Genomic DNA, 72,089 nt, shown 5'->3' on the forward strand with positions numbered 1-72,089 from the left:
AAAATCCAAAATTCAAATTAAACCAGAAATAAACTGGTTTGGTTTTACTATACATCCAAACAGGGCCCTTCCCGAAATAAATTAGTCTGGTTTTTAACGTACATCCAAACAGGGCCCTTCCCGTTTTTTGTATCTGTTTAAATTATGAACCCAACAGATTCAAATCTGTTTGAATTCAAAACCAACAGATTTCATACCTATTCAATTCAAAACCAGCAGCCACCTTTACATCTATAAATAGACTAGCCTCTCATTTGGATTTTACTCCAATTTTCGTACTCTATCCTCTGCTATAAATCTCTGCATTTTGCTGTATTTAATTTCTAAAAGAAAGAATGCAAACACTTAGTGTGTTCGTAAGGCAAACAATTTGTAGTGCCACTATTGTTTGTAGTAGATCATTTCATCTTGGGAGATAGACGTCCAAATTCTGAAAGCACCGTGGAGAGGACGAATCTGTCTTAAAGACATAGTGTCAAACACTGGACTTTATCATATTATAATTCGAACAAATTAAATCAAGTAAGTTATTTAATTTATTTTCAGTGTTTTGTTATTTATTTAAATCAGATTTTAATTTTGCTTTTGTAACAAAATAAAATTTGTTTTTCATTTATTTATTTTTATTTCAAGTTTGATTTTTATAATCAAATAAATTCTCTTATTTCCTTTATTTCTTTTATATTCTGTTTGTTGTTAAGTACACAAACTAAATTAATTAATTACAGTGAAGATTGTCCAACAATATATATATATATATATATATATGTATGAAATGTGTTTTTCTTTTTCTATATAATATATATCAACAATAGACATAAGGGTATAATAGTTTAACAAATAATATAGATTATAAAAAAAGGATCTCATAAAATAAAAATAAAAATATATAGGACTAATTAGGTTATAATCTTTAGGGGTGGGCGCGGGTCGGTTGTGGCCACGGAACCTTCAATCCGCCATCCGTCTGCCAGATTGGCAGATTGGAGAAAATCAATCTGCATCCGTCCACCAATCCGGCGGATATGGATTGAGTGGATTGGCGGTTTGGCGGATGGATGCGAATCGGTTTGGCGGTTTGAAATTTTATTAATTTTCAACATAGTTCAACTTGTGCACTTCCTCCAAAAATATATATATATATATATATATTACAGTCAATGACTTGAAAAAGTATTACAATTACCGCATGCCTTATCCAAAGAAAGAAAGTTTGAAACTTTAGAATATCATAGTCATTTCATGTCTCATCCACATATTACAATCATAACATGCCTCATCCACATAAAATATTACAATTTGTGGTTCTTAAAACATAAAAATAATTCAAACCACCAAAATCATGAACAGAGTAATAGTAGAGATTGTATGTCTCTGTATTGTTACATTTATATATGTTTTTGAAAACAAAAACCAATCAGCATATATCATATTTTCTATTTATTACTTTTAGAGTTAGATTTAAAAACAAAAAAATATAGATAAATAATACGTTTATTTTTTTCAATTCAAAAAATATATTCAAGTTGAAAACTTTTTTTCAACAGAATATCTAAACTTTTTTTCAATTGAAAATACAAACAAAATATTTAAACAAATTAAAAATACAAAGTCTTATAAATTACTAAAGGTGTTCGCGGTTTGGCGGTTCGGTTGCGGCCAAAAGAACCTCAAATCTGCCATCCGTCCGCCAAATTGGCAGATTGGAGAAAATCAATCGGCAACCGTCCACTCATCATCACACATCCGTCCAAAATGTGACGGATCGATTCAATTCGGTAAGTTTTGACAGATCGATATATCCGCTACTCACCCCTAACAAGCTTTATTGGTGGACTTATTGAGTTAGAGCACCTTTACATCAGATTTATCAATAAAAAAAAGCCATATATAAACTAGGGCTGGGCATAGGGTCATCCAATCCGCCCAAACCACCCTACCCGATTTGAACCGCGCATGTATGGGCGATTTCGCAAACACATTAGAGTAGGGTGTGGTTTGAATTTTATCTAATTTTCGGGTTGCGGGCAGGTTGCAGGTTTAACCCTCACCCGCCCAACCCACCCGCATAAAACTTTTTTTTTTTTTAAAATCTGACCGTTCAAAATCAACTTATGTTTCTCACCCATGTGCTTAGTTTAACATGTAGAGTTCCTTCTTTCTTTTTCTTTTTTTTTTTTCCTTTTTTTTTTGAGGTATGTGACATTAGTTTGCTAGCTATAGTTTTGAAATTATCAGAAATTAGTAAATGAAGTAGATGAAAACTCTTGCTGTTCAATGGTGGGTCATTTTTATATTTAAAAAGAAGAGTTGTGAAGAAAAATATTTGCATTGTCAAGGCCATAATATTTATGTTAATTTGTTGAAGCTAGTTAAATGTGGCTCCTCCTTGTATATTATCCACTTACTAGTGGCTGGTTTTACAAGTGATTACCAAGGTGGGTAATGAATATGATATACACTTTTTTATACACTTTTTTTCTCAAAAGAATTATGAAGATTGAATATTAAAGTTTATATTTTTTTGTGTAGGGTTCATGAAAGTTGGATTGGATGATTCACGATGAAATTTGATATCTTAGAAATATTTTTATTTTATTTCATGGGCTTGAATTGAATGAAGTTTGGCAACAAATTTTTTTTTTTAATTACATTTTGGTTTTGGATGAATGTAAGTTAATGAATTTTTATTTTTAATTTAATTTTTATTTTATTTTTTTGCATTTTGGATGAATGTTAAGTTAATGAAGAATTACTCTTTTTTTTTTTGTATTTGGATTAGGAATGATGAATGTAGGATTTTTTTAATTTGGATTAGGAATGATAGATGTAGGATGAATGCAAGTTAATGATGAAAGTAGATTTTGAATGATTTGTTTAGGTTACGAATTGATTTTGTTGTGTTTTTTTTTTATAAATTTTAATTCATTAGTTATTAATGTTAGAACATTTTAGAAAATGAAAGGAAAAAAGTCTAAAAGAAATATTAATAAAAAATGGAGAAAAAAAAAAGGATTTAACAAAAAAAATTTAAAAAAAAATTCAATCCGTAAATTACCTGCTACCACCCATACAATCACAAATCCTATCCGCAAAAATTACAAATCACATTACAGACAGTTACAAGTTAATTTTTCCTCAAATCACATACATGCGAATAGGTCTAAATCAAATCATAAACCGTCCCAAACCGAACGGCAGACACCCTAATATAAACCAATTTAAGCGTGGTGCGTGTATTTTTTTTCTTTGACGAACCGGAGCAGTACTGTTCTTCGAAAACGCAATTCTGTGTCGCAGAGAGAGATTGCAATGGAGCCAGCACGGACAGAAATCGCTAAGGAAGCGGAAGAACCCACCGGCGTTACTACTACTACTACAGACTCACTGTTTCCAGTCGTCCTCCCACCCGCTTCCGACGCCGACATCAACAACAGCTCCCATCCTCCTGCTCATTGGCTGAGCAACCGTAGCTTCGCCGCTGACCTCTCCGCCATCAGTGTCGCCGCTTCTTCTCCACACTACCCCCTCCGCCTTTTAGATTCAGATTCAGATTCAGAATCAGAATCAGAATCAGAAGATAAAGAAAAAGAAACAGAAATCAATGATACTACTAGGCCTCCTCCAACATACCAATTACTGGAGTCCTCTTCTTCTGATTTAGATTCCAATGAAAATAGGGACACCGACAAACAGACGAAGAAGAAGAAGAAGAAGAAGAAGAGAAAGAGGAAGATATCTTCTTCTTCGGGTGATGCGGCCAGGTCCAAAACCTCACGCGATTACGATGCCACCTCCAGGAAGCCAAACGTTTCATCTTGGGTTCCTTCTTCCTCTTCTTCTGGCGCAAAACCCACCTCCAAAGACTATTACTTCGAATCCCGCGGCGATCGCGACAATCTGGCCTTTGGATGCCTTTACAGGTACCTACTTTCTTCTTTACTTCTTCATTTCTACTTGTCCAATTCATGATATGATTAATACATTTCACGTATTTCAGAACCTTTACCCTCCCCTTCCCCTTCTTTGTTCACTAATTTTTTTCTTTTGTACATGGATGTCTATATATACATATACACACACATGTATTTATGCATCAATTTGTTGTGCTTTGGTTCTTCTGGAAGAAATGGAAAACCCTAGGTTACCAAACATAGTGTTAACGGTGTTTATTTTAAATTTCTAACCACCCATTGAGGGCTTTGGTGAGAGAAGAAAAGAAATGAAATGTAGTAGAGAGATGTCTTTTATTTATTGTTTGAATTACTATTTGAGAAGGTGAGAAATGGTGTGGAAGGGAGAGCAATGAAAGAGGCAGAGTAGTCTCTTATAACTCATGTTCTATTTCTCACACCAAAATTAATGAAATTTGGTGACAACGAAAGCTGCTGAATAGTTTTTTTTTCACATTGCTAATTTACCAAACGAAGAGGTTCTTACATCTAGTAACCAAATGGTGATTGGCGCATAATTTTATATTAATTCTCAGTGTTGGGACATTTAATTTTGATGGGATCAGTCAGTTGTAATATTGGCAATTGTTAGGGGAGGTCATTGTAAACATGCCCTTTTTAATATATATATATATATATATATATAAATTTAAATCTGGCTGACTGTGCTGCAGAATGGATGTTGCTCGCTACAAACTTCAAAATTCTTTAAAGTCATACAAGCTCAATTCCGAAGCTTTATGTCGGTGGAATCGGAGGAGTTTGGTCTTTGATGGAGATGCTGATATTGATGCATTGGACACTAAACTTAAATCCAGTGGTCGCTACTGGTCTGCAAAGTACTCTGCAGTTGAACGCCATAAGAACTTGAAGCGAATTCGAGTTATCGTGCCTAAAAAGTCCTCAATAACTGTTCCTTCTGATTTCATTCCTTTATTGGACGATCAAACTTCTGGCAAGGGAGTTGATGGTGGCTCACTTTCAAGAACTTCAGTTGTTGAAGAGTCTTGGGAAGATGAGGTGTTAAACAAAACAAGGGAGTTCAACAAGATGTCAAGGGAGCATCCCCAAGATGAGAAAGTTTGGATAGCTTTTGCAGAGTTCCAAGACAAGGTTGCAAGCATGCAACCACAGAAAGGAGCTCGTTTACAGACTCTTGAAAAGAAGATTAGTATACTAGAGAAAGCGACTGAGCTGAATCCGTACAATGAAGAACTGCTGCTTTGTCTTTTGAATGCTTACCAAAGAAGAGACAGCGCTGATGTCTTTATTGGTAGATGGGAGAAGATTCTCATGCAGCATTCTGGGAGTTACAAGCTATGGAAAGAGTTCTTGCACGTTGCTCAAGGGGAGTTCTCTATGTTCAAAGTTTCTGAAATGAGAAAATTTTATGCAAATGCGCTCCAAGCTTTGTCTGCTGCATGCAGCAGGCAGTATAGGCAGGTTCTTAATTTAATGTGTTCTGTGCTTACCTTCCCATACTCCTGATGCAAATGATATATTGAATGTCATTACCATTAATTTCATTTGAAGTTTCTGTTTTGGAAAGTTCAATTGAATTGTTCTTTTGCTCTTGTTAATGTTGTTGAATGGTTTGGTTTTGTAAGAACTACTCATAATCTTTCTGATCTTTTATCATCTTATGCAATTGAAATAACAAAAAGAACATAAACATGCACGTGCACACACACAACTCTATGTACATTGCTGTCAGCATTTCTTAGTAAATTGCCTAGTACACATTCATATATAAAATTCCAAGTTTGTGTTTTGTATTTATTGACACTGACACTGAGCACTAGTGAGGCACTGATTAGAAGGCTGGTCAATTGATGTTACAATGGTTGGGTTTTGGCACATCTAAAAAAAGTATAGATAATCCCATATTTAAGCGTTCTTTCTTTCGCTACATTCTTTTTATGATTCAAGCAGAGGATTACTATTTGTTGTTTTTCTTCTAAGAAAACCCAATATCTTGTCTTATTTACCTTCCACTAGAGGACTTCCATACTTCCTGTGAAATTATATGTATATGCCGGGGATGTCACCAGGCAGAAAAACCTTTTAGTTTCTGTACCTTCATCACCTTGGTAGAAAATGCTTTTGCATAGTTGCTTTTCTTTTTATGTTCTTTGTTATACATTGATGCAATCCTCTGTATATATGTTAGAGGTTTTAATTCAGTTAAAAATATTTTGTATATGCTTTTGCATAGCTGCGTTTCTCTGCTATACATTGATGCAATCCTTTGTGCATATATTAGGGGGCTTTGATCCAGTAGCATTTTTATTTTTTATGTCAGCAACAAAGAATTTTATTAATGAAGCCCATTACAATTATTTGTATAATTTGAGTGATCATATCTAACCAGCTAGAATATTCATCCATTCGTGCTTTTCCAGAAACAGAAATATCAAGATCCTTGTCACTTTGGTCACATAGACCAATCTTTTTTTGGTATGTATTAACGAAAGCAAGGAAAGTACATGCAATCTCTACGACTACAGAGAAATAAACCTATAAACACAGGGTGATTCAAAAATATAATTTGGGCTTGACCAATTTTTACAAATTGAGAGGTTGAGGTCAATGGCTTTGACAAATCTAAAATGAGTAGCTTCTTCTCTCACATCATGTTTAGTCTCATTCAACAAGGGTCTAATAACGACCTCTTGAAACTCTGTTATTCCCCTCTTGCCAGATGTAGTAGAACATTGCAGTTCATGCAAGTTTTCTTACAATATTATGAAATTCCTTGTCACGTGTCCGTGTCTATGCCTCTTAGATTTCTAAATTCTCTAGAAATGGGTAGTAGTTTGGGTCTATGGGTCATATTATGGGTTATACTTTTGGGTCCTTTTACTAGGTAAACATTAGGTCTGTAGAATATTCTAAGTAGTTCGAGGTCATATTCCTAGAAGAATTAAGAAACCTAGCAACCTATAAGCTTTTAATTGATGGAGGAAGTGGATAAAGTTATATATTTCAATGTTGTGGCTTGCAGTGTTGGTTAGTGGTTCTCCAAGTAGGTTTTTTTTTTTTTTTTTTTTGGGGGGGTTCTGGCTAGGGGTTTCTTCTTGCCCCTCTTATTTATTTTGGTTGAGGCAGCTTTGAGTAGGATGTTTGATAGGGTAGTGCACGATGGCATTTGGAGGCATTTCAGCTGGGTGGGGTTTTTGTAATTCTTCCTTTTGAAAATCTATTTTAATATTATTATATTGCTTTGTTTCCAATCTCAAAAAAAATAAAAAATAAAAAATAAAATAAATCTTAGTTTCTTAAAGCTGTGCATAGATTAGATTAGCCTGCTACTATTGACTTGTGTTGTGATGTTGTTGATGAGTGTTTGGCTTTGATTTGTTGGCTGTCTTTTCTACTAAGTGCGCTTCAAGTTGGTGAATTATTTAAAAAAAGAAAAAGAAAGAAGAATCTCCAAAGCAAAGGGGACTTGATCTACAAATCAGTGCCTGCAGATTCCTTAGTTATCCTGAATATTGGATGCGAATCAATTAACCTATTATATGAGCGATGAACTGTTTGTACCCTACTAATTATAGTTTATTGTTTTTGAAATTGAACCGAGTGGTGTGAGATTTAACTGAGTTTGTATGTTAATTTGGATTATTTTTTTTTAAACTTTATTTTGATAGACTTTGAGAGTTTGACCAATTTCTTTTATTAGCTAACCCGTTATATTTCGAGTATGACTTCACTTGTGTGTTGGATGCAGGTTCACCAAACTGCTAATGCACCTTCTTTGGATCCTGCTATTGTCCAACAAGAACTTGGTCTGGTTGATATATTTCTTAGCCTTTGCAGATTTGAGTGGCAGGCTGGCTACCAAGAGTTGGCTACTGCTTTGTTTCAGGCTGAGCTAGAATATAGTTTGTTCTGTCCTTCTTTACTTCTCACTGGGCAAAGCAAACATAGACTGTTTGAGCACTTCTGGAACAGTAATGGTGCAAGAATTGGGGAAGATGGGGCTCTTGGCTGGACAACATGGCTGGGTAAAGAAGAGGAAGAAAGGCAAAAGGTTATCAGCGAGGAGTCCTCGAATGAAAATGAAGATGGTGGTTGGACGGGTTGGTCACAACCATTATCTAAAAGTAAAGATGTAAGTGCTAATCCAGAAAATATTGTGGATGATGATGTGGCACTGGAGGAGTTTGATGAGGAACTTGAGACAAGAACTGTTGAGCAGCAAGATGATACTGAGGCTTTGCTGAAAATGTTGGGCATTGATGCTGATACTGATCCTAATAGTGAGGTCAAAGACACTGCAACGTGGACTAGATGGTCAGAAGAAGAATTATCAAGAGATTCTGATCAGTGGATGCCTGCTCGTGCAAAATGTGGTCTTTCTCTTTCACTTGTTTCTAGCTTTAAAGTTTATTTTGTTTCTTTTTCATAAATGGCACCCTGGATTTTTTTTTTTTTTTTTTAAATCATATTTATTATCTAAAGCAATTGCAGCACTCATCTGTGTTTGATGCTTCAAAGTTTCCTTTGATTGTAATCTCATTAAAAATGTGCGAAAGGCTATGTTCTCCATCTCCTCCAAGAACAGACCCCACTCTGAATTCTGCACAGGTCCATAAACCCCAGTAAAACCCCACCGGAAATTATCCTCCACTCAACGGAACAAACATGATACAGAAAATCCTCCTACCTCCTCCTCCTCCCTCACCACTACCCTCTTATCCCAACAGAGAAGAACCCCACCTGCCGTGCCTAAAGAGGGCAAAAAGGTCCACTCCACAAACCTCCCCCCCCACACCTCGCGAATCAACTCCACCCCCACCACCTCCATCTTCATCTCTTGTAAACATACAACATCCGCTTTGGTACTCCACAACACTGCCTTCATCGCCACCCTCTTGTCCTTATCGTTCAAACCCCGCACATTCCACGATACAATTTTTAACTTTATTTCAACAACAATGGGCCCCTCTGATCTCTCCTTTCACCCCGTCCTACATTCCTCACACCATGATCATAATTCACAGTACATTTCAAATTGTTGAGCTCCCGATTACCTTTAGAAGGGGTCACCAATGACCGAGACACCCCTGAACTAGGAGTCCTTTACCGCCATGAAGCCTCCACTGCCGCAAAAAGTCACATTGTCTCTTCTTCATGACCTTCAAATGACAGGCCCAAGCAACGACTAACTTCACTAATCCGATCCAACACCCACTGGGACACAGCCTCAGCCGAAGGGATTTCCTCCCCCGATAATCCACCTGTATCCTCAAACCTCTGTTTTTGTTTCAAACAAGTGACCAATTCACTATCCCGCACTGCTAAGGGCTACAACTCCAAGACCTGTGACTGTCCATCACTATCGTGCCCCATCCCACCTCGGTCATCCCAAGACGCATCGCGAGGCATCTCTATCACCAACTAGGACTGTCGCTCAACCGACTCTGAGGTCGCCGACTGTGAAGTACCTCTTTCCGACTCCACTACCAGTCGCGACCCTTGTTCATCAGCAGATGGCGCATCGCAAGGCATCTCTATCTCCAGCTCATCCGACTCTGAGGCCGCCGACTGTGAACTGCCACTCTCCGACGCCACTACCAGTCATGACCCTTGTTCATCAGTAGATAGGCCACAGTGGACCACCAACTCCAGTTCGGACGGCAACTCAAATCCTCGCTGGTGAGCACCTACCCCTATCGAAGCCACTCGATCTGACCCACCTGGATGTAGGTTACATGAAGCCCTACAACCCATCCAACCCTCAAACCGACCCACAAAAGAATCTGCAAGACTATTGGGCTGCCCAGAAAGGCCCAAATCACCATCCCCTGTTGGGCTTGAAAAGCCACCTGCTTGTGGGCTAGACTGATAGGCCACAGACCCCACCTCCTTAACTTCCTTGCCGCCGCCGCCGGCGGCGACGAGCTTGGTTATTGGCTCTGTTCTGTTTGATGTGGTTGCTTTGGTTGGAGCGGAATAGACGTACCTTCTTACAGGTTTCTTATAGTGTTTCTTAGTTACAAAGTCGTCTTATTCTAGTTTTGTATAGTTGGTTGGAGGGTAGGGTAGATTTGGATTTATTTGTGTTTTTAGATTTTTTAGATGAGATGATTGGTTAGCCCTTGTTTTATTGGTTCCCCTTTCTGGGGTGGTTTTCTTGAATTGGTTGCATCCTCTGTTATCAGAATCTTACGATTCGCGATTCGATTCGCGATTCGATTCACGATTCGATTCACAATTTTTGTAAAATCGATACGAATCTATAGGTGAATCTCTCTTTTATCAAAATCTTACGATTCGCGATTCGCGATTTGATTCACGATTCAAATCAAATTTTTTGCAAAATTGATACGAATCTATGGGTGAATCTATTTTGGAAGTAAATCTCTAGTGAATCGCACGATTCACAATCGATTTACGATTCAATTCACTTTTTATGATTTATGTAATTTTTTAAATTATTGTGTCCGACATATTTTCGACTATTTTTTTCTTCATGTTTTTAGTGAGAATGAATGACATATTACAACTTTTAATAGCGTTTAATACCAAAATAACCAACATATATACATAATTTGTTATTATTTTTGTTAAAATTTACCATCACCTAGGCTACCACCAATTTACCATCACCTACCACCACCTACTCCTCACCTACTCCTCACCTATTACACTCACCCTCTCCTATATAATGAGTCATTCACCATTTGTAATAAATACACAATATCAATATATCAATCAATAATACATAAATTTTTACATGGTATCAGAGCAATAGGTTAAAGATCTTGGTGTTTTTCGCCTTCCGGCGGGCGGCAACCTTGCCTTGACCGCCCGCCGGATCTCAACCAATTCAAACCTCGGCATCTGCAGTATCTTCCTGTCCCAATTGCTTTTCAGCATCCACATTCTTCTCATTTTCTTTGGAAGGTTCTTCACTCTCCGGAGCAATTTCATCAGTGGGAGTTCCCCAATTCCTGCTACCACCACCATCACGTTTGAATTCATTCCCACGTCCGGTGCCACTACGGCGCTCAAATACTCTTCGAGTGCGTTCACCTTCTACTTCTTCTCTATTGTTGAAACCACCACGACGACCACCACGGAAACCACCACGAGCCTCACGAGGCGGTCCATTGTATCCACGTCTTTCAAAGGGCTTCCCTGCATCTCCATCTTCTGCGGGCTTGTACCCTCCAGAGAAACCATTGTTACTGCTGAAGGTACTTTCATTATTGGCCAGATCTCGATTAAACCCACCTTCGTCTTCCCGAACTGGTACAGGTACTGCAAGAACGTGTTCCAGTTGCGTCGCTTTTGTGACTCGTACCGATTCGGCGGGGGAGGCTGCGCCGCCGCCGTTGACGCACCTTCCTCCGATCGTCCTCCTACGGTTGCAGACGATGAACCTTCGCTCCCCTCGGGTCGGATGGTCCGGCTCCGGATGATGAATCCATCAAATCAGAGTTGTCTATTCAAATCTTTGGACAACCTGGTTTTCTCAATTTTGGAACTCGATCTCTTATTTTTTTGAGAGCAGAGGACTTGAGATTTTGGGGAAAAGAAAGGCCGAATTCGATTAGGTGTGAGCAAGGAAGAGACCGAGAGGCCAAGGAATTCAACATCTCCATTGACAACAGCGAAAACAAAAGCCAGTTGCTACTCTCACACAATTACACAAAGCAAATTTAGTTATTCCTTTCCTTTGGAATGCATCAGTTTTGGAACCCAACTTCATACAAGCCATTTTTTGCAACTTCAAGCCAACTGAAACTTCAGAGCAGAGCGTCGGTGAGAAACAAAAGCCAATTCAAGAGCCAAACAGACCTTTTACAAAACTGAACAGCCAGCTCACTCTCCACTTTATCTATTTCTTTTCATTTTTTTTATTCTCTTTATCTGTCTAACCCATGTGTGTATCTCTTTATTCCCACTTTCTTCCCCTCTCCCATAAAATAATTCTCCACTCACTTTTTATTTTTTTTTTATTTTTATTATTATTATCTCAAATAATCCATACACTCCTGTTTTCCATTGACAGTGTCCACTTTTAAACCCCTTCCCACTTCTTTATTTATTTTTTAATCAATTTTCCTGTGCCTTTCACCACCACTTTTGACCCTTAAAATAAAACAAAACAAAAAAAACAAAACAAAACAAAACCATTGCCGATTTTTCACAAACCCGTGGGACAAGCAACCACGTGAACCACTTTTCTTATTTTTCCCATCTTTCATTTTGATTTCAAATATATTCTTCTTATTTCTTTCTTTATTTTTTCTTTCACATTCTTTTTACTCTTTTTCAAATTCCTTTCCTACCATATCGCTTTGCACACCAAACCATATTTTATTCATCTCCGGGATCAACCCCGATCCACATTTTACACCAAAAAAAAAAAAAAAAAAAAACAACAACAACAACAAAAATACACAAAAAAAAAAAATCACAACAACAACAGTTTTGTTTTCTTTTCTGCAGACGGCCACCCACCGACCTACTCTGCCGCCGGTCTCTTTTTTTTGCCTCCGTCCTGGGCGGTCCTTGACAGTGCTGCTTCTGTGCTTCCTAATCCACCAAGCACATTTACTTCCCCCTGCTCCTTCACTACAGCATATGGTGGACCTCCAAATCGGAACATCACGGTGGCCTTCCGCTTCAGCTCCTTGTTTTCTGTCTTTAGCACACTTATCTCTGCTCGCACATCCTTATACATGCGTTGGAGCAGAGCCAGCTGGGAGTTTAACTGTTGCACCTCATTTGTCCTGCTCTGCAGCCGGTGCGACAAGTTTGTGACCGCAGTCATGGTTTCCACACATGACTTCAGAGTATACTGATTGGCCTCAATATCAGTTTGCACCGCCATTTTTTGCTCCACCGACCGCATCGGAAAGTTCAACGGAGCAAAACCAGAGGTGTTTGGTTGAGGTTCACTGGCCACCGCACCAGTTATTTCTCTTGTGGACTCGTTCAGTTCTGGAAAGAGCGTGAGCAGACCACGGGAAGAGGAGGCCATGTTCTGGGTAGCTGGACGGGAAGAAGAGGCCATGTTGCTGAGTGTTTCAGAGACGGGTTGGTTACAGAGTATTACAGAGTTTCTCTCTCAGCAAAGGAAGAGTTTTTTCAGAGGATTTTCAGAAGTTTTTTGTCTGCCTCAGCCTCAGCATCAACCTTGGTTAAATAGCCAAGGCAGCCACGCGTATCGCGCGCCACTTGACGACAAACGGGCGCGCCAGCCAAGGCACTCACGTGCCTCGCCATCATATCTGGCACGCCTTTTTATGGATTGGGCACGCCTTTTGATGGCACGCCTTTTGAAAGATTGGGCACACCTTTTGAGGGTGCGACTTTTTAGGGGTCCGACAAGACTCTGTAAACTATCCCGACATTGATTCCGGTTAGCTCCTTTATGGGTCCGACAAGACTCTGTAAACTGTCCCGACATAGATTCCGGTTAGTTTCTACAAGGGTCCGACAAGACTCTGTAAACTGTCCTGACATTGATTCCGGTTAGCTCCTTCATGGGTCCGACAAGACTTTGTAAACTGTCCCGACATTGATTCCGGTTAGTTTCTACAAGGGTCCAGCAAGACTCCGTAAACTGTCACAACAACTGTCACAACATTGTCTGCTACAACGGTCCGACATGACCCCATAAACTGTCTTCTACAAACGGTCCGACATGACCCCATAAACTGTCTTCTACATCGATCTGACACCCCCATACAGTGTCCTCTACAACGTTATGACACCACCATACAGTGTCCTCTACAACGTTATGACACCACCATCCAGTGTGTTCACCAATGGTCTGACACGACCATACAGTGTCTCCTATCCTCTTTTATTTTTATGTATTTTCTTGTTTTGTTACTCTCTCCAAACTCAAGTTGGTTAGTTTCTATCCTCCTTGAGTTTGCGGGGGGCTGTTAAAATTTACCATCACCTACCACCAATTTACCATCACCTACCACCACCTACTCCTCACCTACTCCTCACCTACTACACTCACCCTCTCCTATATAATGAGCCACTCACCATTTGTAATAAATACACAATATCAATATATCAATCAATAATACATAAATTTTTACAATTTTAGTGATCATGAAATTTTTAATAGAATCCAATCAGATTCAGTCAGACCCAACATATTTTTAACCTTTCTTCTCATTTTTTTTCCCTATAAAAAATCATAATATATCTTCTAAAGATGTTTAAGATTAAAGTTACACTATGAATTATCTATTGCTATTTTATTAAATTGAATATTACATATGTGAGGTCTGTTATAACTTTGAAAATGTTTTAGGCTTTAAAATAAAATATTCTAAATAATTCTTTCTTATTATTTGCTCACTGTTACTTAGAAAAGTACGTATGCTTATTGTCCAAATATCAATATCGTTATTAATTATTGTTATTTTGGAAATTGATAATTTGTCTATTTGGTTATTATCTTTATTAAGAATGGTTGATAAGAAATATCTAAAAAGAAAAAAAGTAAGATAGTGATCTTGTTAAGCAAATATTGATAGCGCCATTTGAATTTTAAATAATAGCGCTATCTGATTAATCGTATATCTGATTAACCCGATTGATCTTTGGGGTTTCATCCTGTGTGGTGTCCTTGATGTAGGCTCTACATGTGTCATCTTTCGTAGACTCTACGTGTCATTTGAGTATCTTGAATAACATCGTTGAGATACAATGCCGTTTTATTATCATGTTGATCTTTTTTTAGGAAGTGATTACTTACAACCTTCCTATCATAGGCTCTATACGTGTCATAAATTTAGTTGAAATTTATTTGCCAACAGATCTTACACAAGAATCTTTGTTAACTTCTTACCTATTAAACTGCATGATTATCACTCAAAATAACATTTTCATTGATTTAAGTCTAAATATTTCATATTCATAAGATATATTTAACATCTAAATGTGTAAATATATATTTTTACGTAATTTTAAGAAAGTGACCAAATCTTTACGATTCACGATTTGATTCGATTCAATTCGCGATTTGGTACAAAGTCATTTCGATTCACGATACGAATCTCGATTTGACAACTATGGTTGCATCATCTTGATGCTTTCTTAATAATATTTGCTTACTTATCCAAAAAAAAAAAAATGCTTCAAAGTTTCCTTTGGTTTGCATATAAACATGTTTGGATTGTATGTTTCCATGTTCATTCAAAGCAATTGTTTACCTACCCAAAAAAAAAGAAGCAAATGTTACATACAACCTTTCTTCCCTAATAAATCATTTTTGATTAGTTTTTTTTTTTCTTTCTTTCTAATAGATCAAATTTAACTATTTCTGATGATAATAAATTAATTATGACTCCAAAACAGCTGGGATTTCTCACAGTGATGGAACAGCTGATAGAGAGGGCGATGAGCAACTTTTGAGAGTTATATTATTTGAAGATGTCAGCGAGTACCTATTCTCTATAAGTTCAGAGGAAGCTCGTTTATCTCTTGTGTTCCAATTCATTGATTTCTATGGTGGGAGGATATCTAAGTGGTTAGTAGTATGTCTATGAGTGATTGGATGATGACACTCTTGCAATACATTACTGAATTAACTGTAACTGTACAAATGTTTTGTTGTTATGTATATATTTATATTTATTTGTTTTTTGCACAGGACTTGCACAAACAGTTCAAGTTGGTCCGCAAAAACTCTAAGCTTAGAGTCACTGCCAGATTCTATATTAGATCATTTGAGAAGGGTCCATGATGTTATAAGTAAAACAGAAAGGAGTCCAAGTAATTTTAGTTTTGAGTTCCTTTTGGGCAGCTCAAATGACATCTCTATGAGGACTGACATGATGAAATTTCTCTGCAATGCTACCCTACTTTGTTTGACTGCATTCCCACGTAACTACATTTTAGAAGAAGCAGTTCTTGTTGCTGAAGAGCTATGGAATACAAAAATGAATTCTTGTAGCTGTTCAGTCACCCCTTGTCGTGCTTTAGCAAAGCGCCTCGTGAAAAGTAATCGTCAGGTGATTTTATTTCTTATGCGAAACATGCACATTGTTCTTTCATATTGATATGACTTTAGGACTTTAAATTATATTCCATGAGCTCAACATAGTTCAGTGACATGGTTTTGACATTATTGGATTGTGAATCGTGGGTTGGTAATTGAGATGTTTGACTTTTATGTAATCAATCTTTGCTTTTTTAAAGTCTAAAGGAGGAAAATAAGTTTCATTGTTTTTCTTTTATCATTGGATTCCATTATTTTATTCAAACTTGTAATGTGTTTCATGTGTGTCTAAATGATAGACATGTGTTTCCCAAGTGTCTGAAATGTGTCCAAGTCTAGATTTTTTTTTTAAAAAAATAGGACATGTTGAACGCGTGTCCGATTGGTGTCGAGAAGTGTCCGATGAATGTCATGTTGTGTCAGTGTTCGATATGATGTCCGACACAACATGCCACTTCCTTAGAAGTGTCCGTGCTTCTTGATTAATGCTTGTAACCAAAGCCACCTCTTAATTGCGTAACGATTTGCCATTAATGTGTATGTTTCATCTGGGATCTTGTTTGTTTATGATGTTATCCTTGTTAAATTACAGCATGAGATTGATTGAAGTGAAACTCCATTATTCTTTGATTGGCACTTCAGCCTTACATAGCGTTGTTGGATTCCTTCTTTTGTCTTTTTTTGTAATTTGTTGTTATAGGATGTATTGTTGTGCGGAGTTTATGCACGAAGAGAGGCTGCCTATGGGAATATTTGTCATGCGAGAAAGGTGTTCGACATGGCCTTGGCATCCATTGAAGGGCTTCCATCGGTAAGATCTCTTTGTTTCTTTTATCACACTTCTCCCAACATTTTTTTTTATCAACAAAATTTTATTAATAAAGAAACAAAGTATAAGATTAGGAGAACAAGTCCTCCAAAAAGGAAAAAGAAGAAGAGAAAGGAGATATGTCACACACTGCTCTCCATTATCTATGAATCAAAGTAAAGGAATCTCCTTACTTCTCCCAACATGTTGAGCATTGCGTGTGATACAAAGTGAATTGGACCTTATTGCGATAGTTAATTAATTAATTCATTAGTGTATTGCATGAAACTTGATTTATGAGATCACACTTCTATTAGCTTGTGTCCAAGGCTATGGTTTATAGAGTATGGATAAACCTCTTTTTATCCACCAATATTCTTGTTTCTTCTCATCTTTCCATTATATGCAGCCATGACTTCTTTTGGTCTCCTTGGACTCTTTTCTCCTGGTGCTTAAAATTGCATCCACTTGTCAAATTTTCCGTAGGTAAAGAAAATTGAAAGTATGTGGGTGAAATGGTGGAAAATAATGAAGTGCAAAAAGAAGAAGATATGAAAATGAAAGGGACGCGCACTTTGTCATCAAAATCGAAGAGAAGATTCCCAGTAATGGTAGCTAGATTTAGAATCTCTCAATCTTGTTGCATTAATAGAGGAAAAAAGATTTTCATATATAGAAAAAGGGGTGTATTGTAGTTGAGACAGGTGTTGTGGGCATTTAATGCCTAGGAGGATATGAAAGAAGTGGAAAAGATCAGAACTTATCGTTTTTTGTTAGTTTCAAGTGACTTGTACTTGCTGAAAAGGATGGAAAGGACTGAAATGACATCAATCAATAGGAAGATGACATGGAGGGTGCCAGACATGTATATGGTACATATCTAAATGATCTTACAAGGTTCAAATGAGAACCAACTCATTTCCTTTGTACTCTGCTGCTGAAGGATACATGCCAAAGTCCCTGCTCATTCTTGTCTTCCAGACCACTTATCTCAAGGAATTACCTATTGAGTGAGCTGATCATTTGTCAAACTCTCTGTAGATCATTAGCTTGTGATCTGAGCCCTTGTTGAGGACTGAAAAACAGACAAAAAATGCACGCCATTCTGGGCTGGATGGCTGCCAGATTGATCTCCCAAGGCTTAGGCGTGCTCGGCCAGTCCAAAAGAGGTCCTAGCTCTGGAAGGTTGCCCATCGCTAAATTGGCTTAGGAAATGCTAACAAGCTAGAATTTTGAGCTGAAAAATAATAGTTTATGTTGGTGCTGTTCAGTTGGGCCTTGTTTGAACCAAATATGATGTGCCAAGCCATTGAGGGCCTTGGGATTTCTCAAGATTGTTGAGCCCATGCATCATTACCATGGGCCATTTGTTGTTGATTTTTGAGTGAATGCCCCAGGAATGGGTTGGGCTAAGAGATTATAACCTCTAATGGGCCAAATGTTGGTGTTGAACCACTTTTAAGGATCTTGGGCTTTGTGCAATTTATGGGCTATAATAAATCTGGATATCTAATTTGCTGAACCCATTGGGCTAAATAGCCGAAATGAGCCACTTAGAGCTAAATAGCCGAAATGAGCCATAAAAGATCTTGAGCTTTCAGAGGGGATTGAGCCCAACTAAATTGGATCATAATGATCATTGTAGAGCTAAATGGGCCATGGGCTCATAAAACCAATTGCCAATTGCCGAGTGGGTAAGCCTTCATGGAGTTATATTCCAAATTTATCCGATTACAGAAATAAGCTGATTGGCTAATAATATCAATTGTTGTCTATATTACGTGGACTTATCAAAATAAATCAAATACCCATGTTGGACACCCGAATGCTATGGGATAGGTATCCGATACTTTCCAAGTATGTAGGTTTCTTGTCTTAAATTGTGGTTCATTGTCTTTTTGCACTACCCTTAGTTCCTCACGTAGACATGATTTGTTGGTAACCTTCCTTGCTGATCTGCAAGGAGTTTCCTATCCCTCAATTTTTTTCTAGGGACTTGGACTATCAAAGAGTATGATTGAACATTTTGAATTTTAGTTCATCCATTCTTGTTATAATGATAGTTCATACCAGTAAATCTTTTATACTTAAATGTCACTGTCTTGGTCTTCTAGCCCGTAGCGCTTCTGCCAAGTGAAATGATAATTAATTTGTTTGATTGGATTTAGCAGGATCTTCGGTCAAACACATCTCTTTTGTATTTCTGGTATGCTGAAATGGAAATGGATAATAGTTCCGGAAGTGTTTCAGAGTCGTTATTGCGTGCAATACACATTCTCTGTTGTTTTGGGAGTGGGGTAAAGTACACTGCATTTAAATGTCAACCATCAAATCTGCAACAGCTGAGAGCTCGCCAAGGGTTTAAGGAACGGATTAGAATTCAAAGATCAACATGGGCACGTGGCGTAATAGATGATCATTCTATTGCTCTCATTTGTTCAGCCGCTTTATTTGAGGAGTTGACTGCTGGATGTGTTGCTGGTATTGAAGTTCTAAATCAGGCTTTCTCCATGGTGCTTCCTGGTAATCAAGACTTTCTGTCAATGATTCCCCCCTCCCTTTTATCTTCTATAATTTCACTGGACTCCATTTGTTTCGCCATAAAATATTTTTACCATGTAAAACTTTTTACAAGATTTTTTTTTGAAAATTTTTCCCCCCTTTATTTTCTGTAATTTCAATGTTCACCGTAAAAGATTTTACCTTTTAAAAATATTTTCCATGTCAAACGTTTTACAAGACTTTTTTGTACTTTTTATCTTTTTTTCGGTGTCTGGTTGGAAATGTAAATATTTTTTCAAAAATAGTTAAACTTGTGGCTGAAATTTGTACTAGCCTGACATTTGATATGAAACACACTCCATACCACACTTATTGAACACCCCAATATGAATCCCTCAGCCGCCCAACCCAACTCACATGACCTCCACACGCGACAACACTAAGTACCATCCTGAACACTCATTCGTAAAATAACTTACCAAAGTTTGGTTCAAACAAACGGAGATGTAAAGTGGTTCTTGATTGTGAATAATGCAATATATTCAACTGCAGAAAGAAGAAGCCAAAGCTATCAACTTGAATTTTTGTTCAACTATTACGTGAGGATGCTTCGGCGACATCATGTAGAATTGAGACTATCAGAAGTATGGGAGTCTGTTGTACAAGGCTTGCAAATATACCCTTACAGTCCGGAACTTTATGATGCTTTAGTTGAAATCAGCCACCTTCATACTGCGTCAAATAAACTGCGGTGGATGTTTGATACCTACTGTCAAAAGTAAGAAGATATCTTGTTCCTTGGTATCCAATATCATAAAATACACTCAATTAACTCTTGTGAAATCTTTGATGACACTGTCGTGAGGACGATCTTTATCTTTTGTCTCAGTGGCTTTAATAAATCATAGAATTAAATTAATTAACTACTGAATGAAAAAATAATAGTGAATGACTGCAATAGTTTAGATCAATTTTTGGGGAGTAACTATTTATGTTGAACTGTATATAGGATTTTCAATTACATTAGAAGTAAATGTTGCGGAGGTATGCTTCCAGGGATTTGCTTATTTTAAGTGGAAATAGCATATCTGGGTTGGGGAATTCAGGCTTATGATGGGCTCCTTGATCTAGTCTCCAACACAATTAATGTTTTAAAGTCAGAAATTGTAAAGCATTTCATTTACTATCCAATATTTTTTTGATGAAAATGAAATAATTGCTTTACAATCATTGACCAAGTTCTCTGTCATCTCTCTATAAATTGGATGCTGCTTTACCGATTCTTTCACATCTTGCATCTTGAAGTTATTTTAAATTTCCTTCCCTGTCGACTATTTGGTTTATGACTATTATTAAATGTTAAAATTTATCAATAAACCTACCACCACTACCACCTCACCTACTCCACTAAACCTAACCCACTACACCTACATCTATATAAGGAACCATTTGTAATAGACAGTATATATCAATCAATATATCAATCAATAATAAGATCATCAAATACATTTATTCTCTCTGTATTGTTCTCTTTATACATTGATTTTCTACATGGTATCAGAGCAGGTTTAGAACCTAATATTTTCGCTTCCCCGGCGGGCGGCAACCTCACCTTAGCCGCCTGCCGGACCTCAACTTATTCCGCTATCATTTTTTCTTGTCAGAACATCTCTGTGTACTCTTCTAGGTTCGGTTAATATACTCTCTATTGTTACTTACAATGCTCAGAGATCTGGTTACCTTCAAAGGCCAGAGGACATGCCCACTTCAAGGCAAGTTTACAAGATCTACCCGAACAACCCCGGATCGGACCTCGCCGGCGAGACCACCGCCGCTATGACAGCCGCTTCTGTTGTCTTCCGCCACCACAACCCCTTCCGATTCACGCACCAGCAGGAACTCTTCGTCGCCACCGACGGTCCTCTCCCTTTGGATGCAGTTACAAAAGCAGAGAAGCTTACTTTATCGGGTGGCCAATTCAGTTGTAGTTTGCTAAGTTGAATGGCAACAAGCTTTGTCATTCATCTTTGTGTCTCTACCTGATTTGGTGTTAGTTCAAATGGGGAAAGACATTTTGAGGCATCTACAGCTTCGTATACTAGTCCTTCTCCCAGCTTTTTAGATTCAATTTGGAGGAGGTAAAGGTCCCTTTTACTGTTCAGAAAGAAGTTCTGCAAAGTTGACTGGACCTGATGGAGGTTGCTGAGATGGATAAACTCATCCAGTTAATGCTGGATGAGACTGATCAAGCCATTGAGAGGTCTAAAAAGGTTGTCCATGAGACAATTAATGTTGGAACAGACACTGCTGCTAAAGCAATTGCCCCACATGGGCATGTCCCTCACGCCACCCTCTTTCTCTCTCCTCCAACCTCACACTTTCTCTCTCTCTACCCATACTTTTCCATCTCTCCCCCACTTTCTTTATTTTATATATATATATCTATATCTCTTTTTATTGTTTGATATTACCCAAACACTCCCCGTTTACACCACTCATCATATAATAATCTTCCACCGCCCCACTTTTTATCTTTTATTAAAAAAAAAAAAAAAAAAAAAAAAAAACCTATCTCTTAAAATAATTTATCATTTTTTCCACCCAAAATCTCATCATCATATCTTCTATCTATATTTTAATATGTAAACATATACATATATATACATTGAATTCAATTTCTTTTCTTTTTTCTCTTTTCTTTTCTTTTCTATCTATACATATATTATTATTATTATTATTAAACCAAAAAAAAAAAAAAACACCATTGCCGTTTTGATTTCAACTTTCTTCTTATTATTTCTTTCTTTATTTTGCTTTCACATTATTATTTCTTTCTTTCTTTTGCTTTCACATTATTTTTTCATCTTTTTCAAATTCCATTCATACCATATAGCTTTGCACACCAAACCATATTTTATTCATCTCAGGGATCAACCCCGATCACAATTTTACACACAAAAAAAAAAAAAAACAAACAAACAAACAAAAAAAAAAAAAAAAAAAAACCAACAAACCAAAACACAACACCAACAGATTTGTTTTCTTTTCTGCAGACGGCCACCCACCGACCTACTCTGCCGCCGGTCTCTTCTTCTTGCCTCCGTCTTGGACAGTCCTTGACGGTGTTGCCTCCGTGTTTCCCATGCCACCGAGCACATTCAATCCCCCCTGCTCCTCCACTACAGCATATGGCGGACTTCCAAATCGGAACATCACGGTGGCCTTCCGTTTCAGCTCCTTATTTTCCGCCTTTAGCACACTTATCTCTGCTCGCGCATCCTTATACATGCGTTGGAGCAGAGCCAGTTGGGCGTTTAACTGCTGCACCTCATTTGTCCTACTCTGCAGCCGGTTCGACAAATTTGTAACCGCAGTCATGGTTTCCACACATGACTTCAATGTATACTGATTGGCCTCCACATCCGACTGCGCTGCCATTCTTTGCTCCACAGACCGCATAGGAAAGTTCAACGGAGCAAACTCCGGGGCGCTTGGTTGAGGTTCCAGTGCCACCGCACCAGTTATCTCTCTTGTTGACTCGTTGAGGTCGGGAAAGAGAGTGAGCAGACCACGGGACGAAGAGGCCATATTCTGGGTAGCTGAACGGGAAGAAGAGGCCATGTTTTTTGGGTTGCTGAGTGTTTCAGCGACGCAGCGATTTCTGACTGGTACTTTCAGAGAAGGATTGGTTACAGAGTGTTACAAAGTTTCTCTCTCCGAAGAGGCAGAGTTTTTCAGAGACGGGTTGGTTTCAGAGTTTTCAGACTGGTATGCACAGCCTCCGCCTCAACCTTGGTTTAAATAGCCAGGGCCGATCCGCGCATCGCGCGCCACTTGCCGACAGACGCCAACACGGGCGCGCCAGCCAAGGCGCTCACGTGCCTCGCCATCATCATGTCCGGCACACCTTTTTATGGATTGGGCACGCCTTTTGATGGCACGCCTTTTGAAAAATTGGGCACGCCTTTTGAGGGTGCGACTTTTTGAGGGTCCGACAAGACTCTGTAAACTATCCCGACATAGATTCCGGTTAGTTTCTACAAGGGTCCGACAAGACTCTGTAAACTGTCCCGACATAGATTCCGGTTAGTTTCTACAAGGGTCCGACAAGACTCTGTAAACTGTCCCGACATTGTTTCCGGTTAATTTCTACAAGGGTCCGACAAGACTCTGTAAACTGTCCCGACATTGATTCCGGTTAGCTCCTTCATGGGTCCGACAAGACTCTGTAAACTGTCCCGACATTGATTCCGGTTAGTTTCTACAAGGGTCCAGCAAGACTCCGTAAACTGTCACCACAACTGTCACAATAGTGTCTGCTACAACGGTCCGACATGACCCCGTAAACTGTCTGCTACAACGGTCCGACATGACCCCGTAAATTGTCTTCTACACCGGTCCGACATGACCCCATAAACTGTCTTCTACATGGTTATGACACCCCCATACAGTGTCCTCTACACCGTTATGACACAACCATTCAGTGTCTTCACCAACGGTCTGACACGACCATACAGTGTCTCCTATCCTTTTTTATTTTTATGTATTTTCTTGTTTTGTTCCTCTCTCCAAACTCAAGTTGGTTAGTTTCTATCCTCCTTGAGTTTGCGGGGGCTGTTAAAATTTATCAATAAACCTACCACCACTACCACCTCACCTACTCCACTAAACCTAACCCACTACACCTACATCTATATAAGGAACCATTTGTAATAGACAGTATATATCAATCAATATATCAATCAATAATAAGATCATCAAATACATTTATTCTCTCTGTATTGTTCTCTTTATACATTGATTTTCTACACTAAATTATAATATACCTTCTCAGGAATCCATCTGTGATTGTCTGGCTCTTTGCATTATCATATGAGATGAGTAGAGGAGGTTCACAGCATAGAATACGTGGACTGTTTGAAAGGGCATTGGGAAATGAGAAGTTGTGTAACTCAGTACTGCTTTGGCGTTGCTACATTGCGTATGAGATTAATGTGGAATGCAACCCTTCTGCAGCTAGACGAATTTTCTTCCGAGCTATCCATGCATGCCCATGGTAATGATTGTACTCTCTTGATGAGGAATGCTTTCTATATTTGCTTAATTACATCCAAGTTAAGTTTATTTATTATTATATTCAATTTGTTCCCAGGTCGAAAAAGCTATGGCTTGATGGTTTTCTCAAATTACACGGTGTCCTTAGTGCAAAGGAGCTATCAGATCTTCAAGAAGTAATGCAGGGTAAGGAACTAAATCTGAGGACAGATGTATATGAGATCCTACTCCAAGATGAGATCCAAATTTAGTGGCCAGTACTGTCATGTGGGAGATTTGAGAATGACCAGAGCTCTAAGCAGCAGCTTTTCTACATAACCAACCACTCCTCCCTCTGCATGATCTCCAGCAGCAGCATGGAGAGCAAGAGTTTAGTAGGGAGACATCCTCAACAGAAAAACTAAGGTGTCGGTTCATAATGTAGTCAGTCTTTTGTTTTCTATTTATGTAAAATAGAAAACAAATTTTTATTTTCTTTTGTAAGAAAAAATGTACACGAATCTTTTGAAAACAAATGAAAATAAAACAAAAATTAACTTGTTGCCCACTTGAAACTGAAGCTTTATATATATATATATATATATATGTTTTAAAGCTAAACCCAGGGAAGACCGATAATTATCAAACGAAACCCTTGTTGAAAACCGTTAAACCCTATGCTAGCTGCATATTCTACTTGAAATATTGGAGTATTGTTGGTCTGAGATGTTTATGATGTAGTTTGTAGTTTTAATGAGTTGAACTGGTGTAATTTGGTTGTTTTGCATCCCTAAGCAAAATAGTTTTACAACTTATACAGGTATAATTACTGTAAATAAGGTGAACACTATTGAAATAGTCTTACAACTTATATAGGCACAATAATTGTAAATAAGGCAAAGAACACTATCAATTGCTTATTTGCTTCGTTGTTTATGTGAAAGAAAAAAATAAATAAATAAAATTGATTAGTTTTAAAGTGTTTAATTTTTAGCTTTGGATTGAACTACTCATCATGTACATACCTCTATTGTATTCAAGGCCCTTCAAGTAAAATCAAATTATAATTAAAAACATATTTGACTATGCATTGGTCAACAAAGCTTGGATATACATTAATATAGAGGGGACAATCAATTAATTTTTTTTAAAAAAAAAAAAATGGAGACAAGCAAATATAATTGGAAGATAATTAGTGATTAATATTTGTGTAATGAAAAAAATCATTTAAAATTTGTAGAGGAGTGTCAAGACCAATGCCAAGAAGAGCTGCCAACTGAGAAAAAATCTATGAATGGGATGCCATTGCCAACAACCACTTTGCTCTGCTGCTCTTTGGTAATAATGGCTATGGTTGGTTCGTGCTGCTGCTGTTCCACTTCCGCTTCCTCATTCTCATCGCTTCTATTAGCATTCTCCTCCCTTAGTTGACTTACATTTGACTCGGTATTTACTTGGGGAAAATCATAGAACTCCACTCTCCGATTTGATCTATCTGCAAAATATATATATATATATATATATATCAGGAAACAATCATATATATAACAACTCGAAAGAAAATCAAAATTTCAAACACAATTTACATTATAAACAAGCATATAATGTTTTTGGGAGAATTATTGAAAAATTGAAAGTAGAAGAAATAAATGCAAAATAGTGGGGAATAAAAAAGAATAAAAAATTTGCAATAAGGTGGAAGTTATCGGGAGCATCTATTTACACACACCAAATACTCTCTTTGCACATCCTTCTCATTACACACACCAAAAAAATTAATTCCTAATTAGTTTACTCACTACACACACGGTTCATTCCACATCTACCCTCATACACACACACACACACACACTCCCGACCCCAAACCCAGCTCTCCCAACGGTGCAAATACACACACCCATTGAAGCTGAGCTACATCTTCAACCTTGAGGATATACACACCCATTGAAGCTTACCGTGTGCAAATACATTGAAGCATTCCATCACATAGAAGCTTACCGTGTGCAACCCAAGTGTGCAAATACATTGAAGCATTTCATCCACGAAGCTGCATCCCATTGAAGCATTCCATCACATTTTCAATCCTCATTAGGTGAGTTTACTTTTGAATCATCATTCCTATTTAATTTGCAACGTAGAGTTTTGTTTTTTTCATTTTGAAAACGAACGAAGGCCCACAGATTGTAAACAAACCGTTCGGAATTGGGTTTCCGAAATTAAGGAATTTGTTCGGAAGTAGGTATCCGAAACTTTTTGATTATTTCGGCAGTCAACTTCCGAATACATTAAATTCAAACAACAATCAACTTCCGAAATTAATTTTTTGTTTCAAATTTCAACTTCCGAATAGTATATATACTTTTGGTTTTCAACTTCCGAACAGTGGGTTTTTTTTTTTTTCTCTCTCTCTCCTTTCTTTTGTGTATTATTTTTACATTTGTGGTAATCTCATATTGAGCTTCAATGGGTACTAACATGGAATTGAAAAATGGTATAGCTTTGTTTGGGGATAGAATTAGGGAATAAGAGCATTAGTAATGCACTAGGATCGATTATTTTTTTTTTAATTTTATTTTGTTTGGGTATATTAATTTTTGCAGAGAATATGGATTTTGAATATCAACAACGTGTCCCACTTACTGCTTCAAATAGACGACGTCGTGAATTGGATGTTAACCATGAACGGGGACAAGGGCGTGGGCGAGGACGAGGTTGAGGTCGAGGTCGTGGTCGAGGTCGTGATCCAGTTTCAGTAGAATATGATATCCCCAGTGCCAGTCAAAGTAGAAGCCGAAGCCAAAGACGAGTTGAAAGTGATGATATGCCTGACATTGCTGTGGAGGACGCCTCTTTACCCGATTCTCCTACTGTCCAGGAAGAGTACCTTACTCATGCTTTTCCAGGTGGACCAACTGATCCATCAATATTGCGAAGTTTCAATAGTCATGTGGCTACAGCTATTTGGTACGGGAAGGTAAACATTCCTCAGTAAAAGTGAAATTCATTTGTATATGAGTTTTTTTTTTTTTTGTGTTGTATGGTAGTTTCTAATGAGATATCATTTGTGTTATAGGAACGAGGGCCCCTAAAGTGTCATAATCACTCTTCCAAGATCCTTGCATGGCCATGGTGGTCAGTAGAGAACAACACCAGATTCAAAGCCATTATTGAGCAATCTGGGCTGTCACAGTTAGCTCGTTGCACTTATCGGTTCGTCAACAAGCTTCTAATCTCCAGCTTTGTTGAGATATGGCAACCTAAGACGAACACATTTCACATGACAGTTTGTGAGATGACCTTGACCCTGGATGATGTTGGCACTATTCTTGGCCTTCCCATTTTAGGCAAATAAGTTAGCGTACCAGATGTGACAGATCATCATGGAGTTACATTACTCGTTTATGGCTTAGGGATTATTGAACGTGCAGCACATGAAGAGGTTTCTTCTGCTGGTGGCAATTCAGTCAGGCTTGAGTGGTTGCGAAGTCAATTTGCTAGTGTCACAGATTTAGACCCCAAGGAGGCTATACAGTGCACTGCTAGAGCTTATTTGTTGTTTCTGTTGGGATGTACACTCTTCAGTGACAAGAGTGGCGGCAGGGTTCCTGTTGTTTACCTTGGCTTATTGATGGATTTGGGATCCATTCATACTTACGCCTAAGGTGCTGCTGCATTAGCATTTTTATATAGACAGTTGGGGTATGCTAGCTGGTCTGGGGTTAAGCAGATGGGTGGTTATATGACTCTTTTGGAGGCGTGAATTTATGAGCACTTCCGAGCATTCCGACCTCACCAGAACATGGGCTACAATGAAGACATGCCACACGTGTACCATTGGGCATCTAGGAGAGAGGCGGGTTCCTCTATTGATCATTTGAAATCTTTTCGAGCCAAGCTTGACAGTTTGGTAGCTACTGATGTAAGTTTATTTATCCTGAGATAATTTTATCACTTTCCATTTATCTTACCCTTTATATACTTTAATTCAAAAACACTTTACGTTTACAGGTTATTTGGGATCCATAACACAGCTGCAAAAATCGGCATCCATGTAACCCGGTTACGTTCTACCATGGATGCTTAAAGTGCTTAGACATTGTCGAACCCTATCATCCAGATAGAGTTCTGAGGTAGTTTGGCAGGGTTCAAACCATCCCAGATGCACCACTAGCTCCCAGACGTGGTGCGCGAGGCAACATATCCGCACGATATACAGTCATGTATAGATACTTGGATAGGATCTGGAAGGCTTGGGATAACCACGTGTTATCTGAGCAACGGAGGAGCACACCAGTTCGTCAGCCTTGGGAATGTGTACCGGGTTACATGGATTGGAATAAGAATATCACGCACCTATATGTTGAACACACTAATGAACCGCGTGTCCATGACTATTAGGATTTCAGCGAACATGCGGATGTAATCTATTATCCTCTCTTATGCATATGTAACTTACTTTTTATTTTCTGATATGTTCCCTAAAATGTGATATTCTTTTCAAATGCAGCGTATTGGACATGCACTGCAGATTTCACATCCTATTATTGACGCTGGTTATGAGGAGAGGATTCGACATCCTTATCGACTTTACCAGGCTATCGAGAGTATGACGCATGTCCTTGAAGGTCAGCACATTGACGAAACTGGACCTAGTTCTGCTGGACCTACTTATACTGGAGGTCGCTTTCCATCTTTGACATTGACATACAGTCATAGGCCTAGACATAGGCATACAGCTGATTCGTGACATGTTATTTGTTAGTTGATGAATTTTTTTTTGGTGATTTTTGTAAGATGATATTGTTGTAATGGTAACAGTGGTTAACATTTTCTTATTACAATGGAATGGCAACAATGGTATTGTAATGACATTGTAATGACATTTTATTATTAGAATGGAATGCTAACAATGGTCGTTGATTTTGTAAATGATATTTTCTTATTACAAGCAAGATACATCCTGGGTCTTTTTTTCCCTCCACCATAGTGTGATGTTTTGATTACAATGACCAAACCATTTCTCTTTCCAACTTCACGTACCCAGTTGAGCAATTCATCATTACTTTTGAATGCCTACAAAGTTAAATAAATATTATCAAACATTTATATTTGATGAGCAATTCGAAACATAATCGTTATAATTTCGTAGAGTGAACCTGTTCAGTTATGAATTGAGTGGTGTAATCTAACACAAAATCCGCGCGTTGACACATATTCCTGCATGTTTTGTATAACATTACAAATTTTTAATGGCATTATAAAGATTAATTTGCAATTTGAAACTGTAAATTTGGTATGCAGTTTGCAAATTTGGAATATAAAATGGGGAAAAAAAAATTACTTCATTCGGAAGTAGTTGTCCGAATTTATTTTCAAATTTCGGAAGTTGAATGTTGTAAAAGTTAACTTTGTTCGGACAACAACTTTCGAATTTAAATACCTTGTTCGGACAACAACTTCCGAAATTTATTACTTTGTTCGGACAACAACTTCTGAAAATAAATAATTATTTCGGTACTAGATTTCCAAACCAAATAACAAAATTCGACTCTGGTTATCCGAACGACGCTGGGAAAAAATAAATAAAATAAAACTCACATTTCCTTCGCTCTGTTTCACATAAACACTTATTTGCTGATTTTCAGATGGCAAATCTTCCATAACAATGATGAATGAGGAAGAAGCTACGAATGAGGAAGGTTGAAGCTACAAATGAGGAAAGTTGAGAAGCTACGAACTTGGACCTTAATGGAAGAAGCTGAACTTTGAGCTTAATGAATGAGCATTTCTGCTCAATGGAAAAAGCTGAACTTGGAGCTTAATGAATGAGTGCATTCACTTCTACCTCAATGGAAGAAGCTGAAGTTGGAGCTTCAACGTGAAGTCTGGATGTGTGCATTGGGACTTTTGAATTGGGTAAGTAGGAGTCAGTTGGATAATCACAATACCTTGAGAGTGCGTCTTTCATGGAAATCCCTTAAAATTGATCCTTTAGAAGATGAGAGCAAAACCCTTGTTGCAATGAAAGAAAATTTCAGAACTCAAACCCAAAGAAATTCACATCAATCCAAAGAAATTCTTCAAAACCAGAGAAAATCTCCCCTCCACTCCAGATAAATTCACCCAAACCTAGAGAAAATCCCCCTCCAACCCAGAGAAATTCACTTAAATTCAAAGAAAATCCCCTTCCAATCCAGAGAAAATCACTCAAATCAGAGAAAATCCCTCTTTCCAACCCAGAGAAATTCTCCCTCACAATCTTTTCTGGTTGAAGATTATAAACCTCAAGCAAAATATGTTCCATGGTTCACACATTAGCTCTAGAGAGAGAAATTTTGATTTTGTTGAAAAAATCGCTAATGTAGAGAAAATTCAAAGTCAGAACCATAAATGCAATAAGAACAATCTATTTGGAGTTGAAAAATAGAAATCAAACCTAGAGAAATTCTTTGTTTCTCTCTAGAGAAATTTTGATTTTGTTGAAAAAATCGCTAATGTAGAGAAAATCCAATACCAGAGAAATTTGAACCAAAGACCTACCAGAGAAATTTGAACAAACCAAACACCTGCCAGAGAAATTTTAACCAACCAGATACCTTTCTTGATTCTAACTGTAACTGGGTCTAGAACATTAATGTTACCCCAGAATTCACTACTAAAACATTGACTCCGCCTACACTCATATCATTGAAGACTATTATCACATAACAAAGACAAAAATTAGCCGATCAACTTGCAAAGGCTGCTTGCCAGCCTTCTATTCGTTGGGTTAAGCTTCGTTCAGCTGTTCAAGCCCTTAAAAAACTCGGGGATGGTCCACAGGCTTATAACTTGTTACTCAAATCTCATCACCAGAAATTGCAATACAATATGCAAGGACTTTTCCTATCTGGCCCAAAATCTCATCACTAGAAATTTCTTCATCGCTATGTTGAAGCGCACGAGAAGGAAGGAGGCTGAAGCTGAAGCAAAAATAGGGTGGAGGTAGTGGGGTTGAATTCATCGATTACTTGTCGAAAAAGTTGCTTCTTCTCCTACGAAACCAACCTGAGCTTAACAATCTAGGGCAGTATAATCAAATTACGTCACCAGATTTGGATTGATGAATTTGCAAATTCAGAGAGGAAATTACGTGATGTTGATGAACTCAAATGCAATTTCGACTCTGAATTTGGATTTGGATTCGAAGTTGGGTTTGGATTCCGATTCGTTTTCGGAAGAGAGATTTAGGGATTCGATCAAGTGAGATTTTAAGGGAAGAAACAGAGAGAGAGAGAGAGAGAGAGAGAAATGAGATTTGATTTGATTTGATTTGAAAAAGTCAAATTTTTCTGTGATATATAGGTGTAGGGTTGAGGAACTTTAGACATTATAAAATAATATTGTGGATCTCTTCCATTACTAAAAATGGGAGAGGGACCTTAAACTAATTTTTATTTTAATTTGTATTTAAAGGTGTATTACTTTTATTGCTTTATTATTAATTTTTATTTTTTAAAAAAATGAAATTTTGTTGTTTGTTAATTCTATTTTTAAGTTTTCATGCTTATCCTCTCTCTTATTTATGATTTCTTACAACATAAATGCTTAGATTTCAAATTGCATATTTATTTATTTTTGTTTTTATTTTCATAAAGAGAAAAAGAATTGTATTAATAATAAGACCTTATCTGCCAATTCAAGTAGAGCAAATTAAACTTAGCAATACTAGAAATCCCAAATAAGTATATCAAATATTCTACTTTCAAATACTTATGTGTGGCGTGGGACCACACCATATTGGATCTATATTAAAGATTTAATAGAATATTTGTTAGTTCATTTGAAATATCTAACATTTTTGAATTGAAAAATGACTAAAGCAGTGACTAATCAAAATCGATTAACAAAAAGACAAAGATGGTGTTTGATAAAACTAAAAGTTAAAAATTGAAAATTAAGTATCTGAATGCTGAATTTGTTAAGCTAAAAAACTTTTTGATAAAAATTTAAATGCGAAATTTGTTAAGCTAAAAAGCTTTTTGATAAAAATTTAAGTGCTGAATTAAAAATAAGTTGTTTGATATGAACAAAATCAAATTTATTATTTATTATTTTCAAATTGAACATTTTAATTTTTATATTGTGATGATGGTGGTGGTGGTAGAGATGGCGGTGGCGATGGCATAGTAGTGGTGGTGGTAATGATAGTAGTGATAGTAAAATAATCCAATACTAATTTGGTTCTACTCTAGCTTGGGCTATGTTTTGGTTCAAATTTATGGTTGCCTTACTGGTTTTCCCAGCGTTGTGAGGTTACGTTTTGCACTGGTGGTGTGCTGGTTTGGGTTCAGTGCTTGGTCATGAATTAGGTTGACTCCATCAATGGTATTCCCCTATTCTCTCTCTCTCTCTCTCTCTCTCTCTCTCTCTCTCTCTCTCTCTCTCTCTCTCTCTCTCTTCTGTGTACAGAGATATATATACATATATTTATATATATATATATCATTGAGTTAAATGGGAGTGAGTTAACTCACTTTGAGTTAGATGGATTAATCATTAAGTTAATGGGAGCTTCTATATACACACACCTAATCCCCTCTTTGCACATCCTTCCCACTACACACACCAAAAAAATTAATTTCTAATCAATTTACTCACTACACACACGATGAGTTCCAAATCTACCCTCATACACACACATACACCCCCGACCCCAAACCCAGCTCTCCTAACAGTGCAAATACACACACCTATTGAAACTGAAGCTACATCTTCAACCTTGAGGATTGAAGCTTACCGTGTGCAAATACATTGAAGCATTCCATCACATAGAAGCTTACCGTGAGCAACCCAGGTGTGCAAATACATTGAAGCATTTTCATCCACGAAGCTGCATCCCATTGAAGCATTCCATCAGATTTTCAATCCTCATTAGGTGAGTTTACTTTTGAATCATCATTCCTATTCAATCCTCATTTTCAATCCTCATTGTAGAGTTTTTCACTTGGAATGTAGAGTTTTTGATTTGGAACCGTCGTTCGGAACTGGTTAACTGAAATATAACAATGTGTTCGGACGTAGGAATCCGAAAGTAATCAATAATTTCATCAGTAGATTTCCAAAAATGTTACATTGTTTCGATAGTCAACTTCCGAAAAAATTGAATTTGGACAACACTCAACTTTCGAAATTATATTTTTGTTTCGGATGTCAACTTCCGAACAGAATATGTATTTTCGGTTGTGAACTTCCGAACAAGTTTTTTTTTTTTTTTTTTCCTTCTGCTGTATATTAAAACACTTAATTAAAACACTTATTATAATTTACACACACTTATTATAATTTTGTTAAACACTTATTAGTAATTTCACTTGACTAAACACTTATTATAATTTCCCCACCATGGGCATGTATATTGTTGTTTGCATGGGCATTCTTTATTTACACATACTTATTATAATTTTACACACACTGTCATTAGACACACTCATTACACACACTTATTATAATTTTACACACACTCTCATTAATTTTATACACACTCTCTTTACTTACACACACACTCATTACACACACGCCTGGGGTGCTGCTGCATTAGCATTTTTATACAGAAAGTTGGGGTATGCTAGCCGGTCTGAGGTTAAGCAGATGGGTAGTTATATGACTCTTTTGGAGGCGTGGATTTATGAGCACTTCTGAGCATTCCGACCTCATCAGAACATGGGCTACAATGAAGACATGCCACACGTGTACCATTGGGCATCTAGGAGAGAGGCGGGTTCCTCTATTAAGCATTTGAAATCTTTTCGAGCCGAGCTTGACAGTTTGGTACCTACTGATGTAAGTTTACTCATCCTGAGATAATTTTAATACTTTCCATTTATCTTACCCTTTATATACTTTAATTCAAAAACATTTTACGTTTACAGGTTATTTGGGATCCATACCACAGCTACAGAGACCGGTATCCATGTAACCCGGTTACGTTCTACCATGGATGCTTAAAGTGCTTAGACGTTGTCGAACCCTATCATCCAGATAGAGTTCTAAGGCAGTTTGGCAGGGTTCAAACCATCCCAGATGCACCGCTAGCTCCCAGTCGTGGTGCGTGAGGAAACATATCTGCACGATATACAGTCATGTACAGATACTTGGATAGGATCTGGGATGCTTGGGATAACCACGTGTTATTTGAGCAACGGAGGAGCACACCAGTTCGTCAACCTTGGGAATGTGTGCCGGGTTACATGGATTGGTATAAGAGTATCACGCACCTATATGTTGAGCACACTAATGAACCACGTGTCCATGACCATCCGGATTTCAGCGAACATGCCGATGTAATCTATTATCCTCTCATATGCATATGTAACTTACTTTTTATTTTTTGATATGTTCCCTAAAATGTGATATTCTTTTCAAATGCAGTGTATTGCACATGCACTGCAGATTTCACATCCTATTATTGACGCTGGTTATGAGGAGAGGATTCGACATCCTTATCGACTTTACCAAGCTATCGAGAGTATGACGCATGTCCTTGAAGGTCAGCACATTGACGAAGCTAGACCTAGTTCTGCTGGACCTAGTCATACTGGAGGTCACTTTCCATCTTCGACATTGACATACAGTCGTAGGCTAAGGCGTACGAATACAGCTGATTCGTGACATGTTATTTGCGTGTTGATAAATTTTTTTTGGTGATTTTTGTAAGATGATATTGTTGTAATGGTAACAGTAGTTAACATTTTTCTTATTACAATGGAATGGCAACAATGGTATTGTAATGACATTGTAATGACATTTTATTTTTAGAATGAAATGGTAACAATGGTCGTTGATTTTGTAAGTGATATTTTCTTATTATCAAACATTTACATTTGGTGAGCAATTTGAAACATAATCATTATAATTTCGTAGAGTGAACCTGTTCAGTTGTGAATTGAGTAGTGTGATCCAACACAAAATCCACGCAAACCTAACTTCCTTCAGTTGACACATATTCCTACATGTTTTGTATAACATTACAAATTTTTAATGGCATTATAAACATAAATTTGCAATTCGAAACTGTAAATTTAGTTTGCAGTTTGCAAATTTGGAATATAAAATGGGAAAAAAAAAATTTACTTCATTCGGAAGTAGTTGTCCGAATTTTTTTTAAAATTTCGGAAGTTGAATGTTGTAAAAGTTAACTTTGTTCGGACAACAACTTCCGAATTTAAATACTTTGTTCGGACAATAAGTTCCGAAATTAATAACTTTGTTCGGACAACAACTTCCGAAAGTAAATAATTATTTCGGTAGTAGATTTCTGAACCAAATAATACAATTCAACTCTGGTTATCCGAACAACGCTGGAAAAAAAAAAAAAAAAAACACTCTCATTTCCTTCGCTATGTTTCTCATAAACACTTATTTGTTGATTTTCAGAAGGCAAATCCTCAAGAACAATGATGAATGAAGAATAAGTGATGCTCTGTGAAGGTGAGTCCAACGTGATGGATGACTGACTTTAGCTTAATGAATGAGTGCTAAACTTGGAGCTTCAACGTAATGGATGTGTGCATTGAGACTTTTGAATTGGGTAGATGTCTAAAATAGTAATTTCATTTAGGGATAAAATTGTAATAAGATTAAATATCATTAAATGTGTGCAAAGAGGGTATTTGGTGTGTGTAAATAGAAGCTCGGGAGCTTCTATTTACACATCCACCTTCCCCTCTTTGCACACACTTCATAAAAATTATTTTTATTATAAATTTTTTTTCAAGTGAAATTATTATTATAGACATCAAATAAACACATTCGGAAGTTGAATATCGAAAAAATAATAAAAATTCGGAAGTCTACTTCCGAACCAATTGTTTATTTTCAGAAAGCTACTTCCGAACCAATTGCTTATTTTCATAAATCTACTTCCGAACTAATTATTTATTAAAAAAGATGTGTAAAGAGGGGAATGGGTATGTGTAAATAGAAGCTCCCTAGAAGCTCCCTAAGTTAATTGATAGTGAGAGCAAATTGACTTTTTTGCCCTTAAAAACTCTACACATGTTATCCATGTGCAAATTTTCCGTCCAATTTCTTAACTTCTATTTTTAATTGGACCAAAATGATACAGAATTCAAAATTTAAGATCAAAATCGAGTAAATTGAAATTAGAGGGACCAAAATGATACAACGTGTAAACTACATCAACTATTTACATAATTTGCCCTAAATTTTAACTTATATTTTAAAAGACACTAAAATTTGTAAGCAGTATCAATTGTGGTTATTAAACAGATTTAATTGATTATCATTTAATCAATTCAATTTTAAGTATGAAATCATATTATCAAACGCTAAATTCAAGAAAAGGTAACATTTTAACCCAAAAAATAATAAAATAGAATAGAAAAGAAAAGAAAAGAAAAATAATAGAACAGAACACGAATTATTAAATAGCAGGAGGATATTTTATCTTCTCTCTCCTTTTTAAAATTCAATTCTTAAATCATCAAGTATTCATCGACAAGCTGAAAACATTGCATAAATGAGCCAGATAACAACTGCAAAGAAAGTTCATACTCGATCCATCCACACACTATTTATTGCACTTGGAATATAAAAAGTGATCAATAATGCTAACAAACGAATCTTCAAGATTTCTAAGACACACAAATTCATGAAGTTGTGTGTGAATTTTAGCATCTAAGTCGTACAACATTGAAAGTGTAGGGAAGAATATTGGCATACTGGAAAGTAATGACTTCACCAAGAAGAAGTATGCCGCCATTTAAAAGAAGGCAATCATGAGTGAATCCGATACGACGGAACACCATTGGATTCACTAGACTGAAGGATGCAAATTCAGCACATGAAATGTGAACATCAAACACATCACCACCACCCCATGCCTCATTCACTATTTGGACTGTATATTGAGGTATGTTAAGAGCTGTATACCCAGATTGCCATTGATATATCCGAATATCGCTTGCCCAACACCTTCTAATAACTCCATCTGTTTCTGGATCTATATATCCTCCTCCAATGCCTTTTGAATCTGCAACATAGTTCATACATACAAATTATATATAAGCATACATATAATTAAGTAGTACTAGTAGTAGTAGTACTAGGTAGAATGAATATACATTACATACATGAAGTAGTGGAATGATAGAATAGCAATATGGAAACAATAACATCTAGGCTATAGGATTTCGCCATGGACCCGATATATATATATATGTGTGTGTGTGTGTGTGTTGTTGCCCTTGTTCTTGTGTGAAGTATAGACTATATATATATATGTGAGAGACAGAGAAGAAAGAGATTCCTTGAATTTGGATTTGGAGACTCACCTAGAATGCATGGATGAAATATATAAGAGTGTGTGTGTGGGGGGGGGGGTGGGGGTTGTGGACACTTGAATTTGCTGTTACTTGTTTGGCTACTAGAAATTTGGGTAGATATCGAGCTGTTAAAAACTACTCGATATATACTAGCTCGTGAGATTATCACGTTCTAAGTGTACGTTTAAGATGTTTTTGGAATTATGTGCAATTAATCATGGCACATCCCCACATGACAACCTGTTTCTCCATATACAGTAAGAAGATTAAGCCTTCATTTAAATTTTTTGATTATTTTAGTTTGAAATTAAAAAGTTTCATTTGGAATAATTTTTTAATTTTTGTGAGAGAAAAAATAAAATGATTATGATTTGGATATGATATTTTGTTTTATTGATTTTTTTGTCTATTTTGCATTTTTGTAGCTAAAATAACCCCAAAATCACATGCCAAACATAGCCTAACTAATTAGGATTTTTTATAGGACATTACTATTTAAGCTTAAAAATTAAATTCTCTTTTTAAATTTAATGATGTGACAATCAATTAGAATATCTAAAATAACATTCTTTCATATATTTGTCTAATCATTAACTAATTATCTCACTTACACATCACTAAGTCTAAAAAATAAACTTATATATCATTTAAAAAAAAAAACTACTTAAATTATTAAAAAAATTCATTGAAAACATTAAAATACGAAAAATGAAAAAATAGAATTTTCTGAAAACTGTTTTCTAAAAACTGGAACCAAACAATTTTTCAATTTTTTTTTTTATTTTTAGTAAATATTTTTAAGTATTTTTTTTTTTTTACTTTTTTAGAAATGATCACTTGCTGACAATAATAAATTGACATTACCAGTAAACTGCCCAAAGACTGAGTGATTAGGCCTCCTGCCGCATCCATAAATAATTTTTTTCCTCCCTTATATTTTCTACTCTTTGTGTTTTTTCCTTATGATTATCAAATTTAAACGGATAGCAAATTTAAATTGAAAATTATTTTTAAAATATTTAAAGGTAAAATAATGTGTATCATTGCTGTAATTATAAACCGTTACTGATGAGGAGGGAGTAAAATTGATCGAAAATGCATATTGGTATGGAAAAACAAAAGTAAAAGCATCATGGCAATGGCATGAATTGAATTGAATTGAATGAAGGTGAAAAGAAGCATGATCTACCTATGGAACCTGAAGCTGCGAAAATCCAACGAAGATGGCTTCTTCACAGAGACTCTGCAAATCTACTCCTCAATGCTTCGTCACTCCTCCAATGCCTACTTCGGCAACAATTTCACCTTCCCACTGGTGTTGAAGGCTTGTTCCAACCTCCGTTCCATCCGAGACGGCACCATCCTCCATTCTCTCACCTTTCTCATCGGCGGCGGCCTTCACTCCGACGTCTTCGTCCAGACCTCTCTCATCGATATGTACTCTAAATGCTCCGACTTGCCTTCTTCCCGCCGAGTGTTCGACGAAATGCCCCACCGAAACCTCGTCTCCTGGAACTCCATCATCTCCGCCTACTCCCTCCATCCCCACATCAACCACACTTTTTCCCTCTTCAAAAACATGCTGTTTCTTGGTTTGGAGCCGACCTCGGCCACATTCCTTACCATTCTCTCCAGTGGACTAGGGCTTGGACTCGGACAAGGCTTGTCACTTCACTGTTACATTATCAAACTTGGACTCCTCCATTCTGAGTTACCCATTTCTAATTCTGTTATGAGTATGTATGTCCGTTTCGGTCAACTTGATGACGCTCAACGCATTTTTTATTCTTCATTTGAGAGTGAGAGATCGATTGTCTCTTGGACGACACTACTTGGCGGATACACAACCGCTGGCTATGTTGCTCCAGCATTCCATATTTTTAACCAAATGCGAAGACAAAGTGTAAAACCGGACTGTATTGCTCTTGTAAATATCATTTCTGGCTGTGCGCAAGCAGGGGACCTGCAGTTAGCTTCCTCTGTCCACTCTCTCGTGCTCAAGAGTGGGTGCGGTTGTGATATTGTTCATGATGATCACAATCATCCAATCGACAACTTGCTGGTCAGCATGTATGCAAAATGTGGTGACCTTGTGTCTGCTCGAAATGTATTTGATAGGGTTCGGGAAAAAAGTGTGTTCCTTTGGACGTCAATGATTAGCGGGTATACCCATTTTGGTAATCCTGAAGAAGCAGTGAATCTCTTCAAGGAATTGTTGAGGACAAGCACCAGACCTAATGAAATCACCATAGCTACTGTACTTTCAGCTTGTGCTGATTTAGGGTCACCAAGTATGGGAGTTGAGATTGAAGAGTACATTTTGCAGCATCAGCAGCACTCCGGTGGTTGTTTAGCATCAAATTTACACATTCTAGCGTCATTAATACAGATGTACTGCAAATGTGGAAACGTAGAGAAGGCGAAACAAGTGTTTGAGAGGGTGTCCAAGAAAGACTTGGCAGCTTGGAGTTCAATGATAAATGGTTATGCCATCCATGGAATGGGAGAAGAGGCTCTGAGCCTTTTTCATAAGATGCAATCCGAGGAAGGAATTGAACCTGATGCTGTTGTATACACGAGCATATTAATGGCTTGCAGTCATTCAGGACTGGTGGAAGACGGACTAGAGTATTTCAAAAGCATGAAGCGGAATCTCAAAGTAGAACCCAGCATCGAACATTATTGGTGCATTGTGGATCTTCTAGGCCGAGCTGGTTACCTAGACTTGGCTCTGAAATCAATCCAAGAAATGCCAGTGCAAGTGCAGGATCAAGTTTGGGCACCGCTGCTAAGTGCGTGTAGGAAGCATCACAACATTGAGATAGGAGAGTTTGCAGCAAAGAAGCTGTTAGATTTGAACAATGGAAGTGGAAGCAACAGCAATTATGTAGCCATAGCTAATTTCTACACATCTGTGGGAAAGTGGAAGGAGGCAGCTATTGTTCGACGTTTAATTGACAAAGAATATCAAGGAGAAGGAAGATCAGTGAAAGAACCTGGTCGGAGCCAGATTGAGATCGATGGCTCCTTGCATGTTTTTACAGCTGGGGATCGCTCCCACCATCGATCATCTGATATCTATGCAAAGATAAAGCAGTTACATGCTCTAAGTTTCTAGTTCTAGAAGTAGCAGGGAGCTATATTTTGCAGAAACAGAGAACTAATTCTTGCAATATTGGAAGTGATTTTGAACAGGCAGATGGAAAATAAGTTTCTAGTTGACTCTGTACTATGAATGAATACTACATTAGTTGACTGGAATCATTTACAGGCTCAACTCCTGACAGATCTGTGCAACAACCTTACATAGAGGGAATTTTTCAGGACCCTTGAAAATTACATCGTAAACCCTGCAAATGCACTCAGGCTTCATATTATTCTACACACATCATCAATGAATGAATACTCCCAAAAAAAGCTGATCTTTAAGGTCCCCTCATCCTCTCAACAATGTGTCTTCCCTTTTCTTCAATGTGACGCCTCTTCTCTTCAAGCTTCTCCCCCATCTTCTTCCCCAAACCAAGCATCTTTGCTCTTCTTGTTCCCGATCTCTTTAGCATCCTGGCATCATCTCCTTCCATGGCTTGAATCTGCTCCCTTGTCAATGACTGAGATGGTGATTGATACCCTGGGTTCTCCTCTTCACTACCCACACAAGTTGATTGTAGTTCATTTAACAAAGGGACACTCAATTCTTGCTGAGACTTGATGCTCCAAGTAGACTGATTAGCTGGATCTGAAAGACTGGCACGTGCAACAGAGGATTCACTGACTGATGGCTGAAAACAATCAACATTCTCTCTTTTATCATGCTTGACTTTTGGGATATCACTGGTGGTTTCCCTAGTAGCATCGGGTATGGGAGTTGCTTCAGCAGGTTGGGAGCTGGGAATTTCATGTGCAACAGCCACAGCAACAGGGGGATGATCGACAACAGCTTCTTGCTTTACCCATAGGAATGGAGCAACATTCCGTGGGACCCAATCATCCTTTTCTGCTAACATCCATGGAATGCATATGCTTTCACAATTTGGAAGTACTAGAGCTTCCCGAATGGCTGTCTGTACAGATGAAACTAATAACCATCAGCCGTAGCTGCTGAGCAATTTTTATATGTTTTGTTCAATGTTTTACTTGATTCCCAGCAAAAAAATGTATTAATTTAAAATATCCAAAAGAAAGTAACACAGATTCTTCCACATCAAACCCACATCTGACAGACAAGCATGGCATAGGCATGCATGGTTACACAAACACACCCTAGCAGTACTCAGAATTTGTACATTTATGCTTTGCACAGTGTCAAAACACTGCACCATTATATACATTCTATTTTGGTGTATAATTATATATTCATTATGTTCATACCCAAGAGAGAACCTTCTTCAGAATTTCACCATAAAACCCAGATCATTTCTGAAGTTTAGGTCGACTTTGTAAATGAAGTATGCCCAGTTTAGTCCCATTAAATTGGGATTTGGAAGGGATAAATTGGGTTACAGACCTTCAAGTTCGAACCTACAACCTCGAACCACTAAACCTGTGGCCCCCTTTGTAAATACCACTGAACCAATGACTTAAAACACCCATAAATATAATAAACTAAACATGCTTGGAGAAATATGAATGCTACAAGGATACATAATCTCACCTTGAACCGATTGACCAGAAACAAAGCAATATGTCCACTGTTAATCTTATGATCTCCAACAGAAGACTCCAAGTTGAAATCAATATCAGGCATTGATGAGAACCCAAACCATAGTTGATCAGAAGGAGGAGGTTTTATATGCAACCGTAAAGTTCCTTTAAGGGATGCCACCCTTATTGACAATGAGAGAGGCACCTTTAATAATTTTAAAAAAAAAAAAAAAAAAAAAAAAGAAGAAGAAGAAGAAGAAGAAGAAGAATTAATGTCAATTAAAGTGCCAGTACCAAGAGAATTTGTCTTTACTTACATGCAAATTCAACCTGACAGGGAATGAATGTCCACACATAACATCAAATTAAAATGATAAATAATGTCGAAACAGTAAGAATAAAAAGTCCGTTTCAAGTCTCCATATTGTTATTTCATTTTAGACAGCTCTACTTTTGAGGAGATGTCATCTGCTGCATCCATAACTAACTAGAATACAATAAAACCAAAATAACTACTGCGTTCATCCAAAAAATGCATTCAGATTTCAAATTCAACTAAAGAAGCATAGCTCGGTAAAATTTTATATGAATGAAAAAAGAATAGCTGTCTAACCTTCCTTACACATGGAAAAGGAAATAAAGAGAGTTTCCAACTGTCATTCAATTCTATAGAACCTTTTCAACAAAATGACTCGAATGGGAAAAGAATATAATATTTAGGAAAGGGGAAGGCTTGAAAATGGAATTCAGTAATGTGTTTTTTTTTAAACTGCTATTCAATCACGCTACTTTTCCAGAAAATGGGATTCAATCACATGCACAAATGTACAAGTCAATTGGGAATATGCTAGTCAAGTATTAGAAGCTATATCGCTTCATGTGTGCATTATGTGCTAGTCAAGTCTCCAAAGTGTAGAGTACTAAAACGTAGTACAATTAAAGAAATTAGTAATGCATTCCCCATGCATGACTGTTACATTTGGGGAATGACTGAATCCAATTTCTTGTGAAAGTGAGCAGGACTGAATTTCATGTAAAAAGAGACACTCCTCAACTCCATTTTCAAGTCCTCCCCCCTCTTTAACATCAATCCTCCCCAAGGAAAAAGTTAAATATTGGTATTTTAGCAACAACAACAACAAAAATTCCAATGCACTCGCATCATATGAGATTAAATATGATGCCTTTAGGTTCCAAGTTCAAACTTACAAAGGCCATGTATGGCCTTCAATTTAAAGGCAGTTTCGTGTTCTTTTAAAGTACCTTTTCAAGACAATGACTAATACATTTCTCCACTAGAGATTGTGTTTATCACCACAAGAAAAAAGAAGAATCTAAATATTGGTCTTTTTGGAAAAAAATAAATCTTCAAATCTAAAGTGCATTGATCTAGCTTAGCACATGCATTGTAAATGCGTCATATTGATTTTTCTTCTTCAAGCATGTTTTCTAACTACATAATTAAAATTACATGAAAGCTTTTTAACAAATACCAAACAGCATATGCAACAGAATACACATATAAAAGGGGATATATCTTTACAAACCTGTGAAACCTGTTTGGCAATAGAATTTAGAATAGATTTCCATCTGGACGTAGAAGATGATCCTCTATTTGTGCTCTTACATCTTTGCATCCCATCTGCAAACAAATTGAAATCATAGCAACACTTATCAAGAGTTTTTTTTTTTTTTTTCCTTGAATCAACTTAAAACGAAACAAGGCATCTAGTTCCAAACATCCAGTGAAGATGCACAAATTATATATATCACAGGTACTTTAGAAGGGTAAATCTAAGTGCCAACCTTGCAGAGGGTAGCCGCACGCCACACGTCTCCTAGGGGACTCCGTGGAGATTATGGTTTGTTGGGTCACAAGGGAGTACTAGTTAAGGGTTTTTGTCGCAGGGCCCTGGCTGTGCCCATGAGCATTCCCTTCTAGCTATGTAGGGAATTATCCTGTTGAGAGAATTCGAAAAACGTCAACGACATGTGTCCCCCTCTCATAGAGACACGTGCCCTTTTCTTATTAGCTGCCCCTCACATGTGTATGGGTCCCACATGTGACCATGTCTATATATACACCTATTTCTTGCTCATAACAAAATCCACCAAGAGGATATTCCCCCACCACTCTCTATCAGATTCTCTCTCTCTCTATTTCCCTTTTTCTTCAATTATTTCTCTGGTTCATCCTCTCTGACAACTAGGAGAGGCTAATCTTCCATACTTTCTCCCTATTGATTCCATGGACATGAGGTTACATTATCTCTCTCCTCAACTCCCTATCCTCTACCACATCACATCTGCTTCGAGTTTCTCAGGCAAGACGTGCTCGTACCTATGCAGATTGAGCTCTCCACCATGGCTCGACCCTTCTACATTCAGGCAAATCCAATGGCCTCATCTCAGAGATGAAAAATTTTTTGTTGTGATTTCATCATAACTAAGTCCAGGGGGAAATGGCACTAGAACCATGAAGCAGCAAAAATACATGGAGTATATGAAACATGATGGTGATTTTCATTACCCAAAGTGGTACACAAAATATGCATATCCATAATAGAGGAAGAGTGTAGGATTGTTTTCTTTGGTCTAGACCCATTTAGATAATGCTAATCTGTCAAAATGGCAGTTCTTCTTCATTTATAGGATTTGATTTATGTGTCACAAAATATAGACAGAGGCTTTGAAAGAGAAAAATCTCATTCGGGTAAACCATCATTTCTTGCATTAAGTTATTTCCACCTCTTCCCCATCTAAAATACAAGCTTTTCAAAACCTCACCCACTATGTATCAAATTTAGGCTGCAACATCCCAAGTTATATACTCTTGGCCTACATAGGCATGGCCATAATCCAGCCAAAACATGGCTTTCAAACAGGTGAACACCCCTAATCCTTTAGACGATAATCTGAACCCCCCAAAAAATAGAAACTTGAGGAAGCAAACCTATCTAGTTCCTGAATGAACCTCACCCATCTAAGGAACCTATCCAGCAACCAGAGTGGGCTCCCACCCTTCTTCCTCAACAAAAAGTCTCCACAAAGAACAGAAAATTATTTATGTACAACACAGCAAAGAATACATACACATCCCCTACCGACCACCTCAGCCCCAGAGGGGAGCACATGGAGAGTCCTTACTGGCTCACAAGGCTGACACATAGCACCACGCTCTTTAGATATTCTTACACAGAGATGATGTGCAATGCACGTATTAGGTATGGGCACATGCCTACACTCACAAAATCAATGTCCTCCTAGGGCAAGTCCATGCAGTGTTTTCACCTAAGAATCAAACCCTAAATCATGTTTGATATCTAAAAGCTTTGAGCAGGATTCATCAAACTAAACTGTCAACCCATGCAGCTCACAAAAATTGTCTGAGTTAATAATAAAAATTGTGAAGGTGAAGTTTTTTCTAGCATCTCACAATCTTAACAAAACCTGTCCTTATTTTTGTGCAAGACAGCTTAGGAAAACTAAGATTAAGCCGTCTATGTTCAGGCTTGTGGAGGTTTACAGCAATAAAAGGTTGTTAGCTTCTGGATTATATAGGCTACAAGGAAGGTGATGTAGGATGATTAAAGAATGCCACAACAATGGGCTTTGGGGGCTGATTTGACACTGTTTAAGGGAGGTTTTAGGGTGCTGTGAACAGTACTTGTGAAAGTGCTGACATTCAAGAAAGAAAGAAAAGAAAAGAAAATAAGAAAATAGATCTAGAAAATTCTAGGGTTATGGTTGCATCACCAAACCCAAAAGAGGCTTTAAAACTCTTAAAATTCTATAAAATATCAACTCTATTAAATTATAAGCGTTACTTGGGTTTATATAGAACTAGGAGACTTCCTAAACCAACTAGAACAAAAAAACGAAACAAATAAAACTCCTTTGACTTCCAAAACCAATTCAAGACCAAATAAGAAACATAAATAAAAATCAATTAAATAACTTGACCAATAAGACAACCTATGGGCAACCTCTATAGCCCATGTCAACAAATATGAAAATTACCAATATACCTGACCTAAAATTCCTAGAAAACATTAAAAAAAAAATCATAAAATAAGACTCTAATAATACTAAAAAAATAAGAGGGAATTGGTGATAAACCCCTCACTGTCTAATTTGTCTTTCAAAAGAACAAGAATTATATAGGTACTTTCAAAACCCCCTAATATTTTAAAACTTTTTTCTTTTACTATATTACCCTCATATCTATCAGCTCTCCTATTAAGCCATCCTCACAGTGTGTTTCAAAGTAAAATTTTATATCATTAAGCAAATCAACATGTTTTTAACCAGAGTAAAATTTTACTTTGAATCATAGTAAACTTTACTCTGATTCAGAGTAAAGTTTACTATGATTCGAAGTAAAATTTTATATTGTTAGGCAAATCAACATGTTTTTAATCAGAGTAAAATTTTACTGTTATAAAAAAATAAAATACATAAATGAATGGACCAGAGTCAAATTTTACTTTTAGATCTAAAAATAATAATAATAATAAAAGCCAATTGATATGCATTTACGCTCCAACCCTAATCACATCAATGTCCTCCACCTCAAACAGATCAGAACTCACACAACTCATATAATCATTCATCATCATCAATATCATCTTGAAAATCTCTTGAATTCTATGAACCTTCTGCTGTACATGGCACCAATAGCACTGTTTATGAAGGAAAATGTGGTTGGGATCACAATAGCTCTTTCCAAAAATGATATCAAAATAATCTGGTATCTACTCTTCAATTCGGCCTGCAAGGTCATTGCGGTGGCTCAGCGAATCAACCAACTCATGGATCTCAGGTGAGGATATTTGATCAAATGGCAACGGCGGTGATTGAGTAGCGAAGAAATCAACCGAAGAAGGAGATCGAACTCCGATCTAAAGCGGAGCAGAGCAAGTCGCTGAGTGGTTAGAGGTGGCCATCTGTGGCGGCGGCGGTTTTCGTCGACTACGAAGTAGATGCCGTGGAAGGTGGAAGGCGGAGGCAACGGGGTGGCGGAGAGGCATGCGAGGTCATCGGCGTTGGTTTTGATACCAGATCTTGAAACCCTAGCCATGGAGTCTTGAGAGATTGAGATAGTGATTAGGGAAGATTTAGTTGAGGGTATAATAGTCTAATAAAATATTTAAATAATAAATTTTGTCCTTTATACAAAATTTAATAATTATGAGGGGGTTTTAAAAGTATAATTTTTTTCTTAGTCCTTTTAACAATAAAAGGAACATAAAAGGGGTTTATAGCCAAATTTTCCAAAAAATAATTATATAAGATTCTAATTAGTTTCTCTTTGACAGCATGCCAATGTCCAAATATCATCGCTTCTTTGAATTTAACTTTCCTTGACCTTCTTATATTCCGCATCAGAGAGTAGTAAGGTTTGTGCAAAAAAGGGAATGAATTATATTTGGTATCTAGACAGCTTGCTAGACTTCAGAAATTATGTGCTGAAAATTTCGAAATAGTAGCTATTTCAAAGCATTATCAATTATGGTGTGGAATTAAAGGCAGAAGATTTGGGGAAGGGCTCAGGGTTGATTCTTATTAAAAAGGGTTTGGGGTTGAAACTGGGAGTCTTCTATTGCTACAAACAGTAACCCAAGAACAATGTTTGCATAAGGAGAACTCCTAGAATAGAAGAAATTGTGAGAATTCCACATAAACTTCATTAGGGATCACCCTCTAAGGTAGGGCCACATAAAATATCACAACAGACCCGTATTACAACCCGTGGATTCAAACTACAACCAATCCAGCAAATCTAAAAATTACCTAAATATCCCTCACTACTAAACCAAGGAAAACAGAAATTACGTCACACAAACAGCTCAAACAAGTAATCAATAAAAAAAATTAAAAAATAAAAAGACTCAAATTAACTCTAAACTTCATTATATGATGCCCTAAACACACTCCATTCCAAAATCCAGCTTTTCTGACTTTGTTACTAACAATCTCTGCATCAAAATTCCTCTTACCAAATGAGGACAATCTGATCTGATGGCTACAGTAACATAACTAGATTCATGTGTTCCCAGGATGAAGAGAACAAGGCCTAGAATTATGTTGGCATGGCAACAATGAACACGTTACTAGCCTTAGGTGGTCTTCCAGCAAAAGCCGTTACGAATTCAACATGCATCTCCTCAAGTGTGCCGCCACCCCCCCCCCCCCCCCACATGAAAAGATTTTAAATATATATAATATAATATAATATAATAAAAACACCTTTTCTAGAGAAGAGGGACAAGCCTTCAAAATCATTGAAGAAGTTCTAACTTCTAATGCTCCCAACCACCATGATTGCAGTTTTTAGTTGTGATCAAATATTTCTAAATCATGTGACAAGAATGTGGACATATCAGAGAATTTAGAAAACCAAAATTGGAAGCATTTATACGGCAGTACAAAGTTGCACTCTTTGCTAATACATATGTGTGTTCAGATATATAGCTGTATGAGTACTACTTTCTTTTTATGGTACAACTCTTGGGTTGCATTAAGTCTATCACCTCTCCGGAGGCAACGTATGGGTGTCAGACACGGACACGCGTTGGACATGCGGTGGACACGTGTCCAACACTCTACCTAAGGTGTCCCTTCTTTTTTTTTGAATTTTTCCAACCGGACACGCTTGGGACACTCTCTTGGACACGTTATGGACAGAGAGGGAAAGAAACCCTAACCTGTTGAAGAGAGAGAGAGAGAGAGGGTGAAGAAGAACCTATTGAATTGAAGCCCTAGATTAGATATGTTCATTTCTTCAAATTTGTTCTTCGATCTTCTTCTTCTTTTCTTCTTTTTTTTCTTCATTTTTCTTCTTCTTTCTTCTTTCTTCTGTCCCTCTCTCTCTCTCTCCCCCCTAGCGTTTGACTGTCTCGCTATCTCTATTCTATTCTTTTTTCTTTTTTTTTTTTCTGTCTCTAGAGTGTCCCATATTTTATATACTAATATATATATATATTTGAACAAAAACCTTTTTTTTCCCCCTCTTTTCCTTTTTTCGATTTTTTGGGTATTATTATTTGCTTAAATAAATTATTTTTATTTATAGGAAAATTTTAATTTGTGAATGATATTTGGTATTATAATAAATAAATAAATAATATTTATATTTTTTAATTTTACATATAATAAATAAATAAAATTATATATATTAAGCGTGTCCCCAATGTGTTGTGTCTCCCATTTTTTGAAAATTTGTGTGTCCGCATGTCCACGTCATGTCCCGTGTCCATGTCCGTGTCCGTGTCCATGCATCATAGCATTAAGTACTTAACAAATATAATCAGCACTACCACGCAGCAATCTCAACAATTTCATCTATAGTTGCATTCTGCAGGCATGCTCAAATTGCATGTTATATGCACAGACAAGATCCAGAAAAGAAGGTTTGAGCACATACCTCGTTTTAAATCTGGTTCATCCTTTTGCTCAGTTGCATCAAGTGTACCTTCAGAAAGCTCCAATTGCTTTCCAAAGTACTCAAAACCTTCTAGAAGATCTGATGTGACCTCCCCCACAGAGCTTGATTCTAAGTTTGTATCCATCATGCCTTCCTCGGAACCTAGTTCCTGAACTTCAAGCCTTGTTTCAATATTTATCACCACACCACCAGAATATCGAATATCAATTTCCAAGGCCCATACTTCATTCATGTCTGAGGGAAGAACCCTCATGCAATTGATATATGGAGGGAGACTCCCAAGATCTATGCCAGTGCAGGTAAGGTCACCCATGTAACTGGGGATCCTCATATTGGACAGTGTTCTCTATTACACAAGAAAAATCAGAGTCAGGGTAATAAATGCATTCCAAAAACACAAAAGCATGCCCATATATCACATTCAACAAATCATTAAGTATGCCCAATTATGTAGTTTATCTGCCTACAAAAATAGTTTTATAAAATTACAAAATAACTATATACTATTTCAATCCTGTAAAATCAAAATTTAGGCACTGTAGGCCAACTTTTTATTCATCACACTTTCCCACAAATAAGGTCAGGAACAAAATTTCATTAAATTTCTACCAAACAAAACAGCCAAAACATTTCGGGTATGTTTGGTTTGTGTTTTAGAGATGTGTTTTAGAGATAAAAAGTACAAAAAGTTGTTTGGTTTGGTTTTTTTCAAAAAATGTTTTGGAAAATTATTTTGAGAGAGAGTTTTGGAAAAAGTGATTGATTTGATGTGTGTGAGAGAGAGATTTGTTTGGAAAACTTGTTTGGTTTACAAGTTTTGAGAAATTTTTTTGGGAAAATTTGTTTGGTTTGATTACTTTTAAAAACTTATTTGTAGAGAAAATTTTCCAAAAATTTTTCAGAAATACAAACCAAACAAACCCTTCATTTCCTAGGAAACGGATATGTTCAATTTGGGTCTTTTTGTGAAAAAACTTTTTTTTTATAAAAGACTCCGAGAAAGTAGAAAAGGAGAAAATATAGAGAAAAGAGGATAAAACAAGCATGTTTACGTCACTTATTCCCTTTCTTTGTTACAGTAAGTAACTTCTTTTATATAGATTGGCATTGGTATTCTCTTTTTTCCTCTTTTTCATCCCTACTATTACTAGAAACTCGCATTTTTATGTTCTCTTACGATGGCAATCCCCCTTTCCCAACCAAAAAGTTACAATAAAGGGAGAACCAGAGGTCCACCAACAAGAACCAACCTAAAATTACATATCATGCGGTACCCTCCAATCTGTACAAATAAAAAACAATGGAATCTCCTTAAAAGCAGGAGATGCAAACACCCAAGAAGATAAATAACACACTCTATCCCATAACCCCCTCAAGTCATCAAATATTCCTGCATTGCACTCCGACCAAAACACCTAAAAAATTATTCAGTTCACACAATTTCACAGAGCTTAGGCCTTCAAATTGGAGCAAAAACCCCTGACCCAATCCACACCAGCAAGATGATTAAAGTTATGCCACAAAAACAAAGCCACTGGACAATTTATAAACAAACGGTTCATACTCTCCAAATCCACTCAACACATAGTGGGTATTTGGAAAGTTGCTATTTTAGTAGGCTATTTTAGTTTTTGGCTATTTTAGTAGGCTAAAATATTTGTGTTTAGGAAGATAGTTAGATTTTTTTGTAGTTTGATATGATGTTTGTGAGAAAAAAAAGTGAAATGATTATGGGTTTGATGTGACCTATTTTGTCTTTTTTGTGAATTTTAGCCCAAAAAGCAAGAAAAAATAGCCTTTGCCAAACAAGGCCATAATAACACCATTAAGGCAACAATATACAACTAGGTCTCCTCTTTTGAATCATATTATTAGCTTTGAGCTTTTTATGAGCCATATACCATGCAAATAGTGTTAAATTCAATGTATAAAGAGAGAAATACAGAGAGAATTGTATGTATTCAATTGATTGATATTTCAGTGATTTACAACACTCTCATTTATAGAGAGGAAAGGTGGTACACATAGGATACTAACTAACTAACACCGAAAACAAAAACATTATCATTAGTGGGACAGCTGGACAGCTAGATATGGCACACTAATATTACATTAACAAACAGTTTAACCTTGAGAGGCACATATGCATTTCAAATCATTTTGCAAGCATGAAAAGGTGAAACATCTGGATCATCAACAATCTTACAAAAAAGACTTGCAAGAAAAACACCTAAGGAATGAATGGACCACTCTTTTATCACACACAAGCCCTCTCAAAGACACATCATCAAAAATATATAACAAAAACGGTAACTCATTAGCTTCAAAATCATTAATAGAAGTACTACTAGTTTTGTTTAGTTAGACCTTTGGCAGTCTATGACTACTCACCGGTCACTCCCCGATTCAAGTTTGGGGTGGTTTGAGGTTGTGACATCAGGACTAAAGTTGAATATGAATAAGAGTTATTTAGTAGGGATCAATGTTTAGGTTGCAAAAACTAAAAGAAGCTTATGGTGTTACATTGAAACTTTGCCTTTCACCACCTGTTCTACCCACATACATCCATTTAGAGCATGTGCATAAATTAATTACATGAAACTTCAATACTTCTAGTTACATTGCCAACCCAGGCTCTTCCTACAAAAGTACTAATTTATACATATAGAAAGTACAACTTTAACACTCAAACCAAATATATACATTGGTCTCAGATATCAAAGCTCTTTGTTAACAAGGACTAGAGCATACAAGTCTTCACATCTTATATACATCTTCAAATATGACACTAAAAGCCCAAATTAAGCAGGCTGAATGGGGACAATCCTAGCATTATGGCTTAAATGTGAAAATTATCCACTTGGATTTTCCAACAAGAGATGCATGCATGAAAACAACAAAAATGTGTGGGGTTAACTATTGCAGAAGTAAGAAACCAAAGCAGGTTTCACCCATCGCAATACACAACAAGCAACCATGCCTAATAGATACATAAAATTAAATCTTATAATAGGAAGTCATGAAACATTACGAACCTGAATCCTCGCTTGCATAAAGTTTTTTATATCTGTATTGCTTTTGGCATCAAAAAACAAACGTGATATTAACAAATTCCAACAAAGTGTTCCTTCATCACTACCAATCTTGTCATCGGAATCTACATCAGAGAACACAGAGATATGACTTCTGGCGCTTGAGCCTGTGTGAGCTAAAGTTGATGATGATGATGGAATCGTTTTGTCCTCCACAGAAAGGTTAGTTGTCTTGCCTATAGGAGTAGTCTTTACCACACCAGTGCCCGAAACTGAATCTTGGAATGAATAAGATTTCTCACAGATCTTTCTCTCTTCAAGGCCTGACGTCGATTTATTTTCTACACCACTCTTAGACGCCTTCTTTGCAAGTTTTTTCAGAAAGTGGCGAACCTTCGATGAAGAACCATCAACCTTAATTGGCCTGTCTATAGGCTCAGCATTGATACCCACAGAGGGTTTCATAAATGAAGGATATCCTGTATTTAAGGTAGTCAGATAACTCTGAAACTCTACATTCAACTTTGAAAACCACTTAAGTTTTCCTTTGTCATTAGAGGAAGCAAGACGGAGGGCTTTACACCATGACTCCTTCTCCCAAGATGTCTCAAGATATATGTAAACAGTTTTATTTCCACTGTATAAAACTGTCTTGCTCTCCACTTTAATTGGATATTTTTTGGCCCTGCAATATTTAAAAAAATAAAATAAAATATTTAGAACCACAAAAACTCTTCTCTTCTTTTTTTTCTTTAGAACAGCAATATAATTATTCAGGGCAGGAAGAAAGGCAAAATTCTTCATAGGTGCCTTTAACCCTATGACAGTAACTGGGAGCAGTAGAACAAAATTAACTGTCTTCCACATTCTTTACAAACACAAGGCATTGAGCTGCATGCAGTAAATGTCACATGACCGACCACAATGTTTGTCTTTTCTTTTTCTTTTTCTTTTTTTTGTAACTCCATTATATTTTTAAGGGCCTATTTGGTAATGTTTATGTTTACAGATTTCCATTTCAATTTACAAAATTTTTGAAAATTGTAAATAAAACTAGTTTGGTATCTGTTTTATTTTTCAAACAATTGTAAATAGTTTATAAAATTTACTCAATTTTTTTAACCACAAAAAAGTTGGTTTCACTTGTTTAACCTTTTTTTTTTTTTTTTTTAATTTCTTCCTCTTTCTCACACCTCTTCCAACCACCACCTGTGGACCACCCTTTTCATGTGTTCAAAACATTTGTGAACCAAACATGTCAAAATTAAATATAAACATGTTTAATATTTTCTATAAACAAAAACAGTAAGTTGTAAACTTTACCAAACGGCACCCAAGTGTTTAAGGTTTTCTTTCTTATTTTTAATAATTTGGAAACTGTAAGAGTTAAATTTGGGCCCATAAATGTTATTGGAGTGGTTAGAAAATTTCAGAAGGCTATTACTTTTTTAACATTTTATGAATTATATAAAGAGAACTTATGGTGGAATAGATGATTCAAAAGGGATCAATTTACGAAAGAGTTCTTGTCTAATTCCAACCTTATTAACGCCAAAGGAGAATGAATGTTAGCAAATGTATGTCCATAAGCATACCACACTGACACAAAAACAATCAAGTGCAGTTTCCAATCTCATAGCTGGATGACACGTTGATATGCCCAGCAGTTCAAAAATGTTTCCAAAACAAGTAGAGCAAATATCACAAAATTCGGATTAGGCTTGGCAATGAATGGAAGACAGCCTTCCAAATAAAAGAGGGATTTCCCCATATTGAAGACGGTGTCTTCTTTCTATTCTTGCCTCCAGCTAAGTCAGTTGGTATCAAAGCCTCAACTAGTTTAGTTTGATGCATGATTTTGTTGGACAGAGAAAATAAGAGAATGAAGTGGAATAGGATAAAGAAGGGCGAAAACTCAGGCAATCACACCTAGGGTGAAGTAGGACAACTGCATGAGCCCAAAATTAATGTACTTAAGCTGCAAAAAGCTCTATTTAGGTCTAATTGAAGCTGGGTTATGAAGCAGAAAGATTGGTAAAAAAAATGGGGGTTTTATGGATAATGGTGTATTCAGGGAATAAAGGGTTTGGGCTTACTTTGATAAAGAGAATGGGAGGATTTTGGACTATTCGAGGCGCTGAAATAGTACCTAACAATAGTGCTTTTGCCATTTTAGGTTGTTTTGAGTTAGTCAAGTGTGTAAGAAGGTTTGAAGGAAAAGGGGCTTAGCGATTGTATAGTATGGTTTTTTGGTACAAGAGGGATGGCAAAACAAATCTGATTTTGAGGTTTAAAGACTGAAACACCTATGTTCCAGTAGATTTGAACTTAAGGTTAAAGTTGCATCACATGATCCCAAAGAAACTTCAAACAGAAACCAAAATAATATAACTGTGGTAGTGGTTTCAGACTACTTGCTCGGGACCTCACCATTTTTTTGAAAACAAGGTTGTAGCAGAAACAGCTGCTATTGTGCAACCCTTGAGCTGAATTTCTGTGTGAGAACCATCTGAATTTGTTAGAATGAGTGACTGACCCTTGACTTTTGCATATTTTTGGACAGGGGAAACCTCGAAGATCTCTTTCTTCCGCTTTTTCTCTCTTGGTGCTTTGTCTACAAGCCCTGACTTTGGAACCTTTTCTGGTTCTAAAACCCAAACTACACCCTGAGACACACCAAGGGAATTAGTGCATGAAAAGAATAGCTTGGCAATTGAAGTATAGGAAAGAAAGTTGAGCAATTTTTACATCACAGCTTTTATTTCACTAGCATGCAAGCATGAACATAGGCATACTGCTTCCAAAATAATATTAAAATAAAAAGAAAAGAACATAAACAAAAAAAGTAAAAATGTTCTATGAATAGCATGAAGAAAATTTAAATACCACTAAGTAGCAGTAACTGCAAACAAAAATTGACTAGCTTCTAACTGGTCCGTGCATCAAAAATCTTTTTCTTTTTTTTTTTTTAAGCTTAAAATGGTATTCAAAGTAATTGTGATACGGATACTTCATGCCAATTATGTGAAAGTATCAGCAACCAATTTTATGATTTTCAAGGGGATCATAATTTGTTTTTCTTTTGGCATGCCAATTGATATATGAATTTAGCATCCAATAGTTAAATCAATACTACCAAAAAATTGTAATTCTAAGATTTCAACTTTTGTCAAAAATAAGGAAGAAAGTTTTAATTATTACATAAAAATGATGATTTGGAAATCTAATATTGACATAATGTATACTAATGTTATAAGGTAAACTAACATGTCAATATTAGATTTGCAATTAATTCATATATTATTGAAGATTACGTACAAAAATTGTGGATCAAATTATCTTGAGAAGGCTGCTTACCCTAGTTAAAACATATACTTGCATGAAATTTTCTTTTGCACTACTATGCAGTGTTATTAAAGGTGACAAGCGCACCAAGGCACCAAGGCCTCCTAGGGCCTAGGCTCAAAGCGCAAGGTGAGGCGTAGGCTTCACTGATGTGAGACGCACCTTGTACGGAAAAAATATATATAATTTAATATAATTAAATAATTTAGGGTTCAACATAAACAAAATGAAATGTTAAATATTTAGTGTTTTTTGGAGATTAGGAATTAGGGTTAATTTTTCTTCCATCATTGATTTGGGGTTGAATGCCCAACGTATTGGCATCTATAATAAAAGTAAGAATCTTCTGTAGCTGCACCATATTAAATCAATGGTCAAATTTTAAACAAAACCAAAGCAACAATAAAAAAAAGCCCTCAAGACACAAGCCTTGGGCCAGTCAAATGCCTTATCACAGTAGCCTAGCCTGGAACACGACAAGGCGCAAACCTTGAGTCTGGACGGGACTTGGGCCTAGGCACACGCCGAGGTGAGCCTTATCGAAATCGCCTAGCCTGGAACACTACAAGGTGCGAACCTTGGGCCTGGATGGACCTTGAGCCTAGGTGCACGCCTAGGCGCGCCTTTAATAACACTGCTACTATGTGCATCATAACATATCAACTATTACTAATACGTACAACGAATATATATATATATATATTTTGAAAAATTAATAAGTACAATGAGTATTATGCTTTATAAGATTAGGTAAGTTTAATTTACTACCCAAAAACTGAATCAATATTCAAAAAAATTAACCCAAGTTAATTTCTATTTCATGCTGGCTATTATTTCCTTTGAGAAGAGTCAGAAGACTCAATAATTCAACAAGAACAACTAGTGATGTTGGACAGTTGTGGAGGCAAAACAGGCTTGGGTTTCGAACTTTCAGCTAGCAGAATTTTCTGAAAACTTAAGTTCTACAAGTCTAGACAGGAGCCAAATTTTAGGTTTTGATATTAAATCAAAGGCCAAAGGATATGAGAAACACACATGAGAAGAGGGGAAGGGTAGGTTTGTCTCTGCCACCTCACCTATTACCAATTGAGCAAAATTTGAACTCTGCCACAGCCTATATATCACATAAGATTATTCACAAATTGAATTTGATGATTCTCACCAAAAAAAGAAATAAGTTGAAATATAACACTGAAATTGACAAGCCCGAAACAAAGCCATTCTGTGACACTTGGCATAGAATATAGCCAAACTAAGATAAGTTACATCAGTATGCATATACCATTATTGGTGAAATTTCATTATGTTAGTGTTTCAGTTCATCACAGTAATATTAATTGTGACAAACTGAAAATGTTCTCATCCTTGCTGATGTATGTATGTTGTAGTGCCAAAAATTCTATAATCAATAAAAAGACAACATGTGTCCATTTCATTTCCATAGAAGCAATACCCAAATTCCAAAACTGTTTTCTGAATTTCTGACTGCACTCTCGCTAACCCCTCACCCATCTTCAAAAAATGAATAAATAAATCTTAACCGACTCAGAAATTGTAATAAATTCAAATAGCAGATCACAAGAAGAAGAAAAGTGAACCTGCTTTTTGTAATAAGAAGAGTGGGGTTCAGAGAGTCCTTGAGGAGAGTGTGATACGGCCTTTGATTCTTCATTCTTGACTCGTTTATTTAATCGGCCCAACACAACAACCACTACCAATGCTTCAACGGCTATAATCGTCAGAGCCCCAATTATGAACCCCACAACCAGTGTAAACACGAACATCGAATCGCGTCAAATTCTAAAATGAATGAATACGAATGAATGAATGAATATCACTATATCTATATCTATATCTACCCTAATTATGATTTTTGCATTTCAAATTCGCATCAAAGCCGATACGATGTTTCTGAATTCTGATGGTAGAAACAGAGGGAGAATGAATACGAGAAGACCCAAGAACAAGAATATTCTTTCCTTTTTCTTTCTTTTCTTCTTCTTTCTTTTTCTTTTTTAACAAGAGGAAAGAAATAGAATAAATAGGTAAATTACACTTGCACACATATCACGGGAGGCTCTATTTACACAGCGCTTTCTCTCTGAAGACAAACTATTTCTGTAGTCACATCAAAAATAATTTATAAAATTAAATATTTTTCTCATTAGACACTACAAATTTATATATTTATTCTTACTCACACATCCACCCACAATAATATACGCACAAAGTTTCATCTTTATCCTCACACACCCCGCGCCCACGATATTCATCTCTCCCTCCATTCTCTATTCACACCGGTGAACACCATTGCTGAAAATACTCATCAAAACGTCGTCGGTGGTATTGCTCAACACAGTTCTGAAAAATAATAAATAAATAAATAAAATTTATAATTGTCCGGCAGTACAAAGTTGAATTAAATGAAAAAGTTTGACCGTAGTAATCCGAACAAATTCCACTTGTTCGATTGTAGTCTGTTGGACATATATAAGTTGTTCGATTGTACTCTGTTAAACAGATGTAATTTGTTCGATTGTAGTCTGTTGAACAGATATAAGTTGTTCAATTATAGTCTGTTGAACATATGTAATTTGTCGAACAATGATATATCATTCACCTCTGGTTAAATCGAACAACGATTTACCACTCATAAACGAAAACGAATACGAAAACAACAAAAAAAAAAAACATTTTCATTGCTCTATTGTTCCGAATGAGAATTGTCATATGCATTCTTTATTGAATCCAATCAAAATCTTCAATAATACTATATTTTTGATTATTTGTTGAAGGGTTTTTTATTTTGGTTTTATGATTTTTGGATTCTTGACAGAGAAGATACGTGAGGGACAAGTTTGAAATTGATGATTTATATTATATTGATTATTGTCCTTTATAGAAAATAAACAAATGGGATGTATCATAACTTGTCATTTATAGTCATTTCACTTAAAGTTAAAATTGTAATAAAAAAGAAACTAATTAATGGTTTACGAGGAAAAGTGGTGTGTAAATAGAATGACCCACATATCACCCTTAACATTTGGAATACACTAACTGCTTATCATTGTAATTATTTAAACAGAATAAAAATATTAAATTCATGTACTCTCAATTTTTCTTGCTTACTTTACTTTTTTTTTTTTTTTTTCCTTTCCTTTGCTTTATTTTTTTTAATGTAATTTTATCTGTTTTTTTTACTAGGAGTTTTTGCTTTTTATATAAGTAAAAGATTTTGTGAAATGAGACTATTAATTATAGGAATTAGAATGTAATTTTTAGAACATCAAGAGGAGGGATGTAATTGGACCAAATCTCAAAAGGTGTCAGTATAATTTACCCAAATAAATAAATAAAAGCATTTCCCTACAAATAATTTAATAAAAATTACGATAAGGCTGAAAATGAATAGAGTGTTTATGAATAAGTTCGGGCTCAACTCGATAAGAACTCATTTGAATTCGGTTCGTTAAATTTTTTTTGCGTTCGAACTTGAACTCGAACTCAAACTCGAACTTGTTAAATTTTTAATAAATAAGTCCAAACATATTAAAACTCAGCTCGTAATCTCAACGTGTTTAATATTCATTATTTATATATTAAATAATATAAAAATATGTATAAAAAATAAGATAAATATGTTATTTATATATTTTAAAAATATAAATATAAATAATAGTTAACTATAAATAGTACATTTATATAATAGTAGTGGTAAATATTATTATTTTGGAAAAATATTAACTTTTTTTAGTATGTTCATATATTGTATATATAATTATATAATTAAAATTTTAATTGTAACTCTAGTTTCATAAGCAAATATAAATTTATAATTTTTTTAGTTCGTTAAGACTCGTGAACAGGCTTGAATTGGAGTCAAGCATAAACTAACTCGGTTTAAGTTCGATTCATTAAATTTTTTTTGAATTCAAGTTTAAACTCGTTAAAATCTTAATAAATAAGTCTAAATATACTAAATTTCGTCTCGACTCAACTCACTTATAACTCTAGCTACTACTATGATCCTCCCCTATATAATATGAAATTGAAGCCAAGTTCCATTAGTGTCAAATAATTCTATAATTTTCCCAAGTTTTATAATAATTACATATTAGATTTTGTTGGATAACCTTGAAAATTATTAGATAAATTTTCCAATCCATTTTGTTTGATATTTATTGAAATTTAAGTATATCCATTTTGTTTGATATTTATTGAAATTTAAGTTTAATTTAATCAAGTTTTTTAATATGTAAGGAAAAATTAATATTTTTTTATTTTTCTTTTACCTACACAGAGATAGTGGTAGTGTAGTGATGATGTGGTGGAGTATGGGTGGTGGCTACCACGACAGTAGGGATGTGGTAAGTTTCATTTGCTTAACTTACTGATATATTTTTAGGAGATTTTTTTTATTTTAGACTGTAAATAATTTGCTTAATTATCGTCATATATTTTAAGTATTGGATTATATTATTTAAGAGGAAGTTAATCATAATGGCTTATTTTGAGAAATAAATTAAAAATTAATTTTTGATTTTATTTTATTTTATTTTTAAAATATATATATTAAAAAAAAGTAATGCAGCCCAAAATAACTTTAAAACAAGGGATTTTTATTGATAAGTCCAATTTAGAAGTGTTTTAACCCAAATGAATTTTTTAACCCATTCAGTCCCATGTATGTATAGTTTTATTCCATAAAGTCCATTTTCTTGATTTACACTATTTTCTTGGACACTTATGCCCTTATATTTAATTTTGATACCCTTATAAATATTTTTTCAACGATTAGCAATTTAATGATGTGAACATTCATATTTTAAAATTCACATTTGTAGGAATGTAAATTGGCCCATGGGCGGCCCGAAACCCGCCCGCGAGCCAGGGCGGGCCCGGCCCGTTGACAATGCGAATATTCACATTGACATGTTAAAATTCACATTAATAGGAGTGTAAAATTAGCCTCCGTCCCGTGGCGGCGCGAAACCCGCCCGCGGTCCATGGGCGGCCCGGGGCGGGCCCGGTCCGGCCCGTTGACAATGTGAATATTCATATTGACATGTTAACATTCACATTGATAAGAGTATAAAATTGAGTCGCGGCCCATGGGCAGCCAAAAGCCCGCCCGTAGCCCGAGGCGGGCCCGGCCCGGCCCGTTGACAATGTGAATATTCGCATTGACATATTAACATTCACATTGATAGGAGTGTAAAATTAACCCGCGCCTCATAGCTGCCCGAAACCCGCCCACGGCCCGTGGGCGGGCCCGGCCCGACCTGTTGAGAATGTGAATGTACACATTGACATGTTAACATTCACATTGATAAGAGTATAAAACTAGATAGCAGCCCAGGGCGAACCCGACTCAGCTCGGCCCCGCCCGTTGACAATGTGAATATTCACATTGACATGTTAACATTCACATTAATAGAAATGTAAAATTGGCCCCCGTCCCGTGGCGGCGCGAAACCCGCCCGCGGCCCATGGGCGGCCCGGGGCGGGCCTGGTCCGGCCCGTTGACAATGTGAATATTTACATTGACATGTTAACATTCACATTGATAAGAGTATAAAATTGGCCCGCGGCCCATGGATGGCCAAAAGCCCGCGCCGCGGCCCGAGGCAGGCCCGACCTGGCCCGTTGACAATGTGAATATTCACATTGACATGTTAACATTCACATTGATAAGAGTGTAAAATTGGCCCGTAGCCCGTGGGAGGCCCGAAGCCCGACCGCAGCCAGAGGCGGGCTTGGCCCGACCCGTGACAATGTGAATATTCACATTGACATGTTAACATGCACATTGATAGAAGTGTAAAATTAGCCCGCGCCCCGTTGCTGCTCGAAACCCGTCCACGGCCTGTGGGCGGCCCGGCCTGTTGACAATGTGAATATTCACATTGACATGTTAACATTCACATTGATAAGAGTGTACAATTGGCCCGTGACTCGTGGACAGCCCGAAGCCCGACCTCGGGCCAGGGCTGGCCCGGCCCGTTGGCAATGTGAATATTCACATTAACATGTTAACATTCACATTAATAGGAGTGTAAAATTGGCCCGCAACCCGTGGGCGGCCCGAAGCCCGATCGCAGCCCGAGGCGGGCTTGGCCTGACCCGTGACAATGTGAATATTCACATTGAGATGTTAACATTAACATTGACAGGAGTGTAAAACTTGTCCGCTGCCCGAAGCTCGCCTGCGGCCCGGGGTAGGCCCGGACCCAAACCTGGGCCACCCCGGGCCGCCCATGGGACGCGAGTTAATTTTACTCTCTTATCAATGTGAATGTTAACATGTCAATGTGAATATTCACATTGTCAATAGGCCGGGCCGGGCCCGCCGTGGGCGTGTTTCGAGCAGCCACGGGGCACAGGCTAATGTTACACTCTTATCAATGTAAATGTTAACATGTTAATGTGAATATTCACGTTGTCAACGGGCCGGGCTCGCGTCGGCCCGAGGCCGGGCTTCGGGCTGTCCACGGGTCACGGGCTAATTTTACACTCTTATCAATGTTAATGTTAATATGTCAATGTGAATATTCACATTATCAACGAGCCGGGCCGGGCCCGCCCTGGGCAGCGGACGGGATTCGGGCCGCCCACGGGCCACGGGCCAATTTTACACTCCTATCAATGTGAATGTTAATATGTCAATGTGAATATTCACATTGTCAACGGGCCGGACCGGGCTCGCCCCGGGCCGCCCGTGGGACGTGAGTCAATTTTACACTCTTATAAATGTGAATGTTAATATGTCAATGTAAATATTCACATTGTCAACAGGCCGGGTCGGGCCCGCCCCGGGCCGCCGACAGGTCGTGGGCTAGTTTCGGACAGCCATGAGGCGCAGGCTAATTTTATACTCTTATCAATGTGAATGTTAACATGTTAATGTGAATATTTGCATTATCAACAGGACGGGCCGGGCCCGCCCAGGGCAGCCCACGAGCCGCAGGCGGGTTTCGGGCCGGCCACAGGCCGCGGGCTAATTTTACACTCCTATCAATGTGAATGTTAACATGTCAATGTGAATATTCACATTGTCAACGGGCCGAGCCGGGCCCGCCCCGACCCGGGCCCGGGCTTCGAGCTGCCCACGAGTCATGGGCTAATTTTATACTCTTGTCAATGTTAATGTTAATGTTAATATGTCAATGTGAATATTCATATTGTGAACGGGCCGGCCCGGGCCCGCCCCGGGCGACGGGCTGGTTTCGGGCCGCCCACGAGCCGCAGGCTAATTTTACACTCTTATCAATGTGAATGTTAACTTGTCAATGTAAATATTCATATTATCAACGAGCCGAGTCGGGCCTATTTTTTTGGCTTGTGGGCCGGCCCGGCCCGACTCGAATTTTTCCGGGCACCCACGAGGATCGACATGAGCCGGGCCCCTACACATTAACGATATAAACATTTATATTGACGATGTGAACATTCACATTAAGGGTATTTTGGTAATTATATCACCCATTGAAACATAAGAAAATAATGTAAACTAAATAGAACATAAGTAGATGAAAAGGGTATTTTGGTCTTCTTATATCAAATTGGACCTAATGGAATAGTCAAAAAAAATATGAGTTGAATGGAATAAAACTCTTAAAAAATAAATTTATCAAAAAAGTTCCCCAAAAGAAATGAATTGGTTTCAATCTATTTGTCAAAATAAACCGACATCAACAAGAGTTGTATTTCTATTACATGAATATTTGACTATTTGAAAATTTCATAATTTAAAAAGTTGCCAACAACGAATCCAAGAATAGACAGCTACAGGGTGAGTGTTTGGGAAATGAATTTTTTTTATAGATTTTTTTAGTTATAGGATATTATTGGAGAAAAAAAAATTTATGTTTTGAAAGATAGTTGAGTTTTTTTGTGGTTGGATATGATATTTTTGAGAGAAAAAATAATATGATTATGGGGTTTTATGTGATATTTTGTTTGGATTAATTTTTTTTTAATTTTGTAAAACATTTGTCTTGTAATGAAAAAAAAAAAAAAATCCCAAAAACTTAGTTCCAAACACCGCAAAATCAATCAACTTCAATAATGGCAATTAGTTATTTTAATTGATTTTTTAATTTTTTATAAAAGAATATGTAAAAAAAATAAAAAAGTGATATGATAACTTATAATAAATTTTTGACTTTTTAACTAAAATCTTAGAGTTTGTTTGGTTTGTGTTTTGAAACATGTTTTTAGAAGAAAATTTTCAAAAATATATTTAGTTATAAATTTTCTAAAAAAAAATTCAAAATTACTTATCTCTTTACTACACATCAATCAATCACTTTTTTTCTCTTCTCTCTCCTTCTCAATCACTTTTTCTTTTACACATATCTACTCAACTAGAACAAAATATCAAATAATCTAATACTCCCAAACTCCAAAACTATTTTTAAAATATACAACTAAACAAATCAAAAAAAATTCTAAATTCTCTCTCTAATTTTTTTTTTTTAAATTTATCTCAAAACACAAACCAAATCCACCCTTAAGGGGTGGTTTGGAGTGTTCTAAATAAGTAAATTTTTTAAATTTTTGGTGAAAAAAGTAGACAAAAAAATGTGTATTTGAAATAACTTTTTGACTTTTTTATAAAAAAATATGTAATACAATACTATACGAACTACTGAAATTACCCTTTTACCCCTCCAAACTGACACAGCAGCAGGAAGAGACAAAACCGTGCATGTTGGTTACCATGCATGGGTTTTCGTGACTCCCATTGTTCCGCGTAATTGGACAATAGAAAATGGAGTGAAACAGTGATGAACAGTGTTGTGTTTTGTTAGAATTTTTTTTTTTTTTTTTTTTTCCTTAGCTGGTGCTGTTATTGAACGACAGCACAATTATTGATAAGATATATATATTTTAAAAATTAGAAGCCAATAAACATGCAAAAAAAAAAAAAAAAAAAAAAAACTGCGTGCTCGTTAAACAAAAAAAAAAATTCATAAATTTTTTTTTTTATTTTTTTGAACAATATTTTTTCATTTGTAGACATAACTAACATAAAAAGATATAAAAAAAAGTATAAAGTTCGTGAAGAAAATTTGCTAAAAATTCACTAATTACCAAAAATACCAAACAAAAAATATATATTGAATATATTTTGCATTATTTTTGTGTTATTAATTTTTTAAAATATTTTTGACACATATTTTTGTTTGTAGAAGGTGCATCTAAAAAAAAATTGCTTAAAATTAAAAAATTATTGGGCATACTTCCTTCAGGTATTTTATATGTTAATTATTGGACATACTTCCTTAAAAAATAAAAAAAATTCAAATTCTATTTTACGAAAGACATCAAAATATTAAAAAAACTCACGTGTTTAGAAATGTATGATAATATAAATCTAAATCTCAGTTACACATATTCAAAAATTAACCAACAATATTGTTTAAAATATTTGCCCCTACCGGTGTGCTTGTCGTCCGAGTTGGTACGTAATGTTCGCTTTTACAACGGCCATTGCCGGGTCTGAGTCCCCTTCCTCCATTACATCGGCAACCCGTGTGTATTCATTGTGGTCGAGCATTTTCGGGACCATGTAATCATCGCTATCTGGGATAGCCAACGTGACCTCATCAATTTCACTGTGCCAGTGTATGAAGTTATGTAATGCCATTGACGCACATACAAAGGTCACCTGATTAGAAAAAACTCAACTTATGCATATTCCGCAATGCCCTCACCTCGACTCCCAGGCACTGAATGCCCGCTTGATACAACTACGCAATGACAAATGTGCCTTGTTGAACCGTTCGAACTCATTCTGTTGTGTTCGATTCCAATGGACATTTTGGTGATATCTATACCCCCTTGTAGAGGGCCAGGTACCCTATCTTGTTGTTATAGCCGCTATCCACCAAATAGTATTTTCCTGCAATAAATACAAAAATATTTTACTGTGGCTTATTTGGTAACCATTTCATTTTTAGTTTGCAGTTTATATTTACAAAAAAATTAAAAACTGGCATAAAAACTCGTTTGGAATTTTTTTTTTTTTTGATTTATAAATGATTGTCAGTTTGTAAATTTGAAGAAAAAACGTAAACTCAAAAAATGAGTTTACGTTAGTTTTTAAACAGAAATTTAAAATTTTGACCAACAAATTTTGTTTTTTCAGTTAATTTTTTGTTTCAAATAATTTTTTTTCAATTAATTTTGATTTTCAAATAATGATTTCGCAATTAATTTTTTTTTCCAAATAATTTATTTTTTCAATTATTTTGTTACTCAATTATCTTATTTTTCAATTAATTTTTTTGTCAAATAATTTTCTTTTCAATTACATTTTTTTTTCCAAATAAACTTTTTTCCAATTAATTTTTTTGTCAATTATTATTATTTTTTAGTTAATTTTATTTTTTCAATGATAATGTCTATGATCCCATTATCAAAAATAATTTAAAACAAATAATATTTTAGACTTGAACAAACATATCCCTGGAGTTTATGTTTTTAAAATTTTGTAGAATAGTTTGTTCAAACCAAACGCGTTTGTAGTTTATGTTTAGAAAAAAATAAACAAAAATCAGTTTATACAATTTTTTTAAACATAAAAAAAAAAATGTAAACATTATCAAACGCTACCAATAACACAAATCTATGGATCGAAATTTTGACATATTCACTGTTGTTACTTCCAATATAATGATGATGAAATTTTGACACAAATATGTTCGGTACATGCAAGTAATATATGTGGCCATTAGTAAAGGCAACTATTTGAGGGAAAAAAAGTTACATTGTACTTTCGTCACTGCACTCAACAAATTGTATAACAAAATTACTTTCAACAATTACAAATTTTTTGTGTGTTAGCAATTTTGAAATGTTATTCATTGTATGGAATAATATACATGAATAAAATGTACACTTTACAACGATTTCATTTTGAACTTTATTGCATTCTTGTGAATCTGGAAAAAAAACATAAAAATAAATAATAAAAAACAAGGAAAACAGCAAACACCACAGCCATAAACAACAATATCAAATCAGACGTGTACGACAAGACGAAAAGACCTTATCGGTGCAAGGAAATAGTTTGACAGACTCATAATTGAAATAAGTCCCTTCCAATTTCATGAATAGATCAACAATGTTTGAAAGGTTTTGACAATAGCATAAGCCAACAAAGGAAGAGGTTATTGTTGCAGTGAGGAAGAGGTTACTGTTGCAGTGATGAAGATGGTATGTTTATGTGACCAACGCAAAAATAAGATTGACAATGTAGTGTATCTATGGTAAACAAATGCAAAAAAAAAAACCCTCTCCTACTCCATGATTGTTTTTTGGTTAAAAAGGCAAAACCAATATATATAAATAATAAACACAACAAAACCAGAAAATACAATAGAAAAACCAAAAGGTAGAAACAGGAAGGAGAGGCAATTCAGGTTTAAATCATCTCCATAAAATAAACAACCTGGGTAACATATGACCAAAAGCACACTTAAATAATGTAAGGGTCTTTTTAAGCTTCTTAACATGTGACAGAATCTATAAATTACATAAGTTATTGGCACCATAACAATCAAATTCATTTTGTAGTTAACAAATAAGCTGATAATCATACAAGATTGGTTAAAAAATGGGCAAAAACAAATTTGACTACAAAAAAATGGACACCTAACATAGATAATGCAAAAATCATTGTCCAAGTGTTACACCATTTGTCCATCATAGAGATTCCCAAAGAAAAAGCATCATTGAGATTCTGATGTCACTATCTGATTTATAATCAATTGGGCAACTAATTTGTAAACATCAAGTTCTCAATTGTTTGAGGCAAGGCAATACAAAACAAAGATTTCATACTTGTCATTGAGGAAAAGGACAACCCGAGAACATTATTAGTTTACCCACAAGAATTTTTAACAAATATACAAAAACAGGCACCATGTAGAATTAGGGTGCTTTCAATTAATTTATTTTGGCTATTTACAAACTGATTTGTTTTTTTTTTTTTTTTTTTTGTGATCTAAGCAAATAAAGATTGTAATATATGCATGAGTATCACCTTTTACGTAAGTAAAAAACATGGAATTGTTACATTTTCATAATTCGGCCACCATTTGTCAGATGCTTGTATCAAACCAGTCGCCTCGTTATAACTTATGCTGGTTGGCCCATGCCTGCTGTCCATAAGGCGCGACCACGACTGCCAATCCTTTTTTAGCAACGTGTACTTGTTTTGCAGTTGCTTCGCATTATGGACCTTATTTGTACACTCCTAGAAGGTCTTGTAGACAGCCCTATATCCGTGCATTGTCATGGTATGGAAGCTGCCTTTGAAACCAGAGTCCAACTCTTTGATAACAAGTTGTAAGAAAATTTGCACTGTGCCGGAGTCCCAAGCTACTTTGTGCACATATGCGGACTACGGTTGAGTCTGTTTACTACCCCGCTTACGCAAATTTTTGGAAGGTGTCAACTGCGTTTGAGAGTGCTTCAATTGGCTACTACATTGCAGCAATAATTGTGGTATACGTGGAAAAACAAGTATTTCACAAATGTAAAATGGGCATTCATAACATGGCAACATAATGGACAAGAATATAACAAATAACTGAAAATAGCATATTGCTTAACCATTTGAAATGCGCATTGGAGACATTGTACGAAAATGAAAAACAAATATGCAGGTGGGTAGTACATACAACCTAACAACCAAAGCACATCGACTACGCAACAACAACAACAACAGACAAGATGAACGTCACAAATTGCAGAAGACACAAAGCGTGCTACAGGTTGGGGATGTCAGCCTTCAACTGGAAGACCATGTCTAACACTGAGTTGTGAGTGTCATGCACGGATGTTTGGCCATGGTCGTTACACCAGCCAATCCAAAAACGACAGAGCTGAATAAACACATGTATTGGTGTAGTTCGAAAACATATAAATGCACAACTGTTGAATGCTCACCACTGCACGATGGTATTGGTAGTCCACACGACCCGGATTTCTCGAAGATCTTGAAATCTTCATAACACACGGGCCAAAGCCACACACACAGAAGGGTGTTGTCCGTGCAGAAGGGTGTTAGGGGACAGCCTGTGTTTACTTCGCTCCCACTGGTTACTAGACGGAGAAGAGTCAGGCAGAGTTCACCAGTCCAGTTTCTACAGCAATCACCCATCATTTCACCTGCATCTAGTTAGGCTCAGTCTTCTGCATCTAGTTCAGTACAAGATCATTTACCCATTCTGATGGCACAATATCCCTACGTTAGTATGGAGGACTTGATTCACCATCTTTAGCAAATAGTTAAAACCATACAGCAAGATGCTGCTCGTCAGTCCAAGGTCACAGCACGTTAGGCTGAGGTAATAAACAGGCTGCAACAACAATAACCACAGCCGATAGCAGCTTCTGCATCTCATGCACCTGCTACAGGTATCCCAACACCCGGAGCCACTGCCCACGATGAGAATCAGGGTAATCCCGGTAGAGCTGATCCCACCACAAGCCTCCAAAGCACCTATGTATCAAACTGAGGCTCCATTTGAATTTGAGTTTAACCTGACTATGCTTAAGGTCAATAAAATGGAGAAGCTCTTCAAGAGAGCGCAGGGTGTTAACTCTATTCCCAACATAAAAGAAGGGTATACCGACTCTACAGTGACATTGCCAGATTGGTTCAAAATGCCACACATCGATCGATTCGATGGTTCTGTAGATCTCATGGTTCATCTTCGACTGTTTTCAGACATTCTACGGCCGATGGGCCTGACCAGATTGTAGAAGCTCTCTCTTTTTGGCCGGACCATGTCGGGAATAACAGCTATATGGTATGTGAAGCTAGAGGATTCTGTGAAGCAAAGTTGGGAGGAAATGGCTGAGGCCTTTGTTACACAGTACTCGCATAATACACAAATTAAGGTCACAACTCGTGATCTTGAGGCAATGCGCCAGGAGCCAAAAAAGGGCTTCTCAGAATTCATGACAAGGTGGAGGACCAAAGCTTCAATGATGACCACACGACCTTCTGAGAAAGATCAGATAAGGATGGTAGTCTGCAATCGGCACGGGAAATTGTTGCAGAAAATGATCGTTCTACCTCTGTTCACATTCACCGAGCTCCATGAGATGGGGGTTCAGATTAAAAACGCCATGAAACAAGGGCTAATTACTAATGAGAAAGAATAGGCCAAGAGGCCTTTTGTGCATAGTTCCCATGCAACCACCAGTGGTAGCACAGTTGCGCGGCCGTCGGATGTGAGCATTGTCACCACCACAACCAAGACTGCCAATCCCTTTGTTAATACAGCTCCATAAACTTCAAACAATTCGGCCCGATCCCAGAAGACCTTTACCCAACTCTATGTGCCTTTATCTCAAGTCATGAAGGTGTTAATCAAAAAGAGACACCCCAAGCCCTTAGAGCCTCGCCTACTACCTGATCCTCTCCCACCTAAACACAACCCAGCCAAGTACTATGCTTTCCACTAGCAGCATGGTCACGACACCAACCAATACTTCAAACTACGTCATGAGATTCAAGACTTCATTGACAATAAGATAATTGCACCACCCCAAAAAGCAAATGTGACCACAAACCCTCTCCTGGCCCACAATCAAGTTCCTCCACCTCACAATCTAAACCTAATCCATACACTGGTCATCCCCTATGACGCCAGCGTATATATTACCCTTTCCCACCTACCTAGACCGACGATGTTCATTCCTGAAAGCACAAATTTGTACATGATGGACACATCCACACTTCAACCTAAACCTGTGGTGGTACAAGGGAGGTTAGCCTTAGAGAAAAATACGAGTTTGTTGCTTGAGTGCTCTGAGGGGGTATATGATCCAAGTTGCTACAATGTGCCTATTGATCAAGCTAAGCCAAAAGTGGTATTGCCAACTGTAGTGGAGGTCAATGTGGTTAAGGAGGATAGCCCGAGCCAAGGTTTGGATGATCTAGCGGAGCTAGAGGAGGACTTAGACAACCTGCAGTTCTTCAACGAACAAGATTAAGGGGATGTGCAGATTGACTGGTTCGATTTGAATGGATCAGCAGACAACTCTTGGTGGTTGAGTGATGAACTGGACAGAGAGGAAGGAATTAAAATGAAACTGGAAGAAAATGAAGTAGGAACTGCTGTAGTGGCCGGAATGGCCGATGGAAAAGGGAAGCTGCCGGAGAACACCGGTGTGAACAATTCAGCTCAAGAACTGGGCAATGTGAGCATTATGGACACAGAACAGGAAGTTGTGTTGAAGCAATTTGAATAAGAAAGGGTTGAAGACAACCAGGAAGCTGTAATGGCCCAATACTGAGTAAAGGATACTTGTAAGGTGAAAATGATCCAAATAGAGTTGGACAACTATTTGTCGGCTGCCAGAGGTATATGGTAGAAGGATGACGATCTGCATCTGGCTCACACCGATAAAGACTAGGATAAGTGCCTTCCAGACAACACATGGTACGCTGAAGAGATAGATCACATGACAAGAAGTGGATGGTATTTCAAGCCACCACACTTAGACCAAGCTAAGGCCTCTGGGAAAGATAGAGAGGTTGAAAAACAGAAAGAGAAGTAGTTAGAAGAAGAGGCAGTGTTGAAGCAGCTGAAGAAAATCCAAGCTGACATCTCAATTTGGGGTCTTCTCATGGCCTCCCGGGTGCATCGACAAGTTGTATTGTCAGTGATAGACAAAGCTAAATTATCCATTGACACTACCTCTGAACAACTTGTGGGACTGGTCTTCCCAGGTAGTGCCAAGCCAACCCTAACCTTTTCCGACAACGAACTGCCATCAGAAGGCTCAGCTCACAACAAACCCCTGTACATATTAGTTGAGTGTAAGGAAAAATGGGTACTGGTGGTGTTGAAAGACACCGATTCAGCTATCAACGTCTGTCCTTTTTACACAACTTATGCTATCAGCCTTAGACCGACAGAGTTCGTGCCTGCAGCCCAAGTAATTTGGGCATATGATAATACGAGCAGAGAGGTTATGGGCACGGT

General features: G+C 36.8%; 3 protein-coding genes and 1 long non-coding RNA gene across 9 annotated transcripts; 2 read left to right on the forward strand and 2 right to left on the reverse strand.

Annotated features, from left to right (window-relative positions):
- Nucleotides 1-3,129: 3,129 nt before the first annotated feature.
- On the forward strand, nt 3,130-24,851 carry LOC114291839 (uncharacterized). Of its 4 annotated transcripts, none has more exons than XM_082909447.1 (10): nt 3,130-3,923; nt 4,628-5,396; nt 7,684-8,308; nt 15,297-15,468; nt 15,592-15,952; nt 16,640-16,750; nt 18,919-19,270; nt 19,802-20,027; nt 24,084-24,305; nt 24,402-24,851. In XM_082909447.1, exons 1-10 carry the CDS (start codon nt 3,313-3,315, stop codon nt 24,553-24,555), a joined length of 3,603 nt encoding a protein of 1,200 aa, XP_082765573.1. In that variant the 5' UTR covers nt 3,130-3,312; the 3' UTR covers nt 24,556-24,851. The 4 variants fall into 4 exon arrangements, with proteins under 4 accessions (XP_082765573.1, XP_082765572.1, XP_082765574.1 ...); XM_082909446.1 differs by having other exon boundaries at nt 3,233-3,923; nt 18,916-19,270; XM_082909448.1 differs by having other exon boundaries at nt 3,233-3,923; nt 7,684-8,305; nt 18,916-19,270.
- Nucleotides 24,852-36,706: 11,855 nt separating this feature from the next.
- LOC145813913 (uncharacterized) lies at nt 36,707-37,652 on the reverse strand. Its single transcript, XR_014357340.1, has 2 exons — nt 37,417-37,652; nt 36,707-37,316 (listed from the first exon to the last, which is right to left on the reverse strand). It is a non-coding gene; the product is annotated as an uncharacterized LOC145813913 (long non-coding RNA).
- Nucleotides 37,653-38,556: 904 nt separating this feature from the next.
- LOC145813912 (pentatricopeptide repeat-containing protein At5g16860-like) lies at nt 38,557-41,236 on the forward strand. The gene has a single exon (XM_082910265.1). It carries the CDS (start codon nt 38,771-38,773, stop codon nt 40,724-40,726), a length of 1,956 nt encoding a protein of 651 aa, XP_082766391.1. The 5' UTR covers nt 38,557-38,770; the 3' UTR covers nt 40,727-41,236.
- Nucleotides 40,751-58,138, reverse strand: LOC145788581 (uncharacterized). Of its 3 annotated transcripts, XM_082910262.1 has the most exons (7): nt 57,672-58,138; nt 55,159-55,394; nt 52,732-53,413; nt 49,676-50,042; nt 43,797-43,891; nt 42,260-42,454; nt 40,751-41,669 (listed from the first exon to the last, which is right to left on the reverse strand). In XM_082910262.1, exons 1-7 carry the CDS (start codon nt 57,855-57,857, stop codon nt 41,034-41,036), a joined length of 2,397 nt encoding a protein of 798 aa, XP_082766388.1. In that variant the 5' UTR covers nt 57,858-58,138; the 3' UTR covers nt 40,751-41,033. The 3 variants fall into 3 exon arrangements, with proteins under 3 accessions (XP_082766388.1, XP_082766389.1, XP_082766390.1); XM_082910263.1 differs by lacking the exon at nt 42,260-42,454 and having other exon boundaries at nt 57,672-58,126; XM_082910264.1 differs by lacking the exon at nt 55,159-55,394 and having other exon boundaries at nt 57,672-58,104.
- Nucleotides 58,139-72,089: the final 13,951 nt, after the last annotated feature.

Source organism: Camellia sinensis, chromosome 15 (genome assembly GCF_055761805.1).
Source record: "Camellia sinensis isolate YWXY chromosome 15, ASM5576180v1, whole genome shotgun sequence".
Classification (NCBI taxonomy): domain Eukaryota; kingdom Viridiplantae; phylum Streptophyta; class Magnoliopsida; order Ericales; family Theaceae; genus Camellia; species Camellia sinensis.

Coding starts and splice junctions, on each gene's coding strand:
- LOC145788581 (XM_082910262.1), bottom strand. CDS start 57,857: ATGTTCGTGTTTACACTGGTTGTGGGGTTCATAATTGGGGCTCTGACG. Junction 53,414..55,158: donor ACCTTGTTTTCAAAAAAATG/GTGAGGTCCCGA, acceptor TAAATATTGCAG/GGCCAAAAAATATCCAATTA. Junction 50,043..52,731: donor TTATGCAAGCGAGGATTCAG/GTTCGTAATGTT, acceptor CTTGTGTAATAG/AGAACACTGTCCAATATGAG.
- LOC114291839 (XM_082909446.1), top strand. CDS start 3,313: ATGGAGCCAGCACGGACAGAAATCGCTAAGGAAGCGGAAGAACCCACC. Junction 8,309..15,296: donor GCCTGCTCGTGCAAAATGTG/GTCTTTCTCTTT, acceptor ACTCCAAAACAG/CTGGGATTTCTCACAGTGAT. Junction 15,469..15,591: donor GGTGGGAGGATATCTAAGTG/GTTAGTAGTATG, acceptor TTTTTTGCACAG/GACTTGCACAAACAGTTCAA.
- LOC145813912 (XM_082910265.1), top strand. CDS start 38,771: ATGAAGGTGAAAAGAAGCATGATCTACCTATGGAACCTGAAGCTGCGA.